General features: G+C 38.1%; 1 pseudogene; it reads right to left on the bottom strand.

Moving 5' to 3' along the window:
- Positions 1-40,264: 40,264 nt before the first annotated feature.
- LOC116863840 lies at positions 40,265-57,452 on the bottom strand (annotated as a pseudogene).
- Positions 57,453-72,089: the final 14,637 nt, after the last annotated feature.

Raw genomic sequence — 72,089 nt, 5'->3', positions numbered from 1 at the left:
CCCAAATTACCAAACCAGAGAATCATAAGCTAAATGAGCAATTGCTTTGATAAGCCTTTAAGTGTGGTATGGTTGGTAACTCGCTGGATAGATACACTGACTCCATGGGGAAGGAAATGAAACTTGTTGATTAATGAAACACTTCATTTCTCAGTATTTGTTTGGACTTTGCTGTTTCTGAAAATTAAACTTTGTCTTTGGGAGAAGTGCATTTGTTTGCCCTTAGCATGTTATAGCTTAATAAATGGGTCTGCCATTCACATTGGTTCAATTGCCCAAAGGGTAGGAAAACCAGAGACAACAGTGCTTAAGTCCTTAAGCTTAAGGACTCCAGAAGTTTTTGTGCAGATGAAGACCGCAGACTAAACAAATGTCAAGAGAAAGAACTGGAGTTGGAGAATGGGAGCATTTCTGCAAATGGGATGGCAATTAATGAGAGAGGTGGTTGGGGATTATCAGAGAGAACTGAAGAAGATTCTAGAGAGAAGGCAAGAATCTCAGGGAAGTAGGATCAACTAGGACTTGGGAAACTCATGAGACCATCTTGGGAGGAGCCTAAGTTACTTAAGTGCCTTGTCTCTGGTACTCTGGGGGAAAATCCTATTTATCAAGTTTTTTTAAGTATTTCCTATCCTACCTTATAATTGTGTTTTGGAATGGTTTTATATGTGCAGTGGAATAAAAGGTGTGGATATTCCCAGTGTGAGTGGTAACTGAGAAGGCTGCTAGAAGCAGCTGGTAAGATACATATGATCCTACAGAGGACTTAAGAGAGCCCACTAGACTGAATGACTTCTCTTCCCCTACTCCACCACCCAGAAGAGGAAGCTGGCTTCTGAAAGAAGAAGATAAGCAAATATCTGAGTTTCAATACCTAGAAACAGATAAAGGTACCCGAGGTCCAAAATTATTCAAAAGATGCTGGATAAACAAAAGCTCTTTTAATCAGGTTCCAAATGTACATCTTTTATCTTTTACACCTGAAAAATCCACTTGAAATGATTGCTCGTTGCAAGATAGAGAAGTTAAAGGAAATGAAATGCCAAACTAATGTGGAGCTAATTTCATCTTTTTTTGAACCACCTTAAATAACGGTGCCCTCTTTTTCTGAAGCACTATTTTTTTTATTATAGTTATTTCTGAACAAATATTATACTTTCTGGTGTACTGCAAGTGATTCAAAAGAGAGAGTCATGTGCTAGTCATTAATGAATACCCCCCCACCAGTACCCAGAACTTTACATTATTCTGAATAGTTGTTCAATATCATTTTGATTTGTTTTAATGAATAGATAAGTGAGTAATTTCCTGAATATTTACACAATCAGCAAATACCTGAATGACTTAATTAAATTAATGAATAAAATTATTTTACTTCAAGAGTAAATGTCATATATATTTGCCCTGAATATGGTGGATAAAACCCAGAAAAGTAAGGTAATTGGCAAATTGTTAAAACAGGTCTCAAACAATACTCTTCATCAGGCACCATTATTAGTTCAGAAAATAATCACACAGGTGTGGGGTTCCTGGGTGGCTCAGTCAGTTAAGTGCCTGCCTTTGACTCAGGTCGTAATACCAGAGTCCTGGGATCAAGCCCTACATCAGACTCCCTGTTTGGTGGGAAGCCTACTTCTCCTTCTCCCTCTGCCTGCCATTCTGCCTACTTGTGTTTTCTCTTTCTCTCTCTCTCTCTCTCTCTCTCTGTCAAATGAATAAAACCTTAAAAAGAAATCACACAGACATCTAGTTTAATAGCCTATAGGCTTATAAACTTTATTCACTTTAGCAAGGAAAAAAATCCATCTTTAAAAATAATAACTTTTAAATATCCCTCCATGTTCAAGGCATTTGTGTATATTTAATTTTCTACACCAGAAATAATCCTTCCAAGAAAAGTAGAAGTAGGATCACTAAATTGTAAAACAAAGACAATTCTAAGCTATTTTAAAAGCATACCAAGAAATAGTTTCCACACAGGTGTCAATTTCATTTACTTGCTAGGGAATGTGCTACGTTAATTCTCACCTTTTCCTCCTCTTTGGACATTCTTGTTCCATCCTTTTTTATACTTTGGGAAAAATCCAACCATATCACAAGATTATTAGGAAGAGTTCTGAAAATTCACACCTCTGAACAAGACAGGGAGAGAATCTTTCATCGTCTCAATATATAAGAATCTGAATTAAGTCATTTAAAATTACATACACAGCAGTCATTTCAGGTTCTCTAGAATAATAACACAAGCTAAATTATCTCATTCAAACAATCCATAAGCAAGACACAGGAACTGGTTGGTGTTTACGCATTTCCTTGTGTCTCAAATTACAACCTCCAAACCTTCCGATTTTTGTCCCAGTAAGAGAAATTCAACGACCTCAACTCTTGCCTTTGGCATTAATTTGAAAAATGGCTGAGACACCTTCTGGAATGTATAGACCGTTCTAAAATGGCACGAGGCAGATTTAGATGGGTACAATTTCAAAGCTGAGCAAAAGAGATTAAATGTTCGTACTACAGATTGAACATCTAAAGAGATTTTAGGTTAAGTCCCTTTGAACATTCTGCCCTTGAGAGTTCACTTTTTATCACACATTTAGATTTTCATTTCATTTTTGCTACTTTCAGAGCATTCTGAAACTCTCTCTCCTCTTGTGGTTGCATTTTAACACTGGATCTAATAGCAGAAAGCATGTTTATCCCCCCCTTATCTTTAACATGAGCACATTTTGAATGAATTAATTTGATTTCTCTCCTGTTGTGGAAGCTAGGTCGAAATGTCTATAAACAGATTTCCAAGTTATCACTCCCATATTTAGGTTTGAACAGTTCATCCTTCATAAATACAGATTTGAAAATCATTCCCGGAAATCCTTTAAGGAAGCCTATTACATTTCATTTTGAATGACTGCAATTTGTTGGAACAGCAAGCAATAAGACGACATATATACACCAAAGAATTACATAATCTGAAAATTTTCTTTTACTAGCAATTTAGTAACACATGATACCGCACTGCTCCTGCTGGAACTACAAAATATAGCTTTTCATAAAATGCTAATTTTTCTGAAATAATGTCTTTAGGTAATAGCTTTTGAATTTTGGGTAATACTAGCCATAGTCTAGAACCTAGTTGTTATCTAACTAAAGACACAATTCCTCAAAAAGAGCTTTTAAGGAATTAGCTCAAGTTGCAGCACAAAGAGAAAAAAGGAAAGGAAAAAGGGGACAGAAAGGAAGGATGATAAGAAAATAAAAGAGCAGGAAGAGAAATAAGGGAATTCTCTTCTGGCTTCATGGTCTAAGAACAGCACTGGATTTCCAAAGGAGGCGTCCCTGGAAGTTAACTTAGAACAAAGAAACAAAAATCTCTTATATACAAATATACTTCTAAGCTATGTCTTTGAAGTAAAAAGTGGAGGCCACAGGAATAGAACCTATTACTGTGACCAATCACAGAATCACAGGCGGCCTCACCTGGATTAAAAGCATTTATTGAGCACAGTATGGACTTGGAATTGTCTGAAGATATTTCTATGCAACAAAGTATGATTTAAGGATAGTTTCCAATAAACAAATTCCAGTTAGCTGATGTGAGTCATTTTGCACAGGAAAATCAATATAGAAAAGCTGTAGACATTAAAAGTCAATGATATCACCCACAACAAAGATGCTCTGAAAAGTCAGATCTTAAAATAAGATTTATACTCTTGTGGTTTATGAGGTGGGGAAAAGGGAATTTAAATTAGAAAAAAAAATGTTTTTGATAACAGAATTTACAACAGCTTTAGTCTCAACTGAAATAACTAGAATATATGTCATATATATATATATATATATGTATATATATACATATATATATATATATATATATGGTTCCCTGAAGGATATTTAATAGATCTACTGCTTTTGATACATGGCCCCCAAACTTGCTTTTAGCTGTGGAACCACTTGTTCAAATGACAAAAAGAGAACAATTAGCTCTGATCCTGAGAGCTGCCCTGGTGTCTGATAATCTTTCAGTTTCAATCCCCCCTGAATCCTTCAAATGAAATCCCTGATTAAATCTCACCAGAACAAAAGGAGAAAAGGGAGGGATGAGGAGAATAAAGAGATTTGGCAGTGTTGACTGGCATTATCCCAGGTGAAATGATATGTCTCTGGGGAAAATCTTACCCAAACCTGATCTTTGCCCCACTCCTCCACTCCAGTTCAGCTAATTACACTTGAGCCAAGTCTTTGAAATTTTCATCTCTCTTCTCTTTGGTCGCAGCATCCTTTCCCAGTGATGGTCATTCCCCTTACTCTTGGGTTTTGACCCTTGGAAACATCTATTTCCTCTAAGTCAGAGCTTTCTGGGGGCATCACTGCCATTCCTAACCTGCAAAGATCTCATAAACTGCCTAAACCAGTACTTCCCAATGATTTGCATAACACAATAGAAAAAGATAACAGTTTCATTAATTAAATTTGGCTTTTGCTTTAATACAATGAATGCTTGAGGCTGCTAGAACAAGCCTGAGATCTCTGCCTATCCCAGCCATGCCCAGCCTGTGAACTGCTAAGAGCTTTACCTCACTACATCAGTGTGTGGTAGCAGTAGAAGACAGTGCAAATTTTTAAGGAGGAAAAATCTAAGAGGCCCTGACTTGGACTCTTTTTTTTTTTTTTTCCCTGCGAATACCCTCAAATTCCTTACTCCCTTACTTTCCCAGCCAAACTGCGCTCAGCCCCAGAGCAATGTATTAAACTCTGGCCTCCCTCAGCTCCTAAACTTAAATTCTTAGTTACTCTGGAGAAGACTCAGTAATGGGAGCTGGAACCAAGAAAAATATCATGGTCTCTTAACTTCAGACAGGATCTCAGGACCATCTGGCGTTCCTTCGATGGACTTTAAGCAACTCTCTCTAACAGCATTTTAGACCTTCAACATTCTCTGGAAGATCTCAAATCTTAGTTAAAGCTTCTTGGGTCCCCTTCAAAGAGAGATACAGGCCATTGGCTAGGTACCATCTCACCTTGCCTAGACACATTCGTACCCAAATTCTTGAACTTCATGTTCTCTCTGGTTTCAGTAGAAGAAATACCCAACTACTGGCTAATTCTTCTCACCCTCTCTCCAGATCCCATTTTCTCTGAATTCCTTGAGGATGTTGTTCCTTAAATTATCTCTTCATACATTGAAACTCATCCTGTGTATGGACTCTTTTTTTAATTTTTTTAATTTTTTTATAAACATATAATGTATTATTAGTCCCAGGGGTACAGGTCTGTGAATCACCAGGTTTACACACTTCACAGCACTCACCATAGCACATACCCTCCCCAATGTATGGACTCCTTCTTAATCCAATGTTATTAAAAGGCCTTTCTCAAGTCTACATTCTCCTATTTCTCTCCTTCCCACCATAGCCACACTTCTTAAAAGGAGCAGGAGACACCTGTTGTCTCTTCTTCACCTCCCATTTACTCCTCAAACTGAAATATTTCTGCCTCTTGTCAACTCGTTGAATTGCTCGTGCCCAGACCACTCATAACTTCCTCAGTCTGTTGGGCACCTTCACTCTGGAACTACCTGGCCCTTACTTTAACCAGTGAGACCTTTGACTCCCATTGCCAAACTCACACTTCTCTCAAGGGCTATGGTACCACTCTTTTCTGATTTTCTTCATGCCTTTTCAGATGTCGCGTTTCGATTTCTGTTTTGAATCCCTCTTTTCCTACCACCATTCTCCTTCAAAAGTTAGGATGCTTCAGATCTCATGATGAGTCATCCCTTCTTGCCTGACATACTTTCTCCGCAGTTTGGAAGCAGTCTAGCTTCCTAGTTTTAAATGCCACCTATAGTCACTTTAAAACCTTTATTTCTCTGTCTCCATGATTACAATGGAAACTTCTTAAAGGTAAGGCATTTTTTCTGATTTATCATTTATTTCCAACATCTGTCATTATGTGATCAATATTTGTGGGATAGGTGAAGGAATTCACATCTATATTTTTATCCCAGATCTTACTTTTAATCTCCAAGATTGTTTATCACACTGCCTACTTTCTCTTTCTATTAAGCTGTTCCCCAGATGTCTCAAGCACATATTTTACCCTAAACTCATCACACTTCTACATATTCTTTGTGGCGTTCAGATAGTAGCCACTCAGTGAGTGAGTCAGGGCGATCATCAGCATCCACATTCGGGTATAGCTGTCTGGTTCTCTGCTCCAGGAGTTAACAGTTTTGAAAAAGAAATTATATTGCAAGAATAATATTTCAGAATTTAATGATTTATACAAGTATACAAATGTAATCCTTGAGAGTATATCCAGGGCTTACTGATGTTGTAGTATACCATAAGCCCACACCTCCCTGCTGAGTGTGGAACCCAAGGTCAGGCTCCATGACCCCAATATCATCACCTGAGCTGAAACCAAGGGTTGGATGCTTAACAGACTGAGCCACTCAGGCACCTCTGAACATCTGTTATTTGATCTGCTTAGAACTACTGTCATGCTTCCTCAACTCCTTCTCTTTCAAAAAAAAAAAAGAGAGAGAGAGAGAGAGAAAATAGATGAGCTATCAGTTCTTTCATGGAGGTCTTCTTATTTTTTGTCCTTCTCTGCCCAAACTGGAGTGGGTCTGGATGCTACGTGTCCAAACTCCTAAGGCTGGTCTTGCTCATAGAATGTAAGCATTACATGTTATTTATTTCATCCACTAAGCAATGGGCTTCTGAAGGGCAAGAAGTTTGTCCCGGTCTCTTACATTTTCTTATTTCTTATATTCTACATCCTCAGAGATAAACACAGTGTCTGACACAGAGTAAGTACTTAATCAATAACTTTGGGTAAATAATCCTGACAAGTTGAGGGTTTTATTGATGGAATTGAGTGGATAGAATAAAATTATGCACAATTAAATGGATCAATAAGTTAAATAATAAGTTTTTATCTGGAACACAATTCATATGCTTATATTTACTGATTTTTCCAAAAGGGTCAAGAAGTTCATCCTTAAACTTAGTAAGGATGAAAACTTAAACTTAGTAAGGAGAAATATAATGAAACAGTTATTTAATTGGGTGGTTCCACACAGCTCCCTAAAGTGACATGGTAAGTTCTCATCTACATTTTCCCTTGGCACTCTCCTTTCTGCCCTTCCACATTTTCTCCTGCTTCCCGTCTGGAATATGACTAGAATTCTGACAGCCCTCTGGGGACCATACCAAGAAGAATAAGAGAATCACAGACGTCTGTCCTGACATTTTTGAGCCACTAAACCAGCAAATATCTACCTCCACACTACTCACCACAAGAGAAGAATAATCTGTAACACATTTAAGTCACTATGACTAATAATCAAATTAGTTACATTAGCCATATGCTTAGTTGATGGAATAGCCAACCACCTGATATTATTCAAAGCACTTTGAGACATCCCTATCACCTCCATCCTTAACCTCCTCTTATTCTTACCACACCTGCAACACACAAACTGGCACAGCACGGTACTTGTACACAAATACACATCTCAGTCAGCAGTTGGCCTAAGCCTGTAATTCCACAATTTGAGATTCATTTCCTTAATGTAAGTATTTAGTCTTTTTCAAAATACAGATGTCCCTAGAATTAATAACACTTCAGTCTTACACATTCATCCTTATGACAAACTTTTATAGCTTGTTAGTGATGTTGCCTGACACTTTGGCAGGCATCGAAAAGTGTCTATAGAAGACACAAATACTACCTCAAAGAGGTTACATTCTAATGACAAAATCATTCCTGAAAACTAACAGGAAAAATAGTGTCTAGGTGCTTAAGAAAGAGGTGTGGATTTGTGTTATAGAGACATGAAGAATGTAAACCCAATTCATTATGGTGAATAAGGAAAAATTTCCTAGAGGAAATTCCATTTCAGTTGCATAGTCAGGACCAGTGAGAGTTAGACTGCTGGGTGTGTGTGTGTGTGTGTGTGTGTGCGTGTGTGAGCACATGCGCCCATTCATGCATGTGCAGGATGGGGGGACAGGGTCAGCGAGGGAGGCTTCTAGGGAGTCTTGTATACAATTTTATGCTGGAAGTTAAAGAAAGCCACTGAAGTACCCTAACACATGGTATAACAAGATCAGATTGGCATTTTTAAAATACTGTATTTTTCGGTAATGTGTAGGAAGAATTACAAAGGAATAAGACAAGAGATAAGGAGTCCAAAGAAGTTCTCTCTGATGCCCAAGTAAGCAGTGATAAAGGTCTATGGCAGTAGCAGGGACCGTGACGGTATGTTTGGTGGGAAGATGATGATTGGGAACTACATAAGAGATCAGATGTTTGGGGTTTGATAACCAAGTGGTTTGGAAAAGTGTTCAAGTAGAGAGGTTGGGACTGCTGCCTAGGTTCCCCACTTGAGCAGTGATTCTTATAACTATCCAAAGTAAACTTTTACATGGATTCTAGTCAAGTGGAGAAGTTGAATTTCCGACACAAGCCACTTTGACTCCAAAACCTTTTAGATAAATCAGCACTGCCTCCCACCACCAAAAGAGCCAACGTTGACATAGACCCACATTAGGAAAAGGCATTTTGGTGAGAAATGACAGAGAAAATAGATTCATCTCGCTCATTTTTTTTTTAAATTTTGCATATTCTGTCAGAAGACAGAGTCTTAACATAAAATTTCTCCTGGTATTTCCAAAATCTTTTCAATTCACCATGAGTGCAAACACTTTCTGATGGATATATTAGAGGTTTATAAATAGTATTTGGCCAGATGGATGGCATGAAATCCCATAACAGTGCCTTAGATAGGCCTGTATGGGCTTTAATATAGTTTCAAAGTGTCCTTCTAAAAAATAACAACTACTCTGAGTCCAATGTTATTTCATTGTGCTTCCGCTTCTCTCCCTTCCCCCATCAAGCCTGAATTTTCAGTCATTAGTCATTGTGGAATGTGGGATTCTCTCAAATGAGGTTTCAATCTGGCACCCTCAGAATTTCACCTTCCATAGCTGAAATAATTTGAAGCAACCATACAATAACCAACACTAGAGATGTGTAAATAATCTGCCTCAGGCCATCAGTGATTAGAATTGTTTGTCTAAAAATGTCCTTAGGTCAGCTGGCAGGATGCTGTTCTTCTAACCTCTTCCCATTCTGGTTTTGTTTTGCTTTGTTTTTTTTCCATTTGCTGACTTCTCACAGGATGTGAATTTGACTTCAATGTCACAGAACTGTGAAGAACTTTTTAAAATTAGTCAAAACCATATAACATAGTCCATATTTCATTCATCTTTAATGCTTAACTGAAGTCTGTTGATGATATTTATATAAGATAACTTCATGGCCACTAATGACCCCCCTCTTGTCCCTCAAAAGATGACTTCTCAGTCATAGAAACGTGTTTTCATCTTTTTTCTCAGTCTTTCTTCAAAGTAGCACTACTCATAAGAAAAGAACAGCTGGTTTATCCCAAGAAGAATGAAGGTGATCCTTGACCATCTAACTTTGCTAATCTCCTGAAATATCAAATATTTGAAAATGCTTCAGCTGATCCCTCACACATCACACCCACTCAGGCAAAAATCACTGACATTGAAAATTAAAATCCGCACTATTTTAAAATGCATATTTTGTTCACTGCACTGATAATGAGTTCTTTTTAAAGGTATCACTGATTCCAGCCACAAGTCCCTGGCTGTCAGAAAATGGCAGATTGCTCTTCTGATAAAGTGACACAGCATGAAATATGTCTTTGAACAGAGGCTCTCATTTAAACTGTGGAGCTCACACCTAAGGAGGCAATACCACTAATTGGAAAATATCTCAAGAAAGATCACAATATGTTGCAACAACAGAGTACTCAGTTATGCTTTCTGGGCAAAAAGGAATAAAAGAAAATAATGCTAATTTTCTCATCAGTCTATACAAACTATTAAATGTGTTTTTAATGTGGGGAAATATATTTTAGCTGAAGCAGATATCCTGTCATGCTGAAACCTTCTCCAATTTGGTAAGAGTCTTCTTTTGTAAAGTTCTTTTACTTCCAGATTAACACCATCATATTCTTGTACTGAATTACTTAAAGATAATAATTACCACTCTTCCCAAAAGGCCTTGAGGTCTGCCCTGCCTGGAAGGAGAATGAGAGTTAGATTTTCTTTGGGAAGGAGAGGGCTGGGTTTTGCTCTCCAATACGCTAGCCTATGCCTTGCTATGAAGATCCAGATTCATGTTCTTCCCCAGATTACTTGTTTGGGTTTTCATCAGTCCCAAAAGAGAAGCACTGGATGCTTTATACTGAAAGTCACATTTAAGCTGAAGCAAAGACAAATGGAGAGGATGAAAATCCACACTTCCCCAACCAGACTAATGGGATCCACCCTGGAAATCAGTGCACATTTTGTGTTGTAGCCAAATGCCTTCGTATCTCCTGTTCAGTCTTCTCCAAATGCAGTGCAATAGGATTTAGCAACTCTAATCTGAAATCAACCTTATTCTCTTGCCAAAGAAGGCTTGACAAGTAGAGGAATCTAATTAGAAATTCAGTTTTGGTGAGGATGGCTAAATAGCACATAGTTTATATATTTATCATGGCGACAGTAATACTAAAAATCCAAATAGGTAAATTGGAATAAAGACATTCCCACTAAAAGAAAAGAAAGAAGTATTAAATGTGCTCTAGTAACAACAGTCTCTATGTTTTGGCATTTTAAACTGATCTTTCCTAATTTGATGAGAAAATCCCTTCATCCTTTATGAGGACAAAGATTACACATGGAATGCCCTCCTGACACTTTCCTGAGAGACTGAAAACTCATATGAGAAGAGTTGGAGTTCACATCTCCTGAGCTTTGTCTTGCGGTGAAGATCTGCCCAGCAACAAACATGCTTTCTCCCCTTACACCCATTGTGGTGCCTCCTGATCTGTCAAGAACTCGGTCCAAAGTGTCCGGTTCAAGACAAGAGAGAACTTAAAACATTTATTCAGAACCAAGATGAATTTACCAGGGTAGGTGTTTACTAAGTGGGCAGCTCCCTTTCAATGCATGCAATATTTTTTTTGAACCAGCCAACAAGCAATATCCTAGAGGTCCTGTAGAGGAAATAAAAATCAGTATCCATATGGAAACTTAGCTGTAGCAAGAAAATACCTCAATATTGCAAATATGTGCAATAAACATACTCAACCTTCAGCTCTTAGCTTAAACATTACCTCAGAAATGCTCTCCTACCCCTCTCTCCCTACATCTAACTAGGTCCCTTGTTAGCCCTTAGCCTGTCTCCTAGTATACTTTTGCTTGTCTTTATAACACTGGCTATATTGTACAATTATGTATTTACTTCATATTAATTTGTTTCGTATTTGTCTCCCCCACTTAACTGTAAGTTAGAAGAAGGCAAGAATGGTTTTTTTTGTTTGTTTGGGAATTTTTTTTTTCTTTTTCTATTACTCAGAATTTAGTGCCAGTGCTTAGCACTGTGAAGGTGTGGGGAGAAGTGGATGCAAAACTTGATTCAACATCCAAAAAGGAAGTATAAATAAAGTGGAATTAATTGATCTGGGGAGACTTGGGAAGACTCCATAGCACAAGAAAAATTGAGATTACTAGGATTTCAACATTCAAAAGGGGAAGGGAAGGGATGCATCCCTGCTGGCTGAGGAAAATGTGAACAGATATAGAAAAGGAGGGAAGTGTAAGGAGTAATTCTGGAGTACTAGGTTAGATCAGAATATACCATTTATGAAAATGGAAGTAAAAAAAAAAATCTGAAAGGAAATGAGGGACTACTTGTGGAGGTTCTGGCTGACATACTAAGAATTTTGGCATGTTCTTTTACAAAACTTAATCATAAAGTTTTTTGATCCTGTATGTAGCTCTGTTTCTTCATCTCAAAAATTAGATAAAACAATGCCGTACCAACTTAACTGAATTGATTCAGGGACTATAATACACTAATTTTTTCTAGTGAAGAGGCAATGAGAAATCTTGATATCGTCCATGTTGACTAAAAAAATCAATATAATATTTAAATTTAAAATGATGAGTGATAGAACATAGGGCTGCATTTGTACTGTTTCTTCTCAGTCACTGTTTTCTTCCTGTGACGTTTTATGAATAATTAGACTTCAATGAAACAGCACACCCGAGGTTGGACAGTCTGCCACCGGCTTCCACGGCTGAGTTCAGATGTGTGTGCACTCAAATTAGCATGTGGGGAACGTGTTTCCTTTGGTGAGATTTACAGTAGCATTCTTTGTCTTGTTTGGTCAGGGTCTGCTCCCATTTTCCTTTTAATGAGCATTACCCTCCCCATCGATCCAGTGCTGGGACAGGCTCCTGTGCCAGGAGAAGCAAATGAAAAATTCCTGAATTAAACATAATGATACATCAAATTGAGCCTTTCCCATTCCAGACAATTAGAATGTTACTCTGTCCTCCTCCCTCTGCCACCTTTTGTACCCTTGGCCTCTTGATCTAAAGTTTGGATTTGGCCTTTATAATTGTGACTTTGTTTCTAGTTTGGTATTTTACTTTCCTGTTTACTTTTACTGTTCTGACCTTCAAATTCTATATATGCATTGAACAACTTGCTTTCTTAATTACTTCTTTGACTTTGTAATTATAGTAAAGGCCAGCATCACAGGGTACTTGCTGTCTCCCAATTGTTGTATGCACATTAGTGGCATTCTTGAAATAGCCCTTCAGTGTTTGTACCACTATTCCCATTATTGTAGATAAGGAAATGGAATCTCTAAAATGATAAATAACTTGTCTAATCATACAGCTGGTAGATGGCAGAGACAGAATGCATACCAGCTCTGTCTGATTCAACATCTATTTTCTTCCCTGCAGTAACACTCAGACTCCTGCTTTTTAGCTCCTGCACATCTAGGCTCTTCGTTTCCTACCAGTTTGCTGACTCAGAGCCTTGGCAACACCTATAAACTGCCTTTTTCCAACTATAACTGATTTATGAAACTGGGGAAATAAAATCAGGTTGTATTATTTTACCCAGTGTGTTGGAAAAACACGGACTGTGGAGTCAGAGACATTCATTAGAATCCAAACTCTTTCATTTCATCTACACTGCATGACTTTTGGAAAGCTGTTTATCCATCCTGAACACAGATGCCTCACTTATCAAATTAGAGGACTTCACTAGATGATATATAACAAAACTCTCAGGCTTTCTCTCTGGAGCATGCACTCAGCCCATCTGTGCCGGGGCAGTGACAGGCTCTATCTGTCCACTTCTGACACCCTACCACATTTGAAATCATTTCTCACATTTCCCTTGTGCTTTCTTGAACAGGCAGTGTCTCTCACTCTTTTTTTTATTTTTTAAAGGATACACAGTGTCCCCTTTATGAGAATTCACTGGAAAATCCTTTCAGATTTTAGTACCTGGAAGCGCTTAGCTTCTTCTGAGTAACTTTTCATATGTTAGCTCTATATATACTATGAACTTTTTTTTTTAAAGATTTTATTTATTTATTTGACAGAGATCACAAGGAGGCAGAGAGGCAGGCAGAGAGAGAGGGGGAAGCAGGCTCCCTGCTGAGCAGAGAGCTCAATGCACAGCTCAATCCCAGGACCCTGAGATCATGACCTGAGCCGAAGGCAGAGGCTTAACCCACTGAGCTACCCAGGCACCCTGATACTATGAACTTTTAAATCATCAGACTCTTTTCCTGTTTTGATTGCTAGAAAACTCAAAACCAACTATTAACCTACCTCTAGGAACTATTAAAAATCTTATGGCATGCTTTCTGTATACTAAAGTTCTCTCTAGTTTCCCTTGCTAATTATTATTTACTTTTGTTCCAATCGTTACAGCTATTAATTCATTCTCTTTATCCTGTATATAATCTGTATTGCTATAAGTATAATCTTTGAAACTGCTTTTTGAACTGGAGAATGGGGCAGAAATGCAAACTACTGAATGAATAGTAGAGAGGTGCATAGGTAGATTCATAAATAAACTAATAAATAAATATAGTATGCCAAGACTTGCTTTTCTACAGCTCCTGACCAAACAGTAATTTAAGTTTTAATATCTTTGGGTCTTGATTATTCCATAAAAGCTTATATGAGTATCCAAAAGTAGCATTGTCTTTAGCAAACTGAAAAAGTCTTCAATAGTAGAGTCATTAAGAATGATGCCACCAATAGAATAAAAAATTTGTCTGATATTCATTAGGATATTGTTTAGGACAAAAAGCAGTGTGTCAGTTTTATCTGCAAAGTAAGTTCCCTGCGTTTGTGTTGATGCCAGCCAAACTGAAAGGAATCACGGTATTGTCAAGTCAATCAAACAATTAGCCCTTATTAAGATTATGATTTAAAAGTACATACACACCCATATATAAAAGACTATTTTGTTAAGAATGGGGGCACCACAGCCTTATAGGAATAATCCATTTGGGTTTATAAAAATCTTGATCCAGCTTAGAACTCTGAGTCTCATACAATCAAATGTCTTAGACGCTTTTTCTCACCCTCCTCTAAAGCAAATCAAAACACTCCTATTTTCATTTGGATTAGAAAATAAATAATCTTTTCACTAGGTTTGGTGTTTAAAGAAATAATTAATGGGGTGCCTGAGTAGTTCAGTCAGGTAAGCATCGAACTCTTGATTTCGGCTCAGGTCATGATCTGAGGGTCATGAGATCAAGTCCCTTGTGGGGCTGTGTGCTGGGTGTGGAGTCTGCTAAAGATTCTCTCTCTCCCTCTCCCTTGGCCCCTCCCACCCCTTTACACATGCACTGGAACTCTCTCTCTCCGTCTTGTTCTTTGTCTGTAAAACAAAAACAAAAACCCAAACTAATTAGTATGAAAACACCATGTGCTGCTACTGGTCCTGAACTTGAAACTTGCAGAAATTTATCTAGACTTTTATTTTACTCAAAAAATGTTTATTGAGCAACTACCACATGCCAGGCACTGTGCTAGATACTGAGAATACAGTGATAAATAAGACAGAGTATCTGTCCTCTTGGCTCCTACATCCTGCTAAGGTGAAACACTAATGGCAGTGCAGTGCAGGCAGTACAGGTAGCAAAACAAAAAAACAAACAAAAAAAAATAACATTGTAGTTACTAATAAAAATTTTAAAGAAAATTGGGCAGAGCAATAAGATTCTGTTAGTATGTAATCAAGGAAATGCTCTTTTTAAAACAAAGGTAATGAATTAGTGGAAGAGCTGAAGAATGAAATAGGATGATGAGACTTTCCAGAGATTAGCAACAACAGGACATCACGATCACTCCTAGACTGGAGGGACAAAGAGAGGAGGTTGTGTTAACCAGAATCTAAAGACTACAGTCAGCCGGAGGAAGCTGGAACCACAGGGCACCTGAAGGAGTAAGCTGGAACGACAGAGAAAAAAACAGAGGTTGCTGGAGACACGGCTCCAGACAGAGGGGGAGGCAAATTCCTTCCATGTCTGCATCAGTGCCACCATTGATCAAATGTTCCAGGAAGCCAGCTGACACGGCAGCCTGGCAATTACAGCCTGCAGCAGTCAGCGCCAAAGTCCAACAGTCAGTGGGAGGTGGGCAAGGATGGGATCTGAGGTCAAAGAGCTCAGGCTTGCACAAGAATGGAGGGTGACCGGGGAGCAGAGGAGCTATTTTAAATAATAGGGGGGATGGTCAGACCAGGTAGGATGTGACATTTGAGCAGGGACCTGGAGATGAGAAGGAAGACGCCATGGGGAGATCAGAGGAGAGTATTCCAGGCAGAGTAACAGCAAACTAAAGGAGGAAAAGACCTTGTCAAGCCTGAGCAAAGACATGAAGATGACATGTGAGGGAGTGAATGATGGGAGATGTAATCAGACAATTGGAGATCAGGCATTGCGGAAAATGAGCATAATACTGCTTAAAACTTGACGGCCACTCTTAGGGGAAAATGACTCTACTCCCATCTTGTAAGAACAGTGAAGAGAGCGGGGGCAAAATTCTCCAGCTATGTTCCTTGCCTATATCTCCCCAACCTCAACAATGCACATATATTCAAACTAATTGGAGATTTGTAAGCATACACCCAAAGAGAATGCATGCCTCACCACCACCACGCTCTGCCTCCCATGAGAATGTAGAGAAAGTTCCAGTAAACCTCAAGCTGCGAACTTAACTGCTAATATAAGCTCTGGCATCCTCATTTTCTACTGATTCTTTCTAAGTACCATAATTAGGAAATCTCTGTGGCATGGTTCTATTGCTTTATTGTTCTTTATTTTTTTATTTATTTTTATATTAATTTGATTAACCAACATATAGTACATCATCAGTTTCACATGCGGAGTTCAGTAATTCATCAGTTGCATATCATACCCAGCACTCAACACATCATGTGCCCTCCTTAATGCCTGTCACCCAGTTACCCCATCCCCCCACCCGCTTCCCCTCTAGCAACCTTGTTTGTTTCCTAGAGCTCAGAGTCTTTCATGATTTGTCTCTTTCTCTGATTTTTTTCCCCATTCAGTTTTCCTTCCCTTCCCCTACGATCCTTTTTGCTATTTCTTGTATTTCACATATGAGTGAAACCATATAATTGTCCTCTGATTCATTTTTCACTCAGTATAATACCCTCCAGTTCCATGCCCATCAATGTAAATGGTAAGATTTCATCTTTTGATGGCTGAGTAATATTCCCTTGGGTGTTTGTGTGTGAGTGTGTATGTGTATGTACACTACATCTTCTTTATCCATTCATGTGTGGATGGACTTCTCGGCTCCCTCCACAGTTTGGCTATTGTGGACATTGTTGCTATAAGCATTGGGGTGCACATGTCCTTTTGGGTCACTACATTTGTATATTTGTGGTAAATCTCTTGTAGTGAAATTGCTGAATCATAGGGTAGCTCTACTCTTAACTTATTGAGAAACCTCCATGCAGTTTTCCAGTGTTTACCAGCTTGCATTATTTTTTTAAATGGTGTGATAGTGCCAGCTTGCATTATTTTTTAAAATGGCGAGCTTTTTTAAAAGTAAGTTATTGCACTGGGTGTGGTGCATAAACAATGAATTTTGGAACACTGAAAAATAAAAATAACTCCAAAAAAAAAAGTTCTTAATGAGAAATTTCTCATTAATTCATACTGTATAGAAATGGTCTTTTGTCACATATAATATTGCTACGCAGTTATTAATGACTTTAGGCACTATAAATTTTATACTGTATAGACTCATTATCTTCATGATCTTCTACTTATCAACCAAAATTTATTTAAATAAACTGATAATTATGGAAAACATTTTGTTTAAAAATTTATGGCAAAGACAATTCAAATGACAAGAACAAGAAAATTCTTTTAAAAATTTTTATGGAGGACTAAGTGATAAATGAGATTAAAGTATATCAGATATTCATTTGTTCAGGTTATTAGTTCTTAAGTACCTACCATGTGCCAACCATCATGGCTACTGAGGACACAACCGGGGTATGGTCCTAGACATAGTCTGTGACCTCCTAGAGATTTATAATTAATGACTACATTGCTGTACATCCTGTGGCAGTTACAATGGTACCTTTGCACAGAGTAGGTACTCAATAACTGTATGTCAAATGAGTGAACCAGTGACTCCATTTCATGTATTAATTTCATCAAAACAAATCAATTTCCATTAACTTCCAATAGCCAGATACATACATGTCAGAATACCAAAAAGTTTAAACCAAAACTGGCTTTATTTAGTTGGTGTATGATTGTTAAAGTTCAGAACTGAAATGGTATATGAAAAATGGTATGTCACTGAAAACAGAATATGAAAACATCTAAAAATTAAAGAGCTGAGTAAAGTTTTGGAAAGGCAAAACTGAAAAAGACAAGAGAGAAAAGCCTAGACTGACCTTCCCAGTAAGAGGGAAGGAGTAGCAATGGTTGGAGAAAATAGCACAGCAGATAATCCAACAACCCAATACTTGCTACAACTTTTTATAAAATATTGCCCTTTTAAAAATTGTATGATAGACTGTGGAAGCAAGTTAATATAGCATATAGAACAGAAAGGGTAATGTCAGTTATTTCCAATATTTCTCTGGAAAATTATACCCAAACCTCCCTTAACGGAAGTATATAAGATGTATCAATATGTCAGAGATCAAGTGTTCTCTATATAGTAATACAACTTTTCCCCATTTTTACTCATTCTTACAAACTTTCATACCTGTAAAAATTATCTAGCATGGTATATTGACAGGGATATGACCAGAGAGAAGATGAAAATCTCCTGTTATTATCTACTATATGATCAGTATGCTAATTAACCTAAAAGTAATGCTTACAATATCAATCTCTGATTGTCTTGAAACCTGAAATTCTATGATATTTGGTGATATAAATACTAGAACATTACATTTTTAAAGAACCAAGTCAGGATCAATGAAAGAGTAACCACATGAATAGGACTGTATGTCAGCCTTGTGCTAGACACTAGCGAATATTATGTACAAATAATACCTAAAGAAAAAATGATGAAGAATCCAATCTCCATCATTTCACATAATCAAAATATAGGCTGAAAATAATTTTGTCAACTCACAAGAGAGAGATATTCCACCAAATGTGGCCAAAGATCTGCTTTTCTAAGGAAATAAAAGGAGTTCATTGTATCCAGATGTAGGATAAATCTGCTTGTGCAAAGGCATCTTTTGTTACTAGTATTTTTGTGTATATATGAATATGAATTGAACATGAGTTTTACTTTTATAAGCTTCTTTGTCCATCTAGTTTTTAAATGCAAAAGTTCTGGAGGGATTTAAAGGGCAGTAGTCTTCCCCAGACTCTAAAGAGCATAGGATATATTTTAACTAGAGAGAAGAATGCTGGGAAAAAATATGCCTGTTTAGCCCAGTTACTCAGAGTTTTTTTTTTTTTAAAGTGTTATAATAGCCTTGTATTTGTGAAAAAACAAAACCACTACAGCTCTCTGGTAACAGGAATATACCAAGGAAATCGGAAACGTCCCCAGGCCTAGCACAATGGCATGAGGTCGGGAATCAGAAAAGCAGGGAATATATTTCTTCCTTTAAAATTGGATGAGCAGATATCCAAGGAAAACAGCTGTTATGATGGTTGATTATCCCAGTTAAGCCCAGGCTTTTAACCTGGGTCTAGCTTTCCTCATTTATCAGTATGAGAATTTGACCATGCACGGCCAAGTTCCATCTCTGCAGAGAAAACTGGCAGAGGCATTAGAAATGCTGATTCTGGAGGCAATCAGAACTGGGCCTCAGGCCTGGCTCTGCCCCTTCTCAGCTGTTTGACCTTGGGTAAGTGGTTCACCGTCACAAACCTCATCAGTTTCATGGGATGGTAGGGACCGTAGGAGATAGAGCTTATCCATCACAGGGGGGTTTCCTTCCAGGTCTAGAGACCTGCCCTGACCTCTCTCCATGTTCTATTTGCTCTGCCTCTGAGGAGAACTCTGATTAGTACATCTGGAATAAATATCTATTCAACACTCAGCTCTAAGTAGCAAGCATCACCACCAAAATCACAGAGAGCAAAGATAGGTTCTGCTTTTCTGTGCCTTAAATCTTATGTGGGAAGCCTGTCCTGGTTCAGCATTGTCATGGTTGGTGGGGGAAGATCTTCCAATGTGGCTTCTACTTATAATCAAGGTGATATTTACACTCTGCTTCTCTCATTTTTCTTATTTCTCAACAAGTTTAGAAGCCTGATGGGGAAGAGGAGTGCCCTTCTTCCCAGGTGCCCCTTTGGAAGTCCCCATATTCGTTATTATTACTACTATCATTGGTCTTTCACTGATTTGGGAAAGGGGAAAGTGTTAAAAAATATTCCGTACTCTGGAGAATTCAGAATTTAGAATTCCAGCATTCCTCAGGAGTTCATTAACATCTACTGGATAAATTACAAAATAATGGAACTGTATGGAACATTAAAGCTCATTTAATTGAATGCCATTTTTGTACAAATAGAAAACTTTGTCCTTAAGTTTATCCTAGTCCTGTAGGTAGCTTCCGGCAGAATCCAGACACAGCCACAGCTTTCAGACTTCTAACTCTCTAGGCTCCCAGGCTAACGTTCTTCCCACTCCCTACTTGACACCTGCACTAAGTGAACAACTCATTCTGTTTTACTTTTGCTTTTTTTTTTTTTTTTTTTTTTTTTTGAACTACTAAGTATTTCTCTCAATTTAGATTTGGGGTTTTTGGAGAGAAACCAAGAAACTTAGAAAGAAGGGGGCAGAGGAGCAGGGAAAACTAAGAAGCTTAGTTCACTCAGTTTGACTCAGGACAGGAAGTACTATATTAATATTAGTTTATTTAATTTCTCAAAGATTTGCAAGCCCAGTGGTTCACGAAGTGTAGACAAGCAACATCAGCAGCATCTGGGGACTTGTTAGAAAGGAAAATTCTTGAGCCCATCCCAAACCTACTGGAATAGTGTTCCAGAACTGCCATAACAAAATAGCACAGACAGGGTGACTTGAACAACAAAAATGTATTGTCTTGCAGCCTAGAGGCTAGACATTTCAGAGTAGGGTATCCACAAATTTGATTTCTCCTAAGGTCTCTCTCTCTTTCTCTGACTTGTAGATGGCCACCTTCCTGCTGTGTCTTCACATAGCTTTTCCTATGTGTGAGCATCCCTAGAGTGTCTTCCTCTTCTTAGAAAAAAAAGTCAGGGGCACATGGGTGGCTCAGTGGGTTAAGCCTCTACTTTCGGCTCAGGTCATGATCTCAGGGTCCTGGGATCGAGACCCACATCGGGCTCTTTACTCAGCAGGGAGCCTGCTTCCCCCTCTCTCTCTGCCTACCTCTCTGCCTGCTTGTGATCTCTCTCTCTCTCTCTCTGTCAAATAAATAAATAAAATTTTTTCTTATTTTATTAAATTTATTTATTTAATAAATAAACATTTAATAAACATATAATGTATTTTTATCCCCAGGGGTACAGGTCTGTGAATCGCCAGGTTTACACATTTCACAGCACTCATCATAGCACATACCCTCCCCAATGTCCATATCCCCACCACCCTCTCCCATCCCCCTACCCCCATCAACCCTCAGTCTGTTTTTTGAGGTTGAGTCTTTTATGGTTTGTCTCCCTCCCAATCCCACCTTCTTTCATTTTTTCTTTTCCTACTCCCCAACCCCCCACATTGCATCTCCACTTCTTCATATCAGGGAGATCATATGATAGTTGTCTTTCTCCAATTGACTTATTTCGCTAAGCATAATACTCTCTAGTTCCATCCACGTCACCGCAAATGGCAAGATTTCATTTCTTTGGATGGCTGCATAGTATTACATTGTGTATATATACCACATCTTCTTTATCCATTCATCTGTCGATGGACATCTAGGTTCTTTCCATAGTTTGGCTATTGTGGACATTGCTGCTATAAACATTCGGGTGCACGTGCCCCTTCGGAGCACCACGTTTGTATCTTTAGGATATATACCCAGTAGTGCAATCGCTGGGTCGTAGGGTAGCTCTATTTTCAGTTTTTTGAGGAACCTCCACACGATTTTCCAGAATGGTTGCACCAGCTTGCATTCCCACCAATAGTGTAGGAGGGTTCCCCTCCTCACCAGCATCTGTCATTTCCTGACTTGTTAATTTTAGCCATTCTGACTGGTGTGAGGTGGTATCTCATTGTGGTTTTGATTTGTATTTCTCTGATGCCGAGTGATGTGGAGCATTTTTTCATGTGTCTGTTGGCCATCTGGATGTCTTCTTTGCGGAAATGTCTGTTCTAAATAAATAAAATCTTAAAAAAAAAGAAAAGAGGGCCTGGGTGGCTCAGTTGGTTAAGCGACTGCCTTCAGCTCAGGTCATGATCCTGGAATCCCAGGATGGAGTCCCACATCGGACTCCCAGCTCCATGGGGAGTCTGCTTCTCCCTCTAACCTTCTCCTCGCTCATGCTCTCTCTCAAATAAATAAAATATTTTTTTAAAAAAAGAAAGAAAGAAATAAGTTATGTTGAATTAGGAACCCACTTTATGACCCTTACTTAATCTTAATTACATCTTTAAATGCCCTAAGTCCAAACACAGTCACATTCTAAAGTACTGGGGTTAGGGTGTCAACATGTGCCTTTTGGGGAGACACAATTCAGTCTGTAACACCTATTGAGTAAAAACCTCAGAGGTTGGGGCCCAGTAATCTGTGTCCTAGTAAGTCCATCAGGTGATTTTAATGCAAGTTAAAGTTTGGGAGCTCCCGTGCAAGCCAGCAAGAACACCGACTCCTCCTGAGGAAAGGGTAGTTTGGGCTAAAGAGATAAGCTTATTGTGAGGATCTACAGATTTTTGAGGAAGAGCTGATTCTGACATTCTCTCTCTCTCTCTCTCTCATACACACACACACACACACACACACACACACACACACACAGATTAATCTAGGTCCAGAAGACCTCAGGACCAGTGTTGTTTTGGCAAACATGAGCATGTAAAATAAAAGGAGCTGTGGGGCTCAGGCTTGGCGAGGACCTAGCCACCAAAGGCATGACTGTGAGTGTCCATGCAATACTGTGTGAGTGCTAGAAGCTCGCGCAGGATCCAGCAGATTCAACTCCCCATTATTCTTGCCAACTGGCCTTTGGAAGTGGACTGAAGTTCTTGGATTGACCAACCACCCTAACTGGGTTGTTAGATAATTCTGGAAATGGCGGGATCTCAAAAGAGAACTAATGCTCTATTTTAACACATTGAAGCCCACCTTAAAATGCAAACATTAAAGGGACGTCTGGGTAGCTCAGTCCGTTAAGCGTCCAACTCTTGATTTCAGCTCAGGTCATGATCTCAGGGTCATGGGACAGAGCACCACGTCAGGCTTCCCGCTCAGCGGGGATTGGGCTTGAGAGTCTCTCTTCCTCTTTCTCTGCCCCTCCCCCACTCATATTCTCTCAAATAAATAAATAATTTTTTAAATGCAAATATAAAGTAGAAGAGGTCATAAATTATTACATCATTATTGAAATTAATTAACCTAAAAGAAAAGAAAGATCACTGTGCTTCCTGCATGAGGCAGGAAGGAGAGAGTAAAAGAGAAGGACACGTTCTAGGCTTTAAAATCCTGGCTAGCACTCAGAATCCCCTGAGAACATTATCAATAAATGGATTTCACAGTCACGGGACTCAAGCCTGATCATCTGAGTAAGCAGAAATTTGGAATAACATACAGAATTAATTGAATTAGCAGTTCATCATTATTAAGCAGCAGAGATACAAAAATAGTACTCACACTTTTGGTCATGTATTTATAGGAATGTGAAAAAGAAAAGAAGAGAATAAAGGGAGAAAAGCTTATCACAAATAATTCCCGATTAGAATTTAGATACTATGAAATGGTAATAGTGATAAAAGGGAAATGGATTCAAAACTACATCCCCCCTCTGTCTTTCCTTACCCCATCGCAGGCTTCCTGCAGGAAGCTGTCGGCATCTGACCCGTTCAGTGCACACAGGCAGGCCACTCTCTGGTGATGCGTTAGGATGCCACCGCTTTAGTGCTCGTACCATGTCCTCACACCCATTTTGAAATCTTAATATCATTGCTCAAGAATAAAACCTCGTTTGTCAGAATTCAGATTGAACTTGAAAGAGCTATTTCTTCTTAGGCTAATGAGCTCAACAATCACCTGCGGTAGTTATAAAAGTGATTCTAAACATTAACTCAACTTCTCACCTCCCCATCCCCAAATGTGAAATAAACTTGGCTGATTTCAAAACAAATTAAGCAAAATAATTTCCTTTTTCAGTTTTGGAATGATTGGTTATACTGTCTTCTTGTCATGTGTCTGTTTCTAAAAACTCCTTTTCCTTTTCTACCAAACTTAGTTTACTTTAATATAAAGGTCTTGCTTCTGTTATTCATTTTCTAGAAGCCACTTCCTTATTTCTTGAAATTAGCCTCTGTATGTATGCCAGACAGGATTATGTGTTTTATCTTTCTAACATCAACAGAGATGTCTAGAAACTCTTACATGGCTATGAATTCTACCTCTATCACAGGCCCCAAAAATCAATTGCCCATAAATCAGGACAGGTTTGTGTAATACACAATAAGTTGTGACAAGATCCTTGCAGAGATTTTGATCAAAGCATAAAACTAACACTTATGTTGCCTTGTTTATTCCAAACAGCTTCATCTATACCATCAAAATTTTTGGTTAGTTAGTTTTTACTTTTGTCCTTCTTTTTGCAACCTTTTCTGTTATTTTCCACCACATTTGACCATTTGAACTATAATTTCTAGAAGGTCATCAGTAGTAACTCATTGCTATAAGTGTCACATTCATCTGTGAATTCAACTGTGTGGCAGTTGGCAATCTCAAATCACTTGAGAGAGTTCCCATAATATCACAAAAAGTTTGCCTTTAAATAACTCTCTTCCATCTACTTTAGATACCAATGGTAAAGAGGCTTCAAATTAATTTTGATAGTTGTAGTTAAGAATGTTAATTAACTTGTTTATATCATACTTGCCTCCCAAACCTGAATGTGAAAACAATATACAGTATAATTATTCTTTAGAATCTATCCCTGTGTCTCCACATAAATTTCGCACCTGTCCCAGATCTTTCTTCGGAGCTTTATGATCTGTTAGCAACATTAGACAGCTACCTGTTGGAATTAAAGAACCAGTGGGACCATTCTATGGGATTCCCGTGGTTTGTCTGAGTGCAGCTCTTCTCCTGAAAGCACTAAGACAAACAGATATATAAGATAAAATGTAGCATTTGCATACACTTCCCATTGCTGTTTGGCACAATCATTTATTGAGTTCTTTTGCAGACTAAGGAATGTAATAGGTCCATGGAGTTATGAATGAGCTAGTCTCCTCAAACCTCAAGGAGCTTATAGTACAAAATGAAAATGTGTAGGGTCACGACACAATTTTTTCCCTTGAGTGCTAACTTTAAGCAAGATGTTATACAGGGAAGGGGTGAAATAAACATGGAACCTGTCTTCCAGGAGAGAGGAGAAAGGAGGTGAAAATAGAAGGGTCAAATAGGAGAGAGGAGGAGAAAAGAAAGTTGAAAATGACAAGTATCATCAGTGAGGCATAAAGTGCACTGGGGCTTGAAAGGAGGCTAGCAAGATGAGCAGGAATGCTCAGAGCTGAGCTTGTGCTATTTTAATAATAATTATAAGAGGTTCTCAGAGAAATTTCTTTTTATGAGAAGGAGTCATGTAGAAAAACTCTAAAAATGGATATTAAAATTATTTTTCTGTGTGTATCAAAATAACAAGATGCGGTGTACTTGATGGTGTATGCTAAATAGAAACACATTTGCATAGCATCTGATCTGCAGTTTTTCAAATGCTTTTGTTGGAAGTTGACAGAAGCCTCCCAGGTGTCAGTGTTTTTGCCGAAAGACATTTTCCATTCCCACATGTCCACACACAGTGAGCATTATATTATATGCTAAAAGGACATTGTCAAATTTTACTCTAGAAAGAATCCTGTGATCTGCCAAATAATTTTTAACTCCAGATATAATTTCCATCAGCAAATGTAACATGAAAAATAAATATGCAACTGGCTCTTAGGGTCCATGTGTTGAGCATTTGGAAAAATTAAGCTTCTAGAGAGTGCCATATTAGTGCTCTTCTGTGACTAAACCAGGCACATTGTACTCTAAAATATTCAATGTGGTATCTTTCTAAGGGACAGAGGTAGTAAGTAATTAAATCACAGTATTAAAAAGGGAGAGGTGTTACATGGTAAAACCAAACCCTCTAACGCAATTCGTGTTTCATACCTTGCCTTTGTGGCCTTATATATGTATAGATTTTATTTTCTCCGAGTTTTTGCTTTATCCAATAAGACTCCAAATCCCTTAAATGTTAGTACTGCATTGTCTCTGACTTCTCTACTGAAAGAAGGTCTACTTCCCCCATCTTTTTACTTACTAAGTCCTGCTTAGGACTAAAGAGAAATGAAACCCAGAGGGACACAGAGTCAACATTAGGTATTTTATGAGCAAAAGGTGGATGCAGGCTATCATCTGAAGAACAGACTTGTATATTAAAAGCTGCCCATCGTTCTTAATACCCGGAAAGCCTGTCAACAAGGAAGTTCAAAAGCTGTCATCTCGGAAGGTATTCAAAATTGGAAACAGGAAAAACACATAGGTATCTGGAGATAAGAAGGAAGGTTCAGACCTCAGGCAGCTCAACGCATTTTGCCAAATACGTCCACCTCACCCAGGGCTGTTTTCCATGAGTCACTGGAATGTTCATCAGCTTTCACTCTGTGATGTCACAAAGGTGCCATTCCACCTTGGACCCGCCTCATCCTTTAAGGCTTTACTCAGAATCTGCCTCCACCCTGTTTCCTTACTTTGAATCCCCAATAATCTTTTCCAACTTCCTGTACTGTTTTCAGATCTGTCCTCCACAATTGAAATGAGCATCTGATCACTGGTACTGTCAGATGAACGTGAAACAACAGTTTATAAAAAGAACAACAGTTTTTAAAAAAGAAGATGAAAACCAGGCACATTTGGGGCGCCTGGGTGGCTCAGTGGGTTAACCCTCTGCCTTTGGCTCAGGTCATGATCTCAGGGTCCTGGGATCGAGCCCTGCATCGGGCTCTCTGCTCAGCAGGGGAGCCTGCTTCCCTCTCTCTCTCTCTGCCTGCTGCTTTGCCTACTTGTGATCTCTCTGTCAAATAAATAAATAAAATCTTTAAAAAGAAAGAAAGAAGAGAAAGAGAGAAAGAAAGAAAGGAAGGAAGGAAGGAAGGAAGGAAGGAAGGAAGGAAGGAAGAAAGAAAGAAAGAAAGAAAGAAAGAAAGAAAGAAAGAAAGAAAGAAAGAAAGAAAGAAAGAAAGAAAGAAAAAGAAAGAAAAGAAAACCAGGCACAGAAAACCCGGGCAAGGCTGGGGCAGAAAATAAGTCAGTCCAGCGACTGGGTCAGCCCTCAGAGATATTCACATACAGGTGATCACAAGGTGGAGCCCAGAACTAATGAAGCATTCTACAAAGGAAACATTTTCTGAGTACCTGTGCCAAAATATAAGGTCAAAGTGGTAGTTCAGAACCACACATTGGAAACAAGCGCCAGGAGGGCAGGAAAGTAGTGACTATGACGGCAGGCGGCAGACCTCAGAACCCAGAGAGATTCTAAGAAGCCAATTTTCAGGTGTGTGGGGAAGCATAAATATCTCTAAAGTAGCTCCCCATTTGTCTCCCTGGCGGCACCACTCTTTCCAATCTCTCCCAGGGATCTTGGCCACGTGACCTCATCTTAAAGAGATCTATTTAAAGCAACTCATCTCTAACTTGAGGCCCTAGAAGGGCACATAACCTTGCCTATGATGGGGGAAATAAGCCCCAAAAGGCAGGGATCATAGCAGAGTACTTTGATTTTCCTGCTCCTTATTCCTAAGGCTGATCTAGGAAAAAAAATAAATGTGGAAAAATAGAGGAATTTTGCACATATTTAAAGTTAGGTTATTTTTAATGTCCTATTAAGGTATTATTTGGACATACTGCTTATAAAAGAATGAATATCTCCATTTTTTTTAAATTCTGTGTTCTTATGCCCTTCCTATACTTTGTGGTATTTGATTGCCTTTATCGTGCTTTATAGATGCTGCCCTACCACAGCCCCCTGCAGAGTTATCACATAACTATTTCTGAAGAATTATATAAGTTATAAAAGTATGTTTCACAGATTCCACACTGGTCCCCCACCTGCAGCCACTAGCTGGAATTTCTTTCTGCTTTGAAATAGCAATTTCTGATCCCCAGAGGCTTATCAGAGTGAAACACACTTTTCTTGCTAGTGTATCCAGAGGGCTAAATCAGCAATACCTGGGCTTACAAAAAAAAAAAAAAAAAAAAAAAGAAAGAAAGAAAAAGAAAGTTGTTGAAATCCTTCCAAAGCCCTATAAAACTCTTAATGGTCATATAAAAGTAAAATAACATTGAATTTGAACTTTTGATTGCCTTTTAGTGAATTCAGGTATACAAAATGTTCAACAACAAAAACAAATAACACACATAAAAAATAAAATGAATGAGTGAATTAAAATTGTGAACACATAAATGAATAAAACCTCAAACGTGGTCGATACTGGAGGGAGAGAAGAACACAAACCATGTTAAATCTTTTAGGAGGTGATGTTCCCACTAGAGGAAATTCTCCTAATGAGCCCCTGAAACTACAAGTTACTGTCCTTCTTCTTTCTCTTAATGTTATAATACCAAAAGTTATGGAGCCAGATATGTGGTCACAAAGCTAGAGAGTGCATTAGTCAGCCTCCCTTGCAGCTACATATGGTCACATGACTGAGTTTTAGCCAGTGAGATATGACTCTAAGTAGTATGTGGCAAATCCAGTTTTTGGCCTTAAACCTTTGGCGCCCTTTCTCCATTCCTTACAGGTTGGAACATAATCATATTACTGGTCACCATGTAAATAAGGACAAGGACAAGTGACACAACTGACCTTAAGTAAAACACTTCAGCTATTACTATGGGTATAAAAAAAAAGAGAGAAAGAGAGAAACGTTAATCTTCTTTAAGCTATTATTGTATTTGAAGGGTCTCTTTGTTTCAGCAGCTTAGCCTTTGCCCTAAGCATTACATCCCTCAATCTATATCCCGGCCTCATTCAAAACTGTCTCCTCCTGCCTTCCCTTAGCTCCAACTTGACTGTTTGAAGAGTGACCAAACACTCCTTTCTACAGAAGAAGGAAAAGTAACTCCAACTATCTTAACAGTAAAGAAACAGATACAGTTCTCCCTGTACCTACGATGAAGAGCTTAAGTTCCTAGGACTGCAAGAAACCATCAGCTCTCAGTCACATATCAGATATTGTTCTAATTAGGACTCTTCTCGTTGTAAAACGAACTAACAAACAAACAAAAAACACACAGTAAGTCACGTGTGGGCTATCAAACAGGGGAGCTTTAAACAATGGAGCAGATCCATGGAATACCAGCAGGGTCCATGGGAACTGAAGTCAAAGTACTAAAACAACTCATTTTAACTCTCAAGATTCAAATAGGTTTTAGTTTCTGCTTCTCTTTGCTGCACAATTCACATACTTCTAGTTTCTTCTTCTTTCTGCACAATTCCTCTGTCCTCTTTCTTCCTTTTCTTTGCAGACCAGCTCTCTGCTACAGTTGGGGGTAGGCAGCGTAGTGTGGTCACCAGACACTTGGGGTGTCCATTACCAGTGCTACGTAGAGACAGGTCTCAAAGAAAGGGGTTAGAGCAGAGATGTTCCAAAGTATGTCCATCAAAGATGCTAAATTCTTAAATCTCTTCTCCTTGTCTTTACCAGGACTCTCCTTTGCTACCCTGCGTCCACCACTATGAAAATCCTATTTCTTACAGAGACCTTCTTTCTAGATCTCTTGGTTCTTTTCATCCCTGATTCTGAGAATTCACAAAGCATTCAAGCTTATTTCCCAAGGCCCTGAGCTAATATACACACTATTCCCCAAAACTGTCTCAGCCCTTCCCCAAAATTCTACCCCTGTTTCTTTTTATCTTCCTGTGATCTCCCTCATCTTCATCCAACTAATGTTTCAGTTACTGATTTTATCAACATGTGACACCATTGCACCATGGTATGTATCATGAGGAAGCTGAAAAGTCACTACTCACCTTGGGTCTCACTCAATAAGGCCTCAAAATAAACTTCTAGTCATCTCTCTGAATTGTTTTATACATATTGTCTCTGGCATACTTAAGATCTTATTCATCAAAAACCTTAAGAGCCCATTAATAGATACCTACAGTATATCACAAATTACATTAATTGATTTTTAGAGAGAGAGAGAGAGTTGCATGAGTGGGGAGGGGCAGAGGGAGAGGGAGAGAGAGAATCTTAAGTGGGCTCTACACTCAGCATGGAGCCCAATATGGGTCTCGATCACACAACACTGAGATCATGACCTGAGCAAAATCTAGAGTCAGATGCTTAGCCACATGAACCTCCCAGGCACCCCTCACAAATTACTTTTAAATAAAACCCCTAATGCTTTTATAAATAGAATTATTACATTATAATTTATGTATTAAAACTATTATTTCTTACACAATAAGATTAAAATTTTGTTTTAGTTTTTAAAATACATCTTAAGCAAAGGAAAGAAGGTAGCTCAGAGAGATGGAGAGAGGGAAGGAAAGAGCTTTGCTCAACCTCTGAAGGGCCCTGGCCTGGCTTTAGCTCTCAGCTGCCCCCTTGGATTTTATCCCCCAAACATTCAAACATGTCCTAATGAAGTTTGTGGTTGCAGAGAAGTAAGGAAGAAATAACAAGTAAGTGGACCATACTGGGAAGATTGGTCAGAGAGACAAGAGTGAGATTTCTCTCAAATGGAAAGGTCAGAAGAAGATAGGACATTGGACTTCAGAATCAACTTTGTCTAAAGTGAATAATGTGAACATAAGAGAAAGGGACAAAAGTGGAAAAACATAGGGAAAGTAAGAGAAGAGAAGAAGAAAGTCATTTTACTCGTCTAGGTTCAATTAAAAAAACATGGCATTCTGTGAACAGACAAGGCCGCTTCTCCATAGCCTTCTACTGTCTCGTATATGCCACGAATTACACCATTCTACTTCTCAAAATTCATTTTTGGGGCACTAAGAAGAACCCTCAATAGGGTCATATATTAGGTCTGTGCCAATTGTCAGAAACTCTTTATCAATTGCCAAAGGTGACTGAGAAGGGAACTAATAAGTTACAGAAAAAGCAGGCGAGTGTTGTTGGGTGGTATGGGAAGACCCACAGTGGAGGTCCTGTGTGCAAGGACAGCCTCAGGGGCGCCTGAATGGAGCTTGAGGTGGGCCATACAGACTCTGGCCATACACACAGGGGAGACTAGAATAAAATGCCCAATTTTGCCTGTATTACTATTCTTCCCAGAGCCATTCTGGAAAGAAAGCAAATGATAAAAAAGGGAATCAAGGCTGCCCAATGCATCAACAGAAGACCCACGAAGGCAAGGTTTTTGTCTAATTTGTCTCTGCTTGATCCCAGAGCCTACAACAGTGACTGGCACTCAAATATTTGGAGGATGTGTAAACAAACGTCTACCCCTTTTCGAGCCCTGTGCTCGGTACTTCACCTACATGAGCTCAAGTAAGTCTCACCCATAAACACGGATGAGGAAATTGAGGTCCACAAACAATCAGAGCCTCGCCTGAGGTCATACAGCCCGTGAATGGCAGTGCCAGAATTCAAATCATCGTCTCATTGACTAAGGCCAGTGTTATTAAATACCGTGAAACACTTCTTCACCAGACAGGAAACCAGACCATGACTACAGCACACAGTAATCTCAGTTTGGCACAACTGACTCTGATGATAGCATCCTTCAGATGGAAACTGGAGGAGCCAGTCTGAGGGAAGGCTGAGGGGGTGTGGAATGTAAAGTGAAGCTGACTGCGTTTTATGGTCTCAAATTTGGTCCGCCTGAAGTTTAACTGGGACCAGAATTAGTTCAAAGCACCAGTGAGGGGCACATAGATGGCTCAGTGGGTTAAAACCTCTGCCTTCGGCACGGGTCATGATCCCACCCAGGGTCCTGGGATCGAGCCCCGCATCAGGCTGTCTGCTACGTGGGGAACCTGCTCTCCTCAATCTTTGCCTGCCTCTCTGCCTACTTGTGATCTGTGTCAAATAAATAAATAAAATATATTTTTTTTAAAAAGCCCCAGTGAGAAGTTATTTTTATCTCTGCCTCTCTCTTTGCTTTGAAATCCGATAGAAGAAAAACAAAAACTGGTCCTTCATTAAGCCAGTGGTGTCAGAAACTGTCACATCAGTGTTGAAAAGCACTAGGTAATTTCTTAGTTTCAGAAACCTCAGGTTGCCACCAGCAAAATCCCCAAGAAGGCTGTGATCACCAGTTACTTAGAAATATTTTGATGATTCTTTGGGAGATTCAAACGAGATTCATTCTACATATAATAATTTCTATTAATCATCACAAGCTCAAAGATGTTTATTTTACCCTGGGACTCTATAAAATAATAAATGGCAGAAGAATGAAAAGACAGGAGGAATAAGGGGGAGGAAATATATATGGAACAGTGCCATTCATTTTGTATTCTTTACTCATGGACTTTGTCAGGTGACATTGTGCATTCAGGCTGAGTCTGCTTCTGAATTTCTGTACCGAGTGCCAGAGAAGTGTGATGCAACATTCACTAAGCTCACGGCCAGCCTTGTGCTAGCTAGTAAAGAACGGAAATGAGTCATGCATTTTCACCCACACTCTTGAAACTAAACCTGAAAGGGAAAAAGTCTAATACAAAAATACAGCCCCATCTTGTTTATTGCCCTGTCCACATCTGCAAGAACGGTGCCTGACCTGAAGGTTTATGGCATAGATATTTAACAAATATTTGTGGAGGGAATAAATAAGTGAATGGTTTTGTGTGTGTTTTTTTTTTTCATTCTTCCCCCAATCCAGGACAAGAGAGCAATGCTGATGACCCACATAATTCTTGAGTTTGCTGAGACTCAGACGGACTTGTATCACAGTCCACGTAGACCTCTAACAGGCATTGTTAACTCACCATGTGTAAAACAGAGCTCTCAGTTTCTTCCCGTATAAATCCATCCCCCCACCCGCAACCTTCTCTCAGTAAATGTGCTTCCACCTAGCCAGCTGCTCAGGGCAAAATCTTAGAAGGGGTGTTTGATTTGTCTCTGCTCCTCATTCCCAGTATCCAAACTCTTAGCAAGTGAGCTCTGCCCCCCAAAAATATATCCTGAATCTCTCCAACTTTATCTTCTACCACACCGCCCCTCCTGCCCTTGCCATGCTGGTTTGACTGCTTCTGTTGGAACATTTCCATGGAAAGGACTTTGCAATTGCTCTTTGTCCATACAGAACCCCCTTCCTCTGGATTTTCATGTGGCTGATTCCTTCTCATTCTGGCTTTGGCACAAATGTTTCCTTATCTGGAGTGTCCTCCCGGAGTGATGTTGACGCTCTCCACAATACCCACACACCAGGCATATTCTACCACAGCACTCTGTTGTGTTTCCTCTGTGGAATTTAAAACTCTCTGAAGTTACATTATGAATATATATGCTTACTTGATTATTGTATGTCACCCGACTAGGATGTAATTTGATAAAAGTAGGGAAATTACTAGACTTGTTGTTCATCCTATCTCTTAAACTTCAAAAAGATGTTTCTGGAAGCGTTTGAGCCATTTTTGTGCCTATATTTGGTACTTTTGTTGAGTAAGTGGTCATTAGTTTACAGAGAGTCTGCAAGCAGGAGAGAAACGGTGATTGAGACCGAGTCCTTTAACATTGGCTTTAGAGCAGAATCTGATAGCTCTCTCTTCACTTTTAAACTGCCAGTGTATCACAGAGCTAATTCTGACACATCTATGTAAAATTAATTTCCTCAATTCTATGTGTATAGCTTTCAATTTTTTTTCTAAATATGCACATCCGGCCTGTCCGTTATAGCTAAATGATTCTTTTAATCACGTATTTCCAACTGCCTCTCTGCTTCACCCCCCTCATTTTTTACTTACACTGATAATTTCCTAAATGTAAGCAGTTTCGTTTTAAATGCTGGCAGAAAAAAAGAAATTCTTCTCTGCAGTGGCAGAGATAGCTGTTGTTACCTAGCCAAGTGCTGCTTTGGTAGCTAAGTTCTCATTAGAAAGCTAACTTTCCAGAGTAGTTTCAAGGTGCCATTTAGAATGATTTCACATTACTGAGCTGGTGTGCCCTGTCGTGACACCCCGAGGCTACTTGCCCTGGAGTGTCACAAAATGACACCTGTCCTAATCATCACTAAATAATCTGAACCCATAAGCCTGATCTTCAAAGTCTAAGAGTACTGTCTGCTTCTACATGAGGAGAGATTTGATTTTTTAAAATCATTTTTAATGATTTTTTTAGCTTATTGCAATAACTGACCCTTCATATTTAAATTAGTTGCATTAGTTGTCATTGCAAACAAAGCAGCATTTATATTTTTAGGTTTATTTCACAGTACTCATCATTTGCCCATCTGTCTATCTACTTGTACTAAAATTACAATACAATTCTAATGGGATATGCGTTTTTTTTTTTTTAATGTCTGCGTTAGAGAGAATGGCAACAACACAAACTGAAAAGGCAAATCCTAGAGAAGAAAAATTAATGCATATCTCTAAGAGGCATAGATAACCAAAGAAATAAATAATAAATGTAAAAAGGAATCAAAGCTATTCAAGTAACAATCGTCAATATTTTTGGTTTTTTTAACAAGAATTTGTATTACTTTTTTTTGTTGAAAATTGCACTGAATGGTGAGTTTCCACCTTTACATTAAACAAATGCAGAAATGATAATTCACACTGAAACAAAACACCAGAATAAGACATATTTCTGACACTTGTTTAAGTTTGTCTTTTTGGTCACAAAAAACAGAAATGTACCTCTACAATGGCTCAAAGTAGGCCATCTTTAAAAAAAAAATAGTCAATGATTTACAAAATACAGCATGTAACTGGTTGATACAAATCTAATATTTGTTAAAATAGTCAAATCTTAAGATGCATCTACAGTGTTCTTGTATAAAATACTACATGAAGAAAAGAATATTTTATTAATATCTAAAAAAGTGAGTTTGTTCATAGGCTAAGTTACCATAAAAAGTGTTTCCTGAGACATTAAACAAATGCACCATGACTCTTCCTGAAACTCTTCAACTCAAAACTTTCCACTCAATGAAATAGCTGAGGATCTGCAACTGAGAAAATATATTTGAGTACAAGCAATCTGTGAAACACGATACTTTTTCTTTTCTTTTTTCATCATCCAAAGGTATTACTGCTCTTATCAACAACTTGCCTGTCCAGTATGTAACTCAGATGTCAGAGACAGCTCTCCACAGGATCCCGTAGTGTCTTCGGTGCTATTTCAGAGCTATGCTTACAATTGTCCAGCACAGGCAAAGAGGGATTTTTTTTTGTAGTAATTTAATCTTCCTATTTGCCAAGGAGGTAACCAGCCCCCGTAGATCATAGGATGGGGATTTATTCCTCATGTTTTTATTTTGATGTTTAAAAGTCCTGTTGCAACATTCTAGAACAAAGTGCTCAGGACCGGCTGTGCCCAAGAGACTGATAAAGAGAAAAGATCTATCTGTGCCTCATGATTTGACGCACAGGTACAGTCTTTTAAAAAATTAATAAATAATAATATAAAAGCAACAACGGATGTGACACCATGGAAAACATGACTATTTGTATTATTTCTTCATTTTCCAGTTCTGTTCAAATGTAGGGTTTCGCAGTAACTTACTAATATTAAGAGAGAATGAATGTTAAAATTATACTGAATGCTGGATTTATTAGTTCCTAGTTAGAGGAGTTTTAAATGGGCCTATTGCTTAGCAGTAGGAACAGCAAAATACGGAAGACATTATATCAGCCATTAGGAACTTTTACATTTATTTTAGAAAAATAAATATAAAGTCACCTAGGCTAAGCGACAAATGAGTGGTATAGGCACTTAATTTTCAGAGAGCCAGAATAATAAGCTTTAAATTACTTTTCCAATTTAAAATATCATTTGATAAAAAAATATGAAAGGAACTAAAATTAATATCTATAAAAATTTAAAATAGCAGCTCTGCCTTTAGGAATTTATTCTATTGAAATACATATCAGTATGCAAAGACATAGGTAAAAATATGTTGATTGCTGTAAATGTTCATTGGTGAAAAGAATGGAAATGAGTTTCATGTCTGACTATAAGGTTCCCAACACACAAAATAAATCCTAGCCTCCTAATGTAACACTGTATCATAATTTAAAAACTGAGTTAGAATTGTAACTCACTGTCATGAAATCTAGATAAGATACTAAGTGAACAAGTAATTCACCAAAATGTGTCTATAACATGCTAATCCAAAGATATATAAATAGTTGTTTATATATAACAGATCATGAACTTTTGCTTATATTATTGTCAAAGTATGGATATTACTGGAAGACTATTAATTACATAGAAATTAATATCAGTTGCCTCTAAGAGGAAGCTATGGGACAAGGAGACAGGGAACAGAAAGTTAATTTCATTATACTAACTTCTTTGAATAATTAAAATTTTTGATCAGGCACATACATTTGTTTATCAAAAAATACCTGTAAAATATAAAGAAAGGAAAATTTTAAAATATTACCCATAGTCAACTAGGGCTCCAATTTCAAAATGATCCAAACTGGGTAATGGGACAACTTTTCATTAAAAATGGAAATTTATTTTATTGGCTCTCTAACATGTACTGAACTTTAAAAAAGGTAATTACACAAAACCTCTTGCTACACAATACCTCTGTATAAGCATACTCAGTTTTATTGAATTTTGTATATACAGATGTTAAGATCTCATAGGGTTTATATCACTTTGAAAAAAAAACAAATATTGAGATAAGATAATGGTTTGCAATGTCTTAACATTAATTGATTTTTTTTCTTGCAGTTTCTAACCACATCCTCTACCAAAACACTCTTCTATAGTTTCTGTATCTTTTCAGTTTCTTTGTAAGTAACAATGATCTTCAAACACTCAAATATTATTTTTAATGATCAAAATAGTTATAAATTAAGGATATACAAAGTAACACAAAGTAGTAATAATTATTCTTATACATTGAACAATATTTCTTCATGTTATTATGGCTGAGTTCTGATTCTTAAGAACACAGCTGCAGCTGCTTTTTTCAGATGTTCTATAAACACATACCATAAATTGTATCTCCTATTAGTGAGTGTACTATCTTCTTCTGGCACCGATACCACAAAGGTTTATGTGCTAATAGTAGGCATTATGAGAAACTTATAAAAAGATTGAGAACAATAATTTTTCACCAATCTGAGACTCAAGGTTAGCAATTGTGATCACGTCATTTTTAATAGAAGAAATTTAAATTTAAATATTTAAATATAAAATATTTAATGGAATAAAATGGAAAAATATTGAAACTAGGTTATTTAAATGGAAAAGTATCTACAGAAAAATGTAGTCATTATGTATTAAATTCAGAGTTCAGTGGACGAAGTGGTTAAAAGGAAAAATCATTGAAAAATATTCTATTTTGTTATTTGGACAAAAAGTAAATACTGTATTTATTTCTAAGCATCTAAATAAAAGAAAAATTAAAGGGGAAAACTATAAAATTTGAACCACCCTAGGCAACTGACATCCAGAAGAATATGTAAGAATATTTTCACAACTTTTCCCAAGGCTATATACCTAATTAAAATATAATAAAAAATTCCCACATGATTCAGGTATTTTTAAAATCCCACCTCTTTTTGAATAGAATGTTAGGTGTTTGAGCTTGGTCACAGGGTATAGTCCACATTTTACATTACCAAACAGACACAAAGAAAAACAGGCATAAAATGCTCAGTTCCAAGCTATTAATTTTTCAAAGTTTGAACTGGCTAGTAACACAAATTGGGACATCTCATGAGGATGTAGTCATGTTTAAGTATAACTACTCTTGAACTTCTGCGCAAAAGAGTGGATGTGGACACTAAAAATTCTCAATCTAGTAAATCAAAGATATTTGACAATTAATCCCTCTGGGTGAGTGTATCGGGCCAAAGTCTGATTTCTGTGGTTGGCTTAAGCTCCTATTAAGGTCAGACAAGTATATAATTGAGTTGAAGGATCAAAATCAAAATCAAAAATAGAAACTTTTCTAAATACCCTAATTAGAAAGGGAGCAAACATAAATTTTCTGGAAATTGGAGGATTCTATTTTGTATCACTATCACCTGAATTCTTATACTACAAGAAGATGAGGAAAACTATTTAATATTTATATCTATTTTGGAAGGGAGGAAAGAAGGAAAAGAGGGAGGAAGGGAAGGGGAAGGAAAGTAGGGAGGGAGGGACGAAGTTTACATGCTTCACAGTTTCTCCAGGATGCAATTGCATTTATCCTACAGTTATCGTAGAGGATAACTATTATCAGAATCTCATAAAAATGGCCTCATCTAGGCAACACTGCTGTCACAAATTAATTTTCAAGAACTCTTTGCCACCGATTCTATATACACTTCATCAGTGACTTCTCCCCTACTGGTGTCTCTTTTCCTATAAAGTATGTTTTCTCCCAGAAGTTAACTACGATGATAAAGAAAATGTTCATTAATATGGCTTGATGGTTACTTAGGCACTGGCATTTCATTCTTGGTCATTTGAAGACTGAAATGACCTACAGATACAAGGGAAGGAAGCTGTAAGTCACTCACTACTCATGCCCTCTTTGGAGCAGACACTATCTATTCCCTGTTCCTTGTTGCTCAACAATCACCATTATACAGCCTACAGTTTGTTTCTATAAACACCTTGTCTGAGGGCTTTCTCTGCATGATCAGAAGGAAGGTAATAGAGAATGGATGCCCTCAGCAGCAGCCCTCAACCAGTAAGAATGGGGGTTCTACATCATCTCTCAGAGAAAGCCAAAAGCCAATAGAAATGAGCCCCAGTGGCTCACAGTAGCACTTGCTCACTAATACACACTTTTTGAGAATTCCCCCTCCCCTTTTTTTTGTCTTCTCCACTTTTCTACTGAGACTTCTTGAGACCTTCCAAATAAACTACTTGCACTTGAATCCTTATTTAAGAGTCTGCTTCTGCTGGGGAACCCAACCTAAAACACTCATTCATTCTTTATATAAGAACATTTATTTAGTATATTCTAGGGACTAAGAAATGTGACCAGCAATAGGAATCAAATATGAATACTGAGGAAAAGTAAGTGAATATTTTCAAGCAGGGAGCTATGTTATGCACTTCTGCAAATTCCTATCAGAAGAGTTCACCTTCTATAATTAGTTTTGCTTGTCATTGTTCATCCTTTGCTTCAGTCAAGACCAGGCAGTGATTACCTGGTATTCTGGCAATTTTTTTTCTTTATCTAGTCATGTTTGGTTTCGTCATCTCTCTCAGCACTTTTAACACTTCCATCTATTCATTCAATTTGAACATCTTCATTCTTATTTCCCCTCCTACCTTTACAACATTCTTTTTTTTTTTAAAGATTTTATTTATTTATTTGACAGACAGAGATCACAAGTAGACAGATAGGCAGGCAGAGAGAGAGGAGGAAGCAGGCTCCCCGCGGAGCAGAGAGCCCGATGCGGGGCTCGATCCCAGGACCCTGGGATCATGACCCGAGCCGAAGGCAGAAGCTTTAACCCACTGAGCCACCCAGGCGCCCCCCTTTACAACATTCTATTGGCTATTCTTCATGACACAGCAAAATATCACATCACAGTAGCCAATAAGACTATGTCCCTCTTCTCATTTCCAAAAGCTTAAATTGTCATTCACTTAGGTATGTTCCCCAATGGGGTGAAAGGAATTTCCCAATATTCAGCCATCTTTAAATGTCTCATCCTAGTTCCAGCAAATCATTCCCATGACAAACCACTTACAAATATATTTTTACATTTAATCCACAAGTAGTTCCAAGACAGGAATCATTATATGTATTTCATAGATTAGAAAACCGTGACTTTCTGTCTCAAATGTTTTGATATTTCCACATATTCTACTGAACTCACCCCCACAATCCTATACAAAGAATTTAGATACATTTTTCACTTGTTCTTTGTAATCGTTCATGAGAACCTATAAAATGGTTGATGCTCAAATAAGCCTTCTGGCATTTCAAGAATCATAAGCTTATATTTTATTCTCACTGACCAGTTGTTAAGATTATCTTCAAATAATTTCATTAGTAATGAGCTATATTCCTTGTGTGTCATTCATTAGTGATGTGTTGTCTCTGAATTCAGGAAATAGTTCTAAAACAAAATACCTAGGGGGCACCTGGGTGGCTCAGATGGTTAAGCATCTGCCTTCGGCTCAGGCCATGATCCTAGGATCAAGTCCAGTATGGGGCTCCATGCCCAGCGGGAAGCCTGCTTCTTCCTGTACCTCTCTCTCTCCCTCTCTCTCTCTGTCTCTCATGAATAAATAAATAAAATCTTTTTAAAAAAATATCTAGGAAATTTTCCAATGGCACATATACCAGTTAACATCTCAATTTTCCGCCACTAGAATTTCCTTTAAAATGTTTGAACTCTTGGTCCTGGCAAGGCTACCTCCTCCATCAGTCAGTTCATGTGTGTCACACTGGTATCTAGGGAAATGGTTAGGTAGTAATTTTTCTTTGAGAAAACTCTGCTTTTATTTATTATTGTTATTTTATTTTCTCTCTTGGAAATTTTACCGGTTGGCAGGCAGTCCCCACCTCCTGCCGAGGGAGCCACAAGCTCTCACTGCTTCTGGTTGCCGTTGATGGGGAGGTTCAGGGCCTCGGAAGACCTTGAGCTTGGGCCAGGAGCTAAGGTATGCCAAGCAGGCAGAGAGCAGTGAAAAGGAATTGGTGGTGGGCTGGGGGACAGGGTGTGGGATCCAGGGCCTGGTGAATCAGCAGCAAGTCCAGTAGGTTGTAGTGTCTGCGAGGAGATCTGGTTGCCCGTGATAAAGGCCTGCCCACCCTAGTTCTGGGACAGCAGCGTCTCAGAAGGCTTCAGTGACTTCACGTACTCCTCTTTGCCTACCTCATAATTGGTGTAGATGAGAATGATATATTTGCAGCAGAAGTTCTCCACACCATCATTCCCCGCACCCACCAGAGCTGACTCCCCGCCAGTCCTTCCCATCCAGCCCCTGGGAGTGGCCCAGGTGCCTCAGAATGGCACTGGATTGATACAGGGCAAGGTCTCCATCCCAGAGCTTGGGAAGCTGCCCATACACACAGGGGGTCTTGAGTGAGCCCTGCAGCCAGGTATCCATGGTCACCACCTCCTCTTTCCAGCTCCGGCCCTGGTCTGTGGCAGCCTGCGCAGGGCCTGGCCGCACTCTCCAGCAAGAAGTAGACAATGGCACGAGGGGTCATGGTTGCAGCGCAGGTGGCCGGGCGGGTGGCGGGGCGACGGCGGTGGTGGAAGAGGTTCCCCTATACGCTCTGCTCTTAGACTGTATTTTTGCAGGTTGTTCACTTTTGGAGAACCCCAAAAATAGTACATAGTTTCATCTTCCTGCTTGAATGGGTGTTCCTCACTGGAAAGGAAAAAGACGTGGGCATGTGCTGAGCCTGTCAGGTGTGGGACATCCAACACATTCCAAGGAGGGCATGTTAAGTGACATCTTGTCTCAGTTCCAGATCTTCTCCCTTTTAAGTGGTGTACGCAGGTCAAAATGATCGCTTGGAAATATTCCAGTTCCAACCACCTGTTTACACTGACCTGTGGGTTTTGTTTCAGCAGTATGAAGACTTTGAGGCATGTTTGGAAAAGCAAATGGCCGAAGTTAAAACTTAGGAGGGGAATGGAAGGAACATAAAAGCATTAAAGTCTTTCACTTCATCATTTTGTTCCTACAAATCCAAAAGGTCCTCAGATAATAATGAGTTGGATTTATTTGCTCTTTCCATTTGGTGTTCAAAATGACTGGAAAGGGGAGCATCTGTCTGTGTCGGTGGTTCCAGACTGAAAGAAGATGCTTCCTTTAGAAATGATCATTCAGAATGATTCAGAAAAGAATGGGATATTTTTAGTAAGTCATTTACTCAAAAAACCTCCGTGGGACTGCTAGAGGAGCAAATCTGAATTTATTCTCAGAGGATATAGTTAAATATTCCTGACTGAAATAAGGATTATGCCATTTGAAACTACATATAAAAACAAGAGCAAGGGATAAAATAAGAGCACATATTTGTGCTTTACAAATAAAAACCAGCCAGAGGAAGATCGGGAATGAACAGTAAATATGAGACGTAGGGGAGAATGGACAGCTGGCTTCTGCATACTGTCACCAGCCTTCCCAAGGAAGAGTCTCTGTCATTGCGATCTGAATAGAAACATGACCTTTACATTTTTATTACCAAACTTAGAGGAAAGGCTAGTTAGGAAATACACATTATAGCCCATCTCCAATTTTTCCTTTCTTCACGTACCATTGTAGCAAGTTGCCAAGATTATTTTGAAAGTGCATTTTAAAGGTTTTTCTTAGCGGCATAGGGTTATTTAAGGTAATGGCCACTGTTGTTTTCATGAACTAGAGTACCCTCCATAAAACCAAGAGGTATCCACACAAGTAAATGCTATTTTAATTTGAAATAAACTGAGGAAATGGGAAGATAGTGAGATCTTCTAAAAATCATTTTTCAGAGGAGAGACATGTCTATAGGTAACAATAACTACTTCTTATGCCCCTAGAACTCTGATAAAATGCTAAGACCAATGGGATAATTTTGGAAGTTAATAAATCTCCAATTATAAAAAATAGCATATATAACTTGGAAAAGGTAAACAAAAATCTTTTAAAGAATTCACAATTCAGTAATAGTCACCATTACATTTTGAAGAATTTTTAGGTTTGTTTCCAGCATATTTTTTAAATTGAGATATAGTTGACATGTAACATCATATTAGTTTCAGGTGTATAATATAATAGTTTGATATTTGTATATATTGTGAAATGATTGCCACATTAAGTCTAGGTAACAAGTCACATGGTTGCAAAAATTTTTTTCCTGGTGAGGAGAAATTTTAAGATCTATTCTCTCAGCAATTTTCAAGTATGCAATATAGCATGATTAACTTTAGTCACCATTATGTATATTATGTCCCCAGAATTTATTTATTTTATACCTGGACATTGGTGTGTTTTGACCTCCTTCACCCATTTTGCCTACCCTCCTACCCCTACCTCTGAGAACCACCAGTTTTTCTCTGTATCTTTTGTTTTGTTTTTTGTTTTTAGATTCTACATTAATGTGAGGTCATATTTGCCTTGCTCTGTTTAACTTCTTTCACTTAGCAGAATTCCCTCAAGGTCCGTTCATGTTGTCACAAATGTCACAAGTGGCAAGATTTCATTTTTCTTTATGGCTGAATGGTATTCCATTGTGTATATATGCCACATTTTCTTTAATCATTTATCCACTGATGGACACTTAGGTTGCTTCCAAGTGCTGGCTGTTGTAAATAATGCTGCAATGAGCACAGGGAGGCATATACATTTTTAAGTTAGTGTTCTCATTTTCTTTGAATAAATACCTAGAAGTGGAATTGCTGGATCATAGAGTAGTTCTATTTTCAGTTTTTTGAGAAACCTCCAAATTATTTATCATAGTCGCTGTACCAAAATGTACTCCTACAAACAGTGTACAAGGCTTCCCTCTTCCTCCACATCCTCAGCACTTGTTTTTGCTTGTCTTTTGGATACTAGCCATTCTAACAGTATCTCAGTGTGGTTTTGATTCACATTTACCTGATCATGAGTAATGCTGAGCACTTTTTCATGTGCTTGAGGTCCGCGTGTAGGTCTTCCTTGGGAAAATGTGTATTCACATCTTCTGTCCATTTTTTAATGGATTGTTTGGTCTTTTTTGCACTTAACTTGTTGGAGTTCTTTATGTGTTTTGATTACTAAGCCCTTATCAGGTAGATGATCTGCAAATGTTTTCTCCCATTTAGTAGGTTGCTTTTTCACTTTGTTGATGGTTTCCTTTGCCATGCAGAATCTTTTTCGTTTGATACAGTCCCACTTGTTTATTTTTGCTCTTGTTGCCTTTGTTTTTGGTATCAAAATCCAAAAAACCATCACCAAGACCAATGTAAAAAAGGCTAAAAAGCTGTGTTTTCTTCTAGAAATTATAGGTTTAGGTCTTATATTCAAGTCTTCAATCCATTTTAAGTTAATTTTTGTGTATGGTATAAGATAATGGTCCAGCTTTATTCTTTTGCATGTGGATGTCTAGTTACCCCAACACCAGTTATTAAAGAGACTGCCCTTTCCCATTATGTATGTATTCTTGGCTCCTTTGTAACATGTTAATTGCCTATATAATGCATGGGTTTATTTCTGGACTCCTACCTCATTCCACTGATCCATGTGTCTGTTTTCATGCCAATATCATGTTGTTGAAATTGCTTTTAGCTTTAAGATATAGTTTTAAGTCAGGAAACATGATGCCCCTGTCATTGTTCTTCTTTCTCAAGAGTGCTTGGGCTATTTGGAGCCTTTGTGGTTCCATACAAATTTTAGGATTGTTGGTTCTGTTTCTGTGAAAAGGGCCATTGGAATTTTAATAGCGACTGTACTGAATCTTAGATTGCTTTGAGTAGTATGGATTTTTTTTTAAAGGTTGTATTTATTTATTTGACAGAGAGAGATCACAGGTAGGCAGAGAGGCAGGCAGAGAGAGAGAGAGAGAGGAAGGGAAGCAGGCTCCCCGCTGAGCAGAGAGCCCGATGTGGGACTCGATCCCAGGACCCTGAAATCATGACCTAAGCCGAAGGCAGCAGCTTAACCCACTGAGCCACCCAGGCGCCCCGAGTAGTATGGATATTTTTAACAACATTAATTTCTCCAATCCATGAGAATGGAATGCCTTTCTATTTATTTGTGTCATCTTCAATTTATTTCATCAGTGTCTTACAGTTTTCAATGTATAGGTCTTTCACCTCCTTGGTTAGAATTATTCCTAGATGTTTTATCCTTTTTGATACAATTATAAATGGGTCTGTTTTCTTAATTTCTCTTTCTAATAAGTTGCTATTAGTTTTTAGAAACAGATTTTTATATATTGATTTTGTATTCCACAACTGTACTGATTCTGATTTATTAATTCTAATAGTTTTTTGATGGAATATTTATGAACTTCTACATGTAATATGTCATTTGCAAGTAGTGATAGTTTTATGTTTTCTTTTCCAATTGTCATGCCTTTTATTTTCTTGCTTAATTACTTAGACAAAGACTTCAGTACATTGTCTAATAAAAGTGGTGAGAGTGGACATCCTTGTCTTTTTCCTGATCATAGAGGAAAAGCTTTTACCTTTTCACCATTGAGTGTGATGTTAGCTATGGGTTTATCATATATGACCTTTATTCTGTTGAGGAACATTTGTGGTATACCCACTTTGTTCAAAGTTTTTATCAAAAAGGGATGTTGAATTTTGTCAAATCCTTTTTCCTCTCTCTCTGCTTGCCTCTCTGCCTGCTTGTGATCTCTGTCAAATGAATAAATAAAATCTTTGAAAAAAAAGGGGGGGGCACCTGGGTGGCTCAGTGGGTTAGGCCTCTGCCTTCAGCTCAGGTCGTGATCCCAGGGTCCTGGGATCGAGCCCCGCATCAGGCTCTCTGCTCCGATGAGATGACCTGGACTCAGTTCCAGGGAGATGACCATATGATTTTTATCCTTCATTTTGTTAATGTGTTGTATCACATTGACTGATTTATAGATGTTGAACCATTCTTGCATTCCTGGAATAAATCCCACTCAATCATGGTGGATGATCTTTTTAATGTATTCTTGAATTCAGTTTGCTAATATTTTGTCGAGGATTTTTACAACTGTATTCATCAGAAATATTGATCTGTAATTTTCTTTTCCTTCTTGTGGCATTCTTGCCTGATTCTGGTATCAGGTCAATGCCTGCTTCAAGACAAAAAAAAAAAAGAAGGATTTAGAAGTGATGCCTTCTCCTCTTCTATTTTCTGTGAAGAGTTCGAGAAGAATTGGTATCCATTTTTCTTTAAATGTTTGGTAGAAATCACCAGTGAAGCCATCTGGTTCTAGACTTTTGTTTGTTAGGAGGCTTCTGATTATTGATTCAATCTTTTACTAGTAATCATTGTATTCAGATTTTCTATTCATAATTCAGTTTTGGTAGGTTGTGTGTTTTTACGAATTCACTTATTTGTCTAGGTAGTCCAAATTTTTGGTGTCTAATTTTTCATAGTACTCTCGTATGATTCTTTATATTTCTGTGTTATCAGTTACAATATCTCCTCTTTCAATTCTATTTTTATTTATTTGAGTCCTCTTTTGCTCTCAGTGAATCTGGCTAAAAGTTTGTCAATTTTGTTTATATTTAAAAAAAAAACCTCAATTTCATTGATTTTTTTTTTCCCTTTTAGTCTCTATGTCATTTATTTCAGCTCTGATCTTTGTTATTTCCTTCCCTTTGCCAACTTTCACCTTCATTGTCCTTCAGCATTTTTTAGTATCATAATTGCAATCTTATTGTAAGCATCGTTTGGTAACCTGCTTTTCACTATTTTGATACTAATGTTTTATCATACTTCTGTATGATAATTTTAATGACAGTACAATATTCTATTGAACAGAGATACCATGTTTTTTTAACCAATCTTTTATTGATTTTTTTCTAAGTTTTTGAATTTGAGATAGTGTTGTGATAAGCCTATTTTTCCAGGAAGCCTTTGTAAATGTCTGATTTGTTTTAGATTAGCTTCCAGAATTGCAAATACCAGTTAAAACACTATGAACAATTTGAAACATCTAAAAACGTAAAACTGAATTGCTTTCAGATATGTTTTCTAATTTACATCCCCACCAGCTGTGCATGTAAATTCACAAACTTTTCAAAGAGATCTAGGCCCACTCCACACTAATTCAAAATAAATTATTATAAGGAAAAAAGAATGACATTTGCCACTAAATGTTTTTTAATGCTTGAAATGCTTTCAAGTTTACTTCAAGTATATAATTATAGAATTTTATTTAAATGATTCTGCTGTTATGTTTTCAAAGAAGATGAAATCCATTTTAGAAGATTTAGCAAAATTAATAAATATCAAATTTAATATTCAGTAGTTATGTTTACTTCACATTACATTAAATTACAAATATATCTAGAACATGTATATATGTCTTATAGAACTTAGAGCATACTATATTACTCATATCCATTTATAATTGTCATGTCTTTGCTTTCCCCGTGTGGTCAAAACTACAATTTGCTTGGTATTGTTCTTTTTTTTTTTTTTTCTTAAAGATTTTACTTATTTGAGAGAGAGAGAGATAGAGTGCATGCGGAAGCAGGGAGAGGGTCAGAGAGAAGCAGACTTCCCCTACTGACCAGGGAACCCTACATCGGCCTCCATACCAGGATTCTGGGATCATGACCTGAGCCAAAGGCAGACACTTAATTGACTGGGCCACCCAGGCACCCCTACCTGATATTATTCTTTCTTACTCATGCAATCCCAAATTACATCATTCCTGTGGGGAAAATTCCCCCTGTTCGAATGATCTTCCATTATGGTCATTTCCACAAAGACTTTGTAGTAAATGTAAGGTCTTCTTGAATGCTTTAGACCAATTTCGTGATGCTATAACCCACCTGGTTGTTGTATTCACTTAATAGTTACTGGCTCCCTTCATGGTGAAGGCGCGGTAGACAAATACGGAACCCTACATTGATCTAGTGTGGAGGTGGACAAGGTGCTATAAACAGTATGTCTTGGGAGCACAGGAGGCCCATTTGAATTCACCTAGAGACAAGTTATTATTTGAGCTAAGACTCGGAGGATGAGAAGTTGGTTAGAGAATATAGGGGAAACATTAGGGGCAGTAAAAATAACGTATGCAAAGATATACAGACATTTTTTAAAAAGCCCACCACATTGTAGGAGCTCTAGGTAATAAGTATTAGTGAGTAAAACAAGGGTTGAGCTTGGGAGGTTGAAAACAGACACAGAGGAGACCGAGTATGCAGGACCTACATCACGAACATTTGCTATTGTATTGTGAAGAGAGTTTGGATTTTATTCTGTAGATAATGGTAAACTATTGAAGCAATTTGCATGAAAAGTTTTTGGTCATAATTATAACTCTGGAGTCTATGTAATAAATATTTTGGAGGTAGAGAACGTCTGTATGTGAGCACATTTGGGAAGTTACTATATGAGCACAGAAGAGACCTTAGTGTTTGTGTTAAGGTAATGAAGATTAGAAGGGAAAATAAGGTTTAAAAAAAATCTGTATTTTATGAGAAAGGTAGCAAAAGCAATAAGACTTAAGAATTGATTGAATTTGGAAGATGTTGTCCTAAAGCCAATTTTGTAAAAATTATCTCAGTGATGGATTATTCAGTAGGATCTCATTAGCTCATTACAACTGAGGGAAAAGGTTAATTTGATTTGTTTCAAGTCTGAATTACAGAATATTTGTAAGAGAAGTTTTTTTATATACTTAAGCACAGAAAGTTTTTCAGTCACATTTTGGTGGTATTTAAAAAAAAAGAATTAAGGGGAATTTTGGCAGAAGAAAAGATTCATATGAGAAATCCTTGCTCCCTCAGACAATATTATTACCAAATTTAAGATGTTGTATTAGTTTGCTAGGACTGCCATAACCATGGACTCAGTACCACAGACTGAGTAGTTTAAACAACAGAAATCTATTTCTCACAATTTTGGAGGCTAGAAGTTCAAGACCAAGTTGTCAGCAGTGTTGATTTCCTCTGAAACCTCTTTCTTTGGCTTGTAGAGGGCAGTTTTTTGCTGGTGTCTTCACATGTCTTTCTTCTCTCTGTGTCTCTGACCTGATCTGTTCTTGTAAGGGTCCCAGCTATATTCTATTAGGGCTGACTTTAGTGGCCTAATTTCACCTTAATTATGTCTTGTAGATCCTGTCTCCAAATACAGTCACATTCTGACGAACTGAGTAGGATTTCAACATGGAAATTTCAGAGGAATTTCAGAAGCCGTAACAGATACGGACTGGAGTAAAGATCTCAAAATGTGTTTTCATTTCCAGAGCGTTAAGTAAAAAATTAAGAATGACTATCATAAGAAGAACATTACATAAGTTAAGAAATTTTTAGCAAAACGGTTTTCTAAAATTGAATCAACTAAGTTCAATAACCATTCCCAGTTAATGAATGAGAGAATGTCTTCTTAATACTAACTAATGTGGTTTATTTACTAGAGAGGCCTAGTAACAACAGTAAAGAAGTTGTGGAGATATGTCTTATATTCAACAATGTTTATCAAAATACTGGTCAAGTTCATCGTATAATTTATGTTTACTTGTGAGAAATTGGAATATTACGTATGCAGCACTGGGAAGCTAACTGGAGGGGTTTTTGTAGTTGTTCAGCTGACTTTATATCCAAAATTATAAGGAAGCACACTTTTTAAAAATCAAGATTTGTAATAACCAAAGCTGCTCACTAGTCAGAGAATGTGTCTATATTGTGCTAAAGCAGCTGATACTGACATTAAATGAAACTTCACTTTGGAATTTAGGATCGAAGAGGGCTTGTGTCAGGTGTTAGGTTTTAATAGATCTGGGGGCCTGTTCAATTATTGTTTTCTAAAAAATTTCTGTGTTGGAGCATAGCATACGATATACTAAGAAATTTTAGCAGCCTAAAATTTTGTGAGATTTTTTTAATTAAAAAAGGAAAATGTCAAACCATCTCTCTGGATACTTACATAAAATAGGTGATGAGACATTCTGAGCAGAGAACACGATCTAGTAATGTTTATCATAGCACCATGGGAAGCAAGAATTCCAGGTCCTACTCCCACCTGTTCATTTCCTGTCTGCAGCCTCAAATTTAACTGCTTTGTAGTCCTCCCTCTCCCTTTGTAAGAAAACTGTACAAAAAGGTAGCTATTCGTTTCACATTTTGCTAGCATGGTGGGACAGGGTCAAAGTAGGGCATGTAGCATCTGATGAGAATTCTGAGATGCTCAGAACTGTGTCTCTTCATAAAATTTCATTACAGTCATGGAAATCAGCAAGTATCCAGTTGCTAGACTGTGACAACAACAGCGAACAATAACAACAAAAAGACCTAGGGGAGGGTGTGGGACTGGAAGGTAGTATTTATTATATTCCTACTCTGAGTCAAATAGTGTATTAGATTATCAGTGTGCTCTGTGTAATTTACTTTAGAAAAATTAAGAAAAGAAGGCTCTGAGAGGTTAAATGATTTTCCCAGTTTAATATGGACAGCCAACAATGGAATTGGTATTTTAAAATAAATCTGGACACCCAAGTCATGCTTACGTCTCCCCAGTGTGCCCAAGATGGCCAAGGTGGTCAATTCTGCACAAAAGGGGTCAGAACAATCAAAGAGCGCCAAAGAAGTCATATTTGTTTGGATTAAACAACTCAATCTGCAAACTATTTCACTTTAACATAAGGTGGGAAATGGGATTTCCAAAGGAAAGAAGAAAGAGAAGAACAAGAACACAAAACTGAGTTTCAGCAAAGAGGGCAAGTGAGCGAGTAAAAATAAATCTTTCATGATTTGCTCCTACAGGCAAGAAAAATAATGTTTTTCAATCCTGCTTAACCCAAACTAGTCTGAGTTATTTAAAGTATTATAACCAGTGGTGACAAAGCGGAGAGTTTATTATATCCTTCCACAGGCAATGACTTCTCCGAAGCAGGAAGCACGTGTGGAAGGGGACCACGGTATCCATGGTACAGTGAGCAGCTTTCTGTCACGTCTGAACAGGGAGCCACATGTGCGCCTCGTCAGTGCTGGGAAGGCTGTCCCACCCCAACCAGACCAGGCAACTTGTTTTCCATTCCGGCTGGGAAGCAAGAATACTTTCAGTCTTGGTGGGCACTCAAGTCACAGGGCCAAAGAGAAATCTGCACCCCATCCAGGCCTGTGCCTCACCAATGGGAGTCGGTGTCTTTAGGCACACCAGTAGTTAACAGCAGAATCCCCATTTAGAAAGCTCAAGATTTCTGAAATCTATTCCTCCAAAATAAATGCATAGTTTCATTTGCAAAGTAGGACATCATTACCTAAAGATAACAGCATCTGCAGAAATACTTACTTAGCAACTAAATCACAAGGTCTTCCTTAGAGCTTCCTTTAGGCTAGAAATAGTCCTTGCTTAGCCAGCTGGCCTGGAAAACTAGTGACAAACATAAAAACCAAAAGAATTACGGAGCTCATCCTATGCCTTCATCTACGGCTCAGACAATCATCTGTAGCACACTGTTTCTGAGATCGAGGGTTACAGAGCCAGTGGAAGGAAGAAATGCCTAGATTTTCTTCTGTTGTGCCATGTTTTCATGCCCAGAAATGTCTACCTCTCCAGGTAATGAAATGTACAACTTTTTATGCAACTCTTGTGTAAATTTAAGGCTGGCAGGATTTGCAAAGACTGTGATAGCCATGACTTACTCAGTGGCCTCAGCCCTGTTGCCAGTGGGCCCAGGAAGACCACAGACATTGGGATGTGTCAGGAGAACCGGTAACTAGAGAATCTGGATCCCTGGGAGCATTGATTAACACTGATTTACAGACAGCCTAAGAAGTCTTCAAGGACACCTTCATGACCTGCTTTTAAAAACGTGTTTCAGAAGCTCCTATTGCTGCTGTCCTAATTTTGTTGTGTTGTTTTCCTAATCTATTTGTGGAGAAAGAAAATACTTCCATATTAAGGCTATACTGATGATTAAGAAAAAAATAAGCTTAAGTCAGATTCATCCCTCTAATTTACATGCTGCATTTTAAATTCACACATGAGTCAGGGAAAGAGACAACAATTCCACTACAAAGTATCTGTGAATGCATTATTTCTTCTTTACTTTGACCTAAACAAAGAGGCAGAAAGACTCTTCTAAAAAGCTTTCCTGAATCACTCATATCATCATATTTATTTTAGGATGGGCATGTAACTTTCTTTTTTTTTTTTTTTTAAGATTTTATTTATTTATTTATTCGACAGAGGGAGAGAGAGAGAGCGAACAAGCACAAGCATGGGGAGAAGCAGAGGGACAGGGAGAAGCAGGCTCCCCACTGAGCAGGGAGCTGGATGTGGGTTCGATCCCAGGACCCTGGGATCATGACCTGAGCCAAAGGCAGATGCTTAATGGACTGAACCACCCAGGTGCCCCAGGCATGCAACTTTGTACATGTTCAAGAGAAAGTTGTAAAGACAAAATCTGTCTCTGTGTGTAGCCCGTTGCAGGATATCCTAAAGATAACTTTATTAACATAACAGTCATTGACCTCAGAGATTCCACCCCCAAGTCATTCCCATCAACCATAGAGAGAGAGAAGCATCAGTGTACCATTCTTTTATTTCCAAACAGTACTTGCTTCCAGAAAATTATGATGCAGGCTAGATGAATGGTAGGCAATACCAGTTTCATTTTCCCTCACCCGGATATCTCTTAAATAGCGTCTAGGAAACTGGTTTTAAACAGTGTGCTTATAAATGTTCTGTATTTATTTGCAAAGTTGCCCTGAAACACTTCTCTGATCATGCCCATTTCTAGCAATTACCATTTTAAATTATGTTTTAACGACTAAATGACTCCAGGAGCAAAGAAAAGGTCATATATAACAATTTCACGGTGTGCCACTTTGTGTGAACTGCACTGAAGGCAAAGGGTTGCAATAAATAAAATGGCTTTTGTTTCTAGCAAACTCACTCAAAGACACACATACATATCTACAAAATCTCAGAGACAGTTCCACATTTCCTGATGAACACTGGCCTTTCTTGAAACATATGCTTAGCCATGGAATCTAGAAAAAGATCTCTCTGTGTTTTATAAGCATCATTATCAGAACAATGGCATGCAAGGAATGTCAAATATCCCCACTGGGGATTTATGTTCGTTAAGAACTCAGAAAACACAGAATTTGCACCTGCTACAGGAAAATATTGGGCTTGCAAAGCAAAACAAAAGATTTCAGCACAAAGCTAAAGATATTTACACAGGTTGGGAGATTTGCTGAACTGAGGCATGAGAAAATGACAACCAAATAAGTGCTTATAAGGCACCCAAAGTCCCAAATACTAAGACACTATTTGAAACAAAGAATTTAGATTTGTGCCAGAAAACAATAGGAAAGATACTATGGATCAGATTTCAAAGGAAGGAGGGTGGAACAGGCCCTGCCAGTTCTTACTATTCATTCTGCCCACATACACATCGTGTGCTCTTTTCTATTTTTAATTGCTGCAGAAAATGCCTCAGATTCTACACTCTAGTAGTTCTGCTATGAATAACATCGAGACCCTCAAGGACGGCAAAGAGAACCTAAGAGGCTTTTCTCGGTCTTCATCTATAGCATGTTACATATGACATGGTCCATACCGTCCCCAAATAATAACATAAGCCTTTCCACCTTCCCCCGTGCACCTGAGGCCCACCTGTCAGCTTTATGACTTGAGAAAGAGGCATACAGGAGTCCTCAGGGCTGCCAAGTGCAGCTCACAGAAGGTCAGTGTGCATATCCCTGCTTCCGTGCTCTTGCCATTTCCAAGAATAACACCTTGAATTTAAATAGTAGCTTTCATCCAAGGAACACAGAAGGTTCTTACCTATCTGAGACATAGATAGGTAAATAGATCTACAAACAAAGGAAGCAAGGATTTGTTGATTCTATTTTAGATGAGAGAACCAAAACACAGTAATTAATAGGAAACCAAACGATGCCAGAGCACGCATGGTCTTCTAACCTAGATTTTTAATTCAAAATCCCATCTTCTGTGGCTAAATTATCATTATGCAAAACTTAGCTCATGCAGGTGGTATTTGATTATTTGGTTTTTTTCTTGGTTATTTGGAAAAGCCTTTCCGATTTCAAGTTTGAAAGCAAATAATCTTCACTGAGATATAACTAGTCTAGTGTTTCCAACATTGTCACTCTAATATCACGATTCTTAGTGTAAGACATAATATTTGGCAATTCAAAGATTATTTAAATGATTTGCTATCCTGTACCTAGTAACTTTCAGTTTTTCGTTTTCCAGTTCTCATGACTAAGGAGTCAACTTAGAGAAGATCTCAGATTTTCTTAAACCCTGAGCAAGTTATTACAAGCAGACAAAAAATACAGTCATATTCTTGGTTAGTGTGTTATTCCACAGCTCAGAAAATACTACTTGACATGGTTACTGAAGAACCAAAGCTGTCTGCAGACAGGCATGAAGGTGTCGAAATGGAAACAAAAAGGGGAACAGGAGATGCTGTGCAGAAAAGAGAATAGGGAGTGGGCCCAGCTGGCTCAGTCAGTAGAGCATGCAAGTCTTGATCTTGAAGCTGTGAGTTCAAGCCCCAGGTTGGGTGCAGTTTTTTACTTCAAAAAAAGAGGGGGGGAGGGCAGAAATATGACCTTGTGGCTCCTAACAGCAACCATTAGAAGAGAGAGGAGAGATGGAGGTTTATGACGTAACATATGACATGGACAGGACGTATTACATTTGGGAATAGGCAAGAAAAGTTTATTTTAAAAGAGAAGGCCGTGACCTCTGTTTCAGATCCAAAGAGATCCTTTATAGGAAAACCCTGACAAAGACCAATTTAGTTTGTGATTACTGCAACAGACATTGTGCTAAGTCTTTCCAGATTACCTCATTTGATTCTTACTAGTCTTGACGTAGGTCCTATTATGCCCAGTTTATAGCCGAGAAATTAGGTTAAGAGATGTCACCTGACTTGCCACAGGTCCCAAAGCTCTTAATTGATAGAGTCAGAATAAAAGCCTAGAGTGATCTACCTCCAAAGCTTGCTCTTAACTGCTCTGCCACACTGACTCATTTTGAGGGGGGAAAAAATGATTAAGCCTTTGAGAAAAAACCGACGAGGACTTTTCCTCAAGGATTTTCTCTCTCACGCCAGTTCTTCTAATGCTTCTCTTTTTCTTTCGAACTAAAGTACTCCCCCATTTACTGAGGAAGGGTTGGGTCAGAGATGCATTCACATATTATAGCTATTACTCATGTCTCGCAGGAACCTGAAGGGCAACTCTGTGTGTGTAATTGTCAGAAGAGGCGTAATTAAGAATTTCTAGTACCTGAGTGAGCTCCAAGATTTATACTCCACCCCAGCCCACTTTTCTTTATACCAATTATAGAACCGAATATCATTGTATGCGCGCATACCAATCCCTGGTTAAGTCGAGACCATTCATAGCAGACACTGGCCGGCTCTGCACCCTACTTGGTTTTGTCCCTGTTGGATTCAGCTGTTCCTGCCCTATCACTAGTGTCATTTGCCATCAGTGGAGAGAAATAGAACATTCCCATCCGTCCGCAACTGGCCAACAGAGTAACTAGTTGCTAAAAATTAACTCTATTATTAACATCTCTAATAGTCTCTAAATCATAAAGTTCAACACACACAGCCAGTCACAGCCTTGCTTTCTTCCCTACCCTAACTTCCCACTTCTCTTTTCTCATCCCATCCTGACAAGTGAAATTACATTGTCCACTTTCATGAGGCTGGGCCTCCGAAAGTGCTGTTCTTTCTTCCCGGGTGACTTCTCCTCTCAGAGCCAGTTGGCAAACTGCTCACCATCTTTCAAGATTCAGCTCAAAGTCTAGAAATCCTTCTCTGTTTTCCATACTGCCTTCCCCCTCTGGACTCTCCTGGATCTGGAGAATGCCTGTGTTCTAGTGCCTGTGGTACCACACACAGAAGTTCCATCTCCATCTCCCAGAGAATGTGTGAGTCCCAGCAAGCAGAGCCCAACACGTAGTAAACCTCTGGTCGTGACTGGACAGTCTGTGAATGAATGAAGGAACGACCATTAAAAACCAAGGCTTTTCCTCAAGTGCCTTAGAGTTTTAGTTCCGACTTGAAAGTGTATGCTCGTACTCTGGGGTTGCTGACCTAATCCTTCTGCATGAATTTAAATAAAAGCTGTAAACATTGATACTTACTCAAGAGGAAAAAAAAAAACAACAACAAAACTCTCCTTGAGGTCCATGGGACTGGAGAGCTGGTGAGCTCACAGCACCACAAAGAGGTGGAAGAATAGGAAGGAAGTGACTAAGAAGGGCAGCGACTAACTGGTTAGCTGGTATCACCACACATACCAGCGTTAGCTCTGATTTACATGAAGTCGCCGCAGTGGTAGGAGCAGCCTTGATTCCTTGGCCGGCTTCCTCTTAGATGGCAGCACTCAACTCTCTGGCCCTTGACAGGAGTAGTGAGACCTTCTGCTGAGTCATCTGTCACACTTCTCTCTGGCATCATTCCTCCACGGAGAGCGCACTTCCTCTTCCTCTTCATCAACATTGTTTTCTTGATGAATTCCACAGCTACTGTCCTGACAGTTTGTAAGTTCCCTTTGCCCTTAGAAAGTACATACTGTGGTGATAAACATTTTGTCTAAAGTATTTTCACGTTACATTCTCTGATATAACCTCAAAAAATTATCTTAAGAATAAAGAAAGGGGTGGGGCCCCTGGGTGGCTCAGTCAGCTGAGGGTCGTCAGCCTTCGGCTCAGGTCATGATCCCAGAATCCTGGGATCAAGCCCCGCTGTGGGGCTCCCTGCTGAGCAGGGAGCATGCTTCTTTCTTTCCCTCCGCCTGCCATTCCCCTTGCTTGTGTACATGCTCTCTCTTTCTCTGTCAAACAAATAAATAAAATCTTTAGGGAAAAAAAAGGAAGAAAGGGGTAAAAAAAAAAAAAAAGGAAATACACTTATAAGAGCACAGTTGTTTGAGATCTAAGCCATTAAGCTATTTGTGTTAATGGACTTCATATTAAAAATCAAGACTTCAACATTTTAAGGGGTGCCTGGGTGGCTCAGTGGGTTAAAGCTTCTGCCTTTGGCTCAGGTCATGATCCCAGGGCCCTGGGATCGAGCCCCCCACCCCTGCTCAGCAGAGAGCCTGCTTCTCCCCCCTCCCCTCTCTCTGCCTGCCTGTCTGACTACTTGTGATCTCCGTCTGTCAAATAAATAAAAATAAAAATATTTTTAAAAAATAAATAAATAAAAATAAAAATCAAGACTTCAACATTTTAAATGAGCAGAACTTAGTGGGAGTAAAAATAGAGTAATAAAGAATTCTTTTTTTAAATTAATATATAATGTATTATTTGTTTCAGGGGTACAGGTCTGTGATTCATCAGACTTACACAATTCACAGCATAGAGTAATAGAGAATTCTTACTAAGAATATTTCAGTGATTCCTTGACCAATGGTAGCCTGGCACTCTACTGAATATCTGTAACAAAGTCAAAGAAATTTCCTAACTTCTAATCGTTCATCATCTACAGGAAATGCTCAGCTCATACTGCAAAGTGATAAGAGAGAGAATAGAGATAATCTATGTAATGGGTATAAATCTCATCTTATAAAATAATGTGTACAAGAAATATATTTATTATTTTCTATAATTATGCTTAATTATTTTTTACACCAGGCCCCCATCTTCCAAGATAGTGGAGAATTTGACCTTGGTAAATCTTAGTTCCTTCTATCCAGTCCTCTTACCTGTGTCATTGGAATAGGGGAGGAAGGAGGGTAGAGCGCCTGCCTCTGGTTATTGTTCATTGTTTTCCCTGTCAGTAGGACTCCGTGGGCTCAGGGGTGCTTTCCAACCTCTGTGTCCTGCAAGAGAAACAAGACATTTTTACAGGGCTTCAGATGGCTTCCTCTGCCTAAGTTCCTCAAGCAACTGGTTTGGTGGTGTCACAGCAGGGAGGCAGAATCACAAATTGTTTAAGAAGGCCAACTTTGGCGTCACATCGATTCATATCCTGGGCTTGCCGTATCTCATGACCTCAGACAATTTTTTTCAATTTCCTAACCTTCAGATTCCCACCTGTAAAGTAAGGGTGTGCATGTTACATACCTCACAGAGCTGTGAGGGCAAACTGAGGTAATCAGAGTAAAGTGACAATGCCTGGCTCATGGTGAGTGTTCAGCAACAGTTAGCTGCTATTATGACCAGTGCTATGATTGTTGTTATTCTTAGTACTGACACCATCATGCTCCGGGCACTCTCAAAACGAGGACAGACATTGTCCTCTCTGCTCCAGACCCACAGATCTCTTTCTCTCCCTCCCTTCCCCATGCTGGTGAAATCCTTCTCATCTAGGAGAGAAGGCCTGTGTTCTCCCTGCTTTCTACTGGATTCTCCATCCATAGTGGCATACCATTTTATCTTGTTATTTTTCCTATGGTCACCTATTAAAATGTCCTCAGTAGCTTTATGTGTGTGTTTTTTTGGTTTGGTTTGTTGTTGTTGTTGTTTTGGTGGGCAGAAGGGGGGTTTCTTGTCCAAAAACTATCCTGGGCAAAGAATAGGGAGGAGGAAAAGAGGCGGGACTACAGAAAGAAGAAAAGCATTAATTGGATCTCAAAATATTACTTAACTTCACTAATGCAAAGTAGTATGAGAGCACTAAAAAGGAAGAATTCAACTCCCCCTGGGAAAAGCAGAGGAAAGCATAAGGGATCAAAACTCCCCCCTAAAAATACTGTATGTTCCCTGTGGCAAAGAAGGGTGGAGAAGGTACATTCCCTCCCCCTCCTGTAAGCTCTCTGAGGGATGGACAAATTTTATTTTGTTCTCCAGTGTGTCTCTTATCTTTCTGGGCACCTGACACAGCACAGGCATTTCATACATTTTTGTAGAACAAATAAAATAAATTTCTGTAAGAAAAAATAGCATGCACAAAACCACAAGCCTTGAAGAAGTTGAGATGTTCAGAGGAGTAATGGGTATAGAGAACACTAGCTTTAGAAGGTCAGCAGTGGGCAGAGAGAGAGAAAGGGAGGGAGACAGCACAAATAATGGAAATGAAACGTGTTATACATCTAACCAGGACGTAGTCATTGTTTTTACTAAAACTTTTAATTTTTTCCTGAAATGGAACTATTGACTTGATTGAGCAGAGGGATGACCAAATATCAGGTCTAAATACTGAGGCTGTGGAGCAAGGCTAGACACAAAAGAAAGAGTAGCTAGGTAGTCTGTGGTGGTTCAGTTATTGGACAAAATAACTGTTCCTCATTTGTAGAATTATACATCCACAGCCTTACTACAACTTTGTGGAGAGGAGAACTAAGTGAACGCCCCCATCCCTTAACAGTGGGTTTGTCCATCTATCTTCCTTTGACCGATGACTCAAGCATCAGCTTGAAGGTGTTCATGCACTCAAGTGGCCCTCTGAACTCTGGGGATCCTCCATGAGAAGAACATACCTCAGCAGCCCTCTAGCCTAGGCTCCCGAACAAGAGAGCTATAGCAGGCCTGCCTGTACCCAACATGTAGCCTGTAGCTCAGGGCCAAACTGGAGTCCAGCCTTCCCCAACGGAGACTTCTAAAAATAAAAAATTATTGTTCTGAGGCAGCTGTTGGATTTTAGAGTAGTTATTTTATAGGGTACTCTGGATTCTAAAACTTGAGATTTTTTTAAAAATTTGGTGGCCTTCTCCTCACTCTGCTGTCTCTGCTGTTGACAATCCCTATAAGACCCCTAAGGTGCTACTTTCAAAGTTACAGACAAGTCCTACGTTCTTGGGTGGAGTACTTGAGTTGCTTTGTTCCTAGGGAAACACAGAGGAGTACCCACTCCTTGTTTGGAAGAAAACCCTGAACTTAATGAAAAAACTCCAAAGTCAGTGTTTCAGAATGGGAATTTAATGCTTAATGGTATAAACTGGGGAATTTTTTTTTTAAAAGAGCTTTGATGGGTGTTTTCTAGAAAATGTTTCTTTTGACAAAGTAGATTTGAGCCATACTATAAGTATGCATATATGCAGAGTCGTCTATCCCATCTGAGGATCTGAAATGTGAAGCAAGGATAGAGAGGAGGTGAAGGGTTCTTAGTGGCCCAATTCCTATTCTACTTCATGCTACTAAAAAGCTGGACTGGTTAAGGCCAACCCATGCCCACTTGTATGATTGCATTCAAATAAGGCATCACTAAAGGCAGAAAACCGCCACTGAGCTATGATGTTACAAGTTTCTGAGGCGAGATCCCAGCTTTGTGGCTGGGTGTGTAAGGTTTCCTTGAAGAGAGTGTATCTTCCCAGAGTCAGTCATCCTTGGTGAGTTCCAATATGATGCCAGAAATGAGGATTGGGGCCTTAGATTGGGGTGAATGACACCTTCACTTTAGGCCTCAGAATGTGGATAGGGCTGAGTCATGCATATGCTGGGACATTCCTGGTGAGCTGTCAACCTGCCTGAAGCTGGACCAGTAAGAGATCTGAAGTCATGTCTGCTCTCAGAATAAGCCACTTATGGAGCAAAAGTGGGTTACCATTTTTTTTAATATTTTATTTATTTGAGAGAGAGACAGTGAGAGATAGCATGAGAGGGGAGAAGTTCAGAGGGAGAAGCAGACTCCCTGTGGAGCTGGGAGCCCAATGTGGGACTCGATCTTGGGACTCCAGGATCATGACCTGAGCTGAAGGCAGCCGCTCAACCAACTGAGCCACCCAGGTGCCCGTGAGTTACCATTTTTATTGCACTTTCCTCCCATGATGCTGCAACCTTTCATAAAGCCTAGTTATCATTTTAACCCGGTCTTAACTGTACCATGGGGAATTAGGGAGACATCTATCTCCTATTTCAGAGGGAGAACAGGCATCAGGCTTGTGTGGGACCAGAAAGGTAGGGGTGGTAGCTGTCAGTCTTGGAGGACAGGAGAGCTGAGCCATATGTTTAGTGGTCTCTCGAGCAGGGCAAACAGCAAAGGCAGCAGCGTAATGAGGAGGCCACCTGCTTCTGAGCAGATGTGAGGCAGGACCTGGGAAAATCTCGCAAGTAAAGAACTCTTAATTCCAGTGATCAGTTTGGTAGGTGCTCAAGCTACAAGCACTGCGGAATTAAAAGAAAGCATGATCTTATCTTATAGTCACTAGCTAGTAAAGTCTGGACCATTAGATTACAGCAATCATTCATTTTATCACAAAATAATATTTTTCCAATTTCTAAAAGGCTTTTTCCTTAAAATGGAAAAGTAAGGCAATCCTGTAAGAAAAATGAAGAGTGCAATCCAAATTCTAAATTCTCAAAGATAAACATATTTCTTGCATTAAAAAATTTCTGGCTTTGTAAATAAAAGCCGACCCATATAGTAAATAAACATTGAATTGACAGACATACGGAAAGAATGTAGATAGATGGGAGTTCTGTGGAGGCCATTAGTAAGAAGTTATTTAAATAAGATGTGTTTTTCAATACCAAGAACATATTAATGAGAGAGAGGAAATCATATCTTTAGCTTTTTAAAGATGCATTTGGCTTCTGTCTTTAAAGATTACTCTCCTGAAATTAAAGCTAGTGCTTTGGGGAGAAAAAAAAATGTGTACCTTCAAAAATGTAGAACATTGTTTTTGGTTAATTATTTATAATGGTTTAAAACAGTTTGATTTCTGGAGCCAAGTTAATTTAAGAACCAGATTGAAAAAAAGAAAGAAAGAAAAGCTTTGTCTCTCTCTCCTTAAAAACAAGATTTGCCTGCTGCTTTTGAGTGACATTTAGGCTTTAATTGATAATATTTAATATTATTGAAAATACTTAAATTTAAGGATAGCTTTTTAACAAATGCTTGACATTTTACTTACTCCTAACATTTATAAAATAGAAAACCTAACAAGGCTGATTTTTTTTGTATGTGCATAATCCTATTACATTGCTTGAATCCTAATGTGAGTTAAGTAGAGGTTCCAGCATAACGCATGGCAAGGAGAAGGTATTCCCTTCTATGAAGTCTTTAGGATGAAAGGCATTGATCTGATACTCAGGCCAGTGTACTTTAATGTTGCTTCCTTGGGTGGATATTCTATATTCAGGACTATCTTCAATATTTTCAATAAGAGAATGATTCTGTAGTATATAAAATAAAATAAGAAAATTCGGGTGGCTCAGTGGGTTAAACCTCTGCCTTCAGCTCAGGTCATGATCCCGGGGTCCTGGGATGGAGCCCCGCATTGGGCTCTCTGCTCAGTAGGGGGCCTGTTCCGCTCCCCCCACCCCTGCCTGCCTCTCCGCCTACTTGTGATCTCTGTCAAATAAATAAATAAATAATCTTTTTATTTTAATTCTGTAATTAATCTAATTTTCTGATACACATACCTGAGCTTCACAGGAAAGATAATACAGACTTTAAAAAAAAGTCAATTAATTTTTAAATGTGATTTAGATCATTCTGTAAGTACTCTGAGCTCTCAACATGTCAGAAATAGGACTGTCTTGGGTAAGAGGGCAAAGGGAGATACTTTTGCTCTCATAAAATGGACAAACAACTGTTCATTTGAATTTTAAATCTTAAAGCTCTTACTATATTTTCTCCTGAGAGTCAGTATTACTTTCTTGCTTTCATTCACAATTATAGCCCGAGGCTCCTTCTTATTCATATTTACTTGCTTTTTATTTGCAGAGCATAGGAACCCGTGCCGGGTTAGCACTGCACAGTTGTAGGGCCTGGTCCGAGCTCTAAGTGGCCGAACACAGAGGACATAACTCCATGAGAGGGCCAATGCTCTTCTATCGAGAGCAGCCTACATGTACTACAAAATGAAATTTACTGAAAATCTATTATTTGGTTTTCAGAAGTTGCATAAAGACTAAATATTCCTCCTAATACAGAATTTATTAAAATGTTCCTTCATCGTTTCTTAAAAAATATATTGTTCCAAAGCACAATGGTATCATTATAAATAGAAGCAGCTCGGGAAGAATATCAGCAAATGCCAGCAGAAAGGACTTTAGTGCATAAAAATGAAGTGTGTTAAAACTAGAGACTTTTCTATTATTAATGAAATGGAGTGCCATGAGGAAATGCAAGGAGACAAGAGTAATAGCAAAGTCATGAATTAAATAGTAACTTAAAAGTGAGAGTTACTAGTTTCCCAGCACATGACATCTTCCTACTAAAGTTTATTCAGTGGGGAATGATGAAATAGTACTAAGGCTTCAAATAAATACATCTACTGTATGGAAAAATCACTTCAATATCAAGATGTTGGGGTGAGTGACAACAAGGACCTACTGCAGTTACTTGAACAGCTTTGACACCAAAAAAGTCTCATGCCTTTCTCGGCTCTGCCCGTTTATGGGCTTTCTATGATATAGATCTTCCTTCGACCAAAACAAAAATCAAACCTACAGTTTATCTTGTCTGAACTTGCAACACTAAAGATGAGTTTTGCAACTGTTATACGTTATAAAAATATTACTGCAGAAAGGAAAGTCTCAGAATGTAGAGGAGGTTAATTCATACAAATCCATCACCACCAAAAACACCAGGAACCACACACAGATTTGGATAAAATTACCACCAGGTCCTTGGAACTACTCCCATGACAGTCACTCAGAAAAGCTCACAAGGAAGGTAAAGTAGTTCTTCTGTATTTTTGTAACAGAAAGAGAAAGTGCCTTTACCTTTAATGAAATTCATTTTCAGAGCCCATCAATCTTTGCTTAAGGACCTTGAGAAAGATGAGATGTGTCTTATTTCATTTAGAATTCCTCAGTGCCTAACTATCATGACATCTATTATTTAATTAGTTCTCATAAAAGCTTGTTGAGTAGAAGAATAAATGAAGTAAGTATAAATGTCTAGGATATTTTTATCTCCATATCCCCTTATCTATAATGTATGATAAACACAGTAGCAAGTCTTCACAGAATGATCCACCAGAATTGTGAGTCAAGTGACCAAATGCAACAGTATAATTTATCCCCTTGGAGTCTGTGCTTTTGAAGAAAATGAACACTACTCAATGCACCATAAGAATCAGAGAAAATAAAAGATCAGTGCATTATATCCTCTTGGAGACCTTTAATAATTATTCCTGAAAGTTTTGGACTGTGATCCTATGAAGCTTGACAGGGCTTTTGTAACTCAACTAATATATGTAGAATAGAATTCTTTGTTCGGGATGGGCAGTATCCCCTTCAGATAAGTAATGGCATGTAGGTTTTCTTGGTAACTTATCAAGAAACAAACAAGCAAACAAAAAAACACCACTGAGTGTCCTGGGATAGCCATAGTTAATGTTGGGATAAGATAAATACAAAAATAAATAATTAACACAACTCAGTGTGACTCACCAACTGATCCCTGCACATTCTGAGCCCATTTATTTTTAGAGGTATTCAAGTTTTACCTCTCTTCTTTTCGCTGATTCCTTCAGTCCAAGTGTACTTCAACCTCTGGAACTACTTTTCAAGCTATCAGCTATCTTCACACAGAAAACTGCTTTCTTGTGTGTGCACAACCTACCTGTCTTTCCCCACCTACCCCAACATGCACATACTCTCCAGGAAAAGCAGTAGTAATGATAATAAAAATAATAAAATATTGAAAAGAAACAGATGATACACTTAAAAGAGTGTAATGTGGAGAAGTTTTATTTACAAAAAGATTATTCCAGAAGGAGTGCATGGGGCATATATTGAAACCACAAAAGATTATCAGGAACCCCAGGGCTATTAGCGGCCAGTTAGCCACCACCATAGACTTAAAAGGATGAAGGAAGGAAGTCACTGGAAGACAAAAGAAGAGAAGAGTGTACCACAGAGCAGGCCACTATGAAAAGACTACAGACTTTCCATGGAGGAACACGCCCAGCCTGAGAAAGCCTCAGAGGAAAAAGCCTGGGGAGTTGGAAATCATTGATGTAATGAAAACAGGGCAGCCCTGGTGTGGGAGAGAGAGAGGATGGGTGAAGAAGGACAGAGAGTTGGATTTTAGGAGACAAAGCTGTGTGGGATGGCCTAAGCATGGAAGAAAAAGTCACTCATTTGCAACAATAAATGCTTTATCTCCCCTTGGCAGATGAGTATGGGTGTAAATGACCCTGGAGATAATGGGATTCTGCGCCCAGGGAATTCAACAAATATTCATTGATCAGCAGCTACTGTGTTTGAGGAATTATTCTAAACACTGGGGATTAGAATATGAATAAGCCATGAATGCTGTTCTGCAGAAGGTCATAGTCTGGGAAGAGATTTAAGCCCATTAACAGGTAATTACAACAAAATATAAAAAAGTACAGTCAATGAAACTATGATATCCTTAAGGGCAGGAACTAAATCATATTCTTTTTTGTATAACCAGCTCCTAGCAAAATGCCTGGCACATAGTGGGACTAAAAAAATGTTAAATAAGTAAAAGGTAGTGAATAGGGATTATACACAGAGGTAAACTTGGGAAAAGCTAGTTTTATTCTCTCGTAAGTCCTCAGCAAACCTAAAATGGGAAAACTTTGCAATTCACGGGTATCATTTTATTTCATTTACACAATTTTTTATTGTTTATTCTCTAAAAAATATTTAGAGTTTCCTCTTATTTCCTGGATGCCAGTGAAGAACTACACCCTATGTAGACTGCCTTTTTTCTACTCTCATTTAAAACTTAGCTATTTTTTAGGTCCCTGCTTTTATCTCTCTCTCTCTCTCTCTCTCCCTCACACACACATACACACACACACACACACACACATCTCACCCACATATATTTTTAAACGTATAATGTATATTTTAAAATTACTCAATGTGTAACTTAGATGACAAAGAAGGCATATAGAATCATTGGGCAAAAAATGGTCTACTCAAATGCAGTGGACCAATTAGCAATTTGGGATGAAGGTAAATTTGTAATAAATTCATGCCTCATATTACAATAATTTGAGGTTGAGTTAAGATTTTAAAATAGAAAATGAAATAATAAAAATATAGGAAGAAAATTAGTACTATTTATGTTTCTCTTGAGGTAAGGAAATTTTACTACAGAAAAGAATTACTGTAAACAAAGGTGAAAAATAAATGACAATGAGAAGATATTTGCAACATTTGCAATATATGACAAAATGTGAAACAGGGAAGGGGGCCTTGTAACTAGGCTTGGAAGGTACCTGGAAAAATAAATGTTTTCCCGTAATACAAATAATCCACATGTCCATATTGTTTCTCTCTGGTGCTCCAATTTAGTAAATAAATAAAAAACAAGGTAAAATTATGGCAGTGTGAACAATCTGAGGACATACACAGGCTTGTGAAGAATTCTTTTTTTTTTAAAGATTTTATTTATTTATTTGACAGATAGAGATCACAAGTAGGCAGAGAGGCAGGTAGAGAGAGAGAGAGGAAGGGAAGCAGGCTCCCCGCTGAGCAGAGAGCCCGATGTGGGGCTCGATCCCAGGACCCTTAGATCATGAGCTGAGCCAAAGTCAGAGGTTTTAACCCACTGAGCCACCCAGGAGCCCCCTTGTGAAGAATTCTTACAAACCAGTAAGAAAAAACAAAACTTCAATAGGAACGAAGCAAAAGCATGAATAAGCAATTCATAAAAGCATAAGTGGGTAATAAACATATGGACAAAATGCTTACATTTTTAATCTAACAAATTGACAATGATTATAAGAATGGTAACATCCGGGGCACCTGAGTGGCATAGTCAGTTAAGCATCTGACTCTTTGTTTCCACTCGGGTCATGATCTCAGGGTGGTGAGATCCAACCCTGCCTTAGGCTCTGCACCCAGGGTGGAGTCTGCTTAATATTCTTTCTCCCTTTCCCTCCCCCTTTGCTGCTCCCCGCTCTGGTTCTCCCCCTTTGCCCCTCTCCCAGCTGGCGCACACACATTCTCATTCTCTCTTTCTAAAATTAATTAATTAATTAATTAATTAAAAAATCTTTAAAAAGTAAAGAATGATAAGCTCCGATTTCAGGTGAAATATTGGAAAATGGGTACTCACATACTTAATTTTGTCAATACAAATTAGTTCACCATTTCTATGCACTGGTCTCTTTTACTGTGAATAAAGGATAATCATGATATTGTCAAAGAGAAGTCAGATTAAAAAACAATTATAATGTGGCTCTTTGAAGATCATGAAGAAACTGTGGTTACTTTGTTAGTGATTGATATTGTTTTGTTTTGTGCAAGAGTTCTTATCTTCTAAAGTTAAATATTGAAGTGTTTATGGATGAAATGATAGATCATCTGGATTTGCTTTAAAATAATTCAAGACTGCAAATAACAGAAGGTAGAGATAAAGCAAGATGGCCATATCTTGATAATTGTCAATGGCACATGGCTATTCATTATACAGTCTTTCTCCTTTTTACATATATAAAAAAAAACCATACCAGAAGTGTTTTAAACTGTTTGCATACTAACATCCATATTTTGTAAGAAATAAGATTATATATGGATTATACATTAAAAAAAGAACAGATGAAAAGATACCAGAAGTTAACAGTGGTTATCTCGGGGGAAAACTTTAGTTTTCTCCCCTTTGTTTCTCCACATAGCCTGAAATTTTTACAATGAACATAAATTACTACGACTGCTAGTAAAATAATTTTTTAAGAAATGAATTCAGAAACAATTTTTTAAAATGCATTCAGTGCAGTCACTTTAATCTTAGAAAATGGGAGCCGTGAAAGATAAAGTAATATATTTTTTCCTAGGGAACCACATCTTTCACAATTTTTATAGTCCTTTCCTTCTCTCTACCTGCTTTCAATTCAGGAATATCAAGCACACTCTGCTCTTTGGCTTAGATTAAATTTTCTCTCATATTTTACTTTCTCCCTAATTTCTTTTCTGCTCTCTACTTGGTGTATCTTGATATTAGCTTTCATTTTAACTAACCACAATTACACTTTATTAACTAAAGCCAACATTTTGTCCCATCATGCTTTCATCTGAAACCAATGAGAACTCATTGATCATATAAGTTGTAAGCAACATAGAGATAAGAAATATGCCTTAAGATATTTAGCTGGGCAGGCAGACACCATTGTAACTGAGACTGTAAGCACTAATGTTAGAGTCAACCAAAGTAAAACTGTGCTTGAAGTGAATTTTTAAAATAGCAATGAACTATTTTTGTCCCTTGCATTTAGCAGAGCTGAGTATTATGAGAGCAAAGAGAAAAGTGAGTTTTACAATAAAATGTTTGAAGGGATATAGCTGGGTGTTTGGCCTCCTCCTCCTTCCCCCACCCTTTAAATCTGCAGAATACTTGTTTATAAAAATAAGAAGAATCTGGTTATTATCAGTATCAGATCACAACACTGTACTAACCATATTCCACTTAAGATCACTGATCCTCGTAACCACATCCACAGACTTACGTTTGTGTAATCTAATTATATTATATAGTGGAAGACACTGAGACTCAGAAAATGATTAAGTGTGTAGTTCAAGGTCACATAGCCTGGATTCAAATATTATTTCTATCATATGCCAAAGCTCATTCTCTTTTGATTCCACCACACTGCATTTATAGACAGAGCACAGTATGTGGATTGATGGGAAATGAAATGGGAAAATAGTGGGGGCAGGAGAGTATGAGATATAGCAACATTAAAGGGAGAATAAATACTCATTTCAACTGTGATGGTTATTCTTATTCCATGTTTTCAGCTGTAAATGTGCACTATCACAACATTTTGAATTTACAAAGGCATGCCTCTTGCCATTTGCTGCATACCTATGCGTTCTAGGATGATTCATGAATTCCAAGGCTATTAAAACTAGAAGAAACAACAGAGATCATCTAATAAAATCTTTCCCTTCTTAAAAAAATAGTTGTAAGAAAATACTGTGAAGTGTTCCTTTATCTATAAGCTCAATTGCTATTGCTGTTCATGACACAAAAAACAACTGGGCGTGAATTTGATTTTGTTTGAAAACTCCTCCAGTAGCATCCATATCTATACTCTAAGTGCAGTGAATGTCACATATATTTGAACAAACAGTTTACAGTGGACAAGGGGAACGGCCCCAAACTGGAACTAGAAGCCTGGCGCTTTGGTTTACTAGTGTTGCTAACAAGTTGTATGATTTTGATCACTTAAACTGGTCAGATTACTCATAAATAAATAGACCTGGACTGCATTCTCATCTCTTGTAGTCTTTTAAGGCAAAGAACTGTAGAGTTCTAGTATTGTGGATGCGGTTCCTTTGCTGACACACAAAGGGATGTTGTGGTTAGACTTGGAAATCACCTGACCAAATAACATTTTTTCAAAACACAAGTACATCTACAGATACCTCTTCTACCTTTCTGATGTTCTGAACTGGTAAATGAGTAGAAAACACAAAGGAAAACTACAGCAACGGTAGAGCAGAAAATGAACAGTGGGAGGTTATCCATCGTCTTTTTATATAAATAGACATTTGTAACTCAGTTGAGGCCGTGTAAACTTGACCAAGGAGAAGAGATAACAGGGTGAGCAAGAAACTGACCCCTTGGGATGTGAGGCAATCAACACTCAGAGCTGTGGGCAGAGTCATAAACATCAATTTGTTTAATTGGTTAAAGTAAAAGAAAATATGTCTACATAATATTTTCTGTATGTCCTCACTCAGAGATTGAAAAAAATTAACCTCATTTATTGTTTTACCTCCATATTTGGTTCCATCTATAAATAAGTGATATAACTTTCATTAACATTCTGTACCTACTTTTTAAACAATCTAATTCAAATCAGTCTGAAAGTTCCTAAGTAAATAACTCTCCAAACACCTGATTCATGTGCTACCTGAGGGATGATGGCATTAGCTATGCTTCCAAAGTCTTTTAGGTAAATGGCCTCAATATAAACATGAAAGCCTGTTTTTACGGGGGCATCACAAGTGGCCGGCACCTTTGAAATCTGGAAACCTACATCTGCAAAATCTGTGACAGTTGCATTATTTGACCGTTCTCACCCATCGGTGGTGTTCGTACATGCTCTAGGCTTAGCCTCCAATCACCAGAGACTGTAACACAGCAGACAGGGAAAAATCAGCCATGACTACACCTGCTAGATTGTGACAGAGCTGGTTTTGTGGACAGGAAAAGGCACTATTTTAAGGCCTGTTTCCTCTAGAACGTTTCCTTTTTCTTTTATTTTGAATCCTTTCTACTTTAAACACTATTGCCCATGCTTTTCTTTGTGTATTTACCAAATCGAACTCTCAGGTGTGTCATAGATCGATGTTGACTAGAAGTCATGAGAACCACTTTACCCACCTTATCTACTGATGAGTAATTACTCATCTGTCTAGCTAAGAAATATTGGAAGGGCTTATTTTTCAGAGTTTGAAATCAGTGTTCAGAGTGATCCTCTGAAAATAAAGTCAAACTCAGAAATTTTCTTTAGAGCAAATAAAGACAAGTAAGTTAAAATGTGCCTATAGCTGCTTGTGTCATAGATAAATAAGTCTTTTGATGTGCCCAATGAATTGGATAGCCTAGCAGTTCCGTAGTCCATATTGCTATAATCTAATATACTTAAATATACTAATTTACTAATATCTAAATACAATAATATATGCTAACAGAGAACGAAGCAGTGTTGGAAATGTCACTGTGTGACATTTATAGATAGAGTATCTGCAGTTTCCAAACTGGAAGAAAACATGTCTATCTACTTTCCCCCTTCCAAAGACATACACTGCAGACACTGGGCACCACTGTAGACAGCAAGGAATGAGAGTAGAGGAAACAAGGGGGAGGGTAGACAGGTATAGTGGAGACAGGAAAAAGTAGGCATAAGGGCAGCAAAAAGTACAGAAAAGGAATTTAAAATAATAAAGAATGTTATGAGACGTTTCATGTCTGTTTTATAATACTTGGCCATACTTATTTTCTTATACTTAAAATTGACCTGCAGTCTTTCATCATAAAATCAACTCATATTAATGATTTATGTGACATATTTGGAAAAATGGTACTTTTGACAGTCGATGTTGTTGTTTTGGTATCATCACTCCCACTGAAAGAAATAGACACATGAGGATTAAACTAAGTATCACTCAAGAATTTTTTATAAATTGTCTCCTGGCTCAACACAAAAATGTCTCATGGTAAGCACTACTAGCATCCTTTAAATGTAGTAATATATAATTACTCAATTATAAAATGAGTTATATATTAATACTTACAGAAAAAATTCCTGTAAAATTACTTTCTTAAAATAAGAGCCTCTTTTTTGTAAAGTGACCAATAATCCCTGGATTATATATTTTTTTATATCTCTATGTTCATTTACTACATTTGCCAAAAGTGTGGTGAAAAGGGGGACTACATTTTGCTTTGGTTTTCTTTATGACATTCCAAAGCTTGTTGGTTTTTAAATTAGTTCATGCCATAAATAGGCTCAACTGATATGTTCAATTTCCCTACATATCAATTAGTATCTATTGATTAGATATTAATTATATTAATATGTTTTGTCCCTTTCTTCTGTCTGTACCCCCAATGAATAGTGCTCAGGGTAATATGAAAACAAACCTTTAATTAAACATAAAAACATTCTAAAGGACTATTCAACATAGTCCTGACAGATGTTCATTGGAATATTTTGTTTTCTAATAGTTAAAATGCAATTGACTGAAAAGAGAAAAGCAGATTTCTTATCCCTTCTGTGCTGTAACTGGTAACATTGTAATTGCCCAAACCTTTGTTCATATCCATTCATGGTTGATCTTTGCATAAATGTTCAATCTGTAATTGAAAACTAGGGATGGATATTCTTTCCTCCTAGAGGATCCCTTCATGTCACTAACCTCTTCAGATTATTTTTTGTTAAAATCTTGGATGAATAAAATACAAAAGCTTTGAAATGTGTTATTTATCAAAACATATTTGATACAGCAATATCTCTGCTGAGATTTCTGTATGTTCCTAATATTCTAAAGAAAATATTCTGTTGATTTTTATGGCATGTACCTCTTAGGTCAAATGCAGAAAATGCTTAGACACACGAGAAATTTTATGAATTGAAATTTAGATAAAATCATCTGTCCCCTAATCCCAGAATTATTTAAAGGAAGAAAAATAGAATATCTGCAGTTTCCAAACTGGAAGAAAACGCGTCTATCTACTTTCCTCCTTCCAAAGACGTACAGCTTCTTTATGCTTCTTTATGCTGTCGCCAGACCTGTCGCTGCTCCTGGATTGGCCCTGTTGATCAGTTCTGCACCGCCAAGAATTTAATTATGTTACATGGATCTTAAGAGTTTGTTTGGAGTTTTCAGCCAGGAAACCCAGATCCTCCTATTTCGAGAGAACCCTCTGTTAACTAGGAAGTCGGTCTTTTCAGTCTGGGTGTGCAGCTGACAAGAAAACAAACAGCAGGGAGGTAGCAAGAGCATAGAGGCCAAGTTATTATCAGTTTGGAAACAGATCACTTTTTGTTTTATTCCGTATTCTATCAAGGCCTTTCTTAGTATTAATAATATAGGATTTGCAAGCATAAGAAACAGAAAAGAGTGAACATAATTTGGGGCAGAGACTCTTTAAGATTATCTTGTATACCACCCATGTGAACAGCTAGCTGCTTCTCACCTCCCACCTCCACCCAGTCAATAACTCAGATTAGCAAAAGAAACAGAATAGGGTTATCATTGTTATTGCTGAGAGAAAGTTTCAGGAGATTGATTTTTTCTGTAACTATGTAATTCCACAAAAGCGATTCACATTGGGACTTTGTGGCCGTCTTCGTATCTGTAAGCTTGCAAAGTGGCATTAATTCCACTTTTATAATAAATAGGCAGGTGACCTGGCTTCTTTTAGGCCTGGAATAT

Source organism: Lontra canadensis, unplaced genomic scaffold, assembly GCF_010015895.1.
Source record: "Lontra canadensis isolate GAN:19392208 unplaced genomic scaffold, GSC_riverotter_1.0 scaffold4, whole genome shotgun sequence".
Classification (NCBI taxonomy): domain Eukaryota; kingdom Metazoa; phylum Chordata; class Mammalia; order Carnivora; family Mustelidae; genus Lontra; species Lontra canadensis.
The sequence above is the reverse complement of the archived record's forward strand: the minus strand, read 5'-3'. Positions and strand labels throughout refer to the sequence as shown.